Source organism: Oncorhynchus mykiss, chromosome 13 (genome assembly GCF_013265735.2).
Source record: "Oncorhynchus mykiss isolate Arlee chromosome 13, USDA_OmykA_1.1, whole genome shotgun sequence".
In the NCBI taxonomy this organism is placed as follows: Eukaryota; Metazoa; Chordata; class Actinopteri; order Salmoniformes; family Salmonidae; genus Oncorhynchus; species Oncorhynchus mykiss.
In genome coordinates, this window is record NC_048577.1 from 1,792,348 (window position 1) to 1,864,436 (window position 72,089).

At 39.9% G+C, this 72,089-nt stretch overlaps 6 protein-coding genes across 10 annotated transcripts in view; all 6 read left to right on the top strand.

The window, feature by feature from the left end:
* The first annotated feature begins 11,729 nt into the window (after nt 1-11,729).
* LOC110487324 (zinc finger protein 135) lies at nt 11,730-19,047 on the top strand. 3 transcript variants are annotated; one of them, XM_036942241.1, is made up of 3 exons: nt 11,730-12,338; nt 17,175-18,458; nt 18,621-19,046. In XM_036942241.1, the coding sequence occupies exons 1-2, from the start codon at nt 11,939-11,941 to the stop codon at nt 18,425-18,427; spliced, it is 1,653 nt and encodes a 550-aa protein (XP_036798136.1). In that variant the 5' UTR covers nt 11,730-11,938; the 3' UTR covers nt 18,428-18,458; nt 18,621-19,046. The 3 variants fall into 3 exon arrangements, with proteins under 3 accessions (XP_036798136.1, XP_036798135.1, XP_036798134.1); XM_036942240.1 differs by having other exon boundaries at nt 18,603-19,045; XM_036942239.1 differs by having other exon boundaries at nt 17,175-19,047.
* A 3,706-nt stretch (nt 19,048-22,753) lies between these two features.
* Nucleotides 22,754-31,913, top strand: LOC118938414 (zinc finger protein 3-like). The gene is made up of 2 exons (XM_036942286.1): nt 22,754-23,398; nt 30,642-31,913. Exons 1-2 carry the CDS (start codon nt 23,017-23,019, stop codon nt 31,283-31,285), a joined length of 1,026 nt encoding a protein of 341 aa, XP_036798181.1. The 5' UTR covers nt 22,754-23,016; the 3' UTR covers nt 31,286-31,913.
* Nucleotides 31,914-37,428: 5,515 nt separating this feature from the next.
* LOC118938407 (gastrula zinc finger protein XlCGF57.1-like) lies at nt 37,429-47,933 on the top strand. 3 transcript variants are annotated; one of them, XM_036942267.1, is made up of 3 exons: nt 37,429-38,073; nt 43,115-43,216; nt 47,319-47,933. In XM_036942267.1, exons 1-3 carry the CDS (start codon nt 37,764-37,766, stop codon nt 47,822-47,824), a joined length of 918 nt encoding a protein of 305 aa, XP_036798162.1. In that variant the 5' UTR covers nt 37,429-37,763; the 3' UTR covers nt 47,825-47,933. The 3 variants fall into 3 exon arrangements, with proteins under 3 accessions (XP_036798162.1, XP_036798161.1, XP_036798163.1); XM_036942266.1 differs by lacking the exon at nt 47,319-47,933 and having other exon boundaries at nt 37,432-38,073; nt 43,115-44,633; XM_036942268.1 differs by lacking the exon at nt 43,115-43,216 and having other exon boundaries at nt 37,435-38,073.
* Nucleotides 47,934-49,643: 1,710 nt separating this feature from the next.
* LOC110487167 (zinc finger protein 239) lies at nt 49,644-60,627 on the top strand. The gene is made up of 2 exons (XM_036942281.1): nt 49,644-49,921; nt 59,032-60,627. The coding sequence occupies exons 1-2, from the start codon at nt 49,768-49,770 to the stop codon at nt 59,991-59,993; spliced, it is 1,116 nt and encodes a 371-aa protein (XP_036798176.1). The 5' UTR covers nt 49,644-49,767; the 3' UTR covers nt 59,994-60,627.
* A 5,028-nt stretch (nt 60,628-65,655) lies between these two features.
* Nucleotides 65,656-72,089, top strand: part of LOC110487343 (zinc finger protein 501-like) — a 10,431-nt gene continuing 3,997 nt past the window's right edge. Inside the window, exon 1 of the mRNA XM_036942265.1 lies at nt 65,656-66,266. Within this exon, the coding sequence (XP_036798160.1) occupies nt 65,879-66,266 (388 nt within the window). The 5' untranslated portion in view covers nt 65,656-65,878. The remainder of the gene's footprint in view (nt 66,267-72,089) is intronic.
* LOC118938408 (zinc finger protein 664-like) overlaps nt 65,673-72,089 on the top strand; it is a 20,580-nt gene continuing 14,163 nt past the window's right edge. The window contains exon 1 of the mRNA XM_036942269.1: nt 65,673-65,686. The gene's annotated coding sequence lies outside the window, so the exon portion shown is untranslated. The remainder of the gene's footprint in view (nt 65,687-72,089) is intronic.

Sequence of the window (72,089 nt, forward strand, 5' to 3'; positions counted from 1 at the left end):
TTTTTTTTGCCGGTTGAGAACTTTGAATGTGGACTGAACGCGTCCGAAACAAGCGTGCTTCAGGTTTGGGCAGTGGCTGTGGTCAATATGTAAGGAAGCCACTACAGTTGTTATTTGATCTGATGTTAATAGCTGGCATTTAGATGGCCGTAACGAATCGATATGTGGACAGCGGACACCCTTGTTTGACTCTTTGACAATTCAACACTCTCTGAGAAGTTGCCGCGTGTTTACTATTTCACAGCTGGGGTTGTGCTACACATAACTTTTACCTATTGAATAAGAGACTCAACAAAATGTTAAAAGTCCAGGCATGTACAGTGGGGCCAAAAAAAGTATTTAGTCAGCCACCAATTGTGCAAGTTCTCCCACTTAAAAAAGATGAGAGAGGCCTGTAATTTTCATCATAGATACACTTCAACTATGACAGACAAAATGAGAAGAAAAGAAGTTCAGAAAATCACATTGTAGGATTTTTAGACTCAACAAAATGTTAAAAGTCCAGGCATGTATATATAAAATCCAGTCTTGCTTTATCAAAGGCCTTTTCAAAATCTGCTATAAAAACCAGGCCTGGCTTCTTAGATGTTTCATGGTGTTCTGTTATTTCTAGTAGTTTGTCGTATTTTTATCTCCAATGTATCTTCCCATGTTAAAAACCTGTCTGATCAGGATGAACAATACCTGGTAAAAACCCTTTTTTAAATTCTGAGTGCTATGCATTTCGCTAGTATTTTTTGCATCACAACATTGATGTGTAAGATGCCTCCATTTTTTTTTTTAGATAGACTGTGTCTTTATATTTGCCATGTGGGTCTTGTTTTAATAATAGTGAAATCAGACCTTCCTGCTGAGTACCTGACAGATTACCATTTCTATACGGACTAGTTAAAACAAGCTAATAATGGAGCTTTGAGTAAATAAAAAAAAGGCTTCATATACCATCTACCTGTACATCTACCTGTACCTCTACCTGTACATCTACCTGTACCTCTACCTGTACATCTACCTGTACATCTACCTGTACATCTACCTGTACATCTACCTGTACATCTACCTGTACATCTACCTGTACATCTACCTGTACCTCTACCTGTATGCCAACAAGCTCTGGGGTTTTTCCAGACTAAAAGGATTTACTAGCCTCAAAAATTATTCCTCTGTAATTTGGCCCTCGCAATGGTCTTTCTGTGAATTTGTTAATTTTCCATTTTATTTTTTGGGGGGGAAAGAATTCCTTACAGTAGTCATCATACAGAGCATGAGACGGAAAGGAACATATCTGCTTAAAATATTTAGCTTCCTCTTTTAAAAAATATAATTCGGAGAATCATAGATGACTTTGTCTTTAATAAGTTTCTGCCAATTATTTTTTGTTAGGGTTGCTGTGTTGGAGATTCAGGAAGAATTTGGTGCATTTTTCTCCATATTCCATCATTTGCTTTATTTTTGTAATAGATTACATTAGATCGTTCTTGAATAAGTTCCTCGAGTTCTTTTTTGTTTTTCTCTAACCTATTTTGTATCTCTGTAGTATTGTTTTTATTGCTATCTACCTGAACTATAGGTTCATGTATATCCATTGTTAGTCTTGTCTCTTTAGACAGAAACAACTTTTTTTAAATTATTATTGATGAATATTGAATTGAATGACCTCTGAAATCTACATTTAAAGGTATCCCAAACAATAAGGGGATTTGCTGAACCTATATTGTACTGGGAAAAAAACAGTTATAAATTATTTAGTCTTATTTAAGAATAAATTGTCCTGCAGTAGACTTTGATAAAATTTCAATATCCCCATCCACATGAAGGCCAATTAGATGATGGTCTGATCACATTCTGTCTCCTAATCAATACTTGTTTAACCTTTGATGCGAGAGAGAAAGAGACAAGGAAGTAGTCAAGACGACTAGCTTAATTATGTCTCCTCCATGTATATCGTAATAGGTCAGGGGTTGTTAGTCCATAATATTTGTGATCTCCGTAAGGGCACGGTGATGAGTGATTAGCTTTACGGTCCATTGAGGTACTTAACACTGTGTTATAGTCTACTAGCATAATAGGATGATCATTTGTTGCCTGTAAATTCAATAAATTGGTATAAATGTTTTCTAATAAGTATGGATCATCCTGATTTGGACCATATAGATTAATACCATATAGATTAATACCATATAGATGAATACCATATAGATTAATACCATATACATTAATACCATATAGATTAATACCATATAGATTAATACCATATAGATTAAATTAATACCATATAGATTAATACCATATAGATTAATACCATATAGATTAATACCATATAGAGCAATACCATCTAGATTAATATCATATAGATTAGATTAATACCATATAGATTAATACCATATAGATTAATACCATATAGATTAATACCATATAGAGCAATACCATATAGATTAATACCATATAGATTAGATTAATACCATATAGATTAATACCATATAGATTAATACCATATAGGATTAATACCATATAGAGCAATACCATATAGAGTAATACCATATAGATTAATACCATATAGATTAATACCATATAGATTAATACCGTATAGATTAATACCATATAGATTAATACCATATAGAGTAATACCATATAGATTAATACCATATAGAGTAATACCATATAGATTAATACCATATAGATTAATACCATATAGATTAATACCATATAGAGTAATATCATATAGATTAATACCAAATAGATTAATACCATATAGAGCAATACCATATAGATTAATACCATATAGATTAATACCATATAGAGTAATACCATATAGAGTAATACCATATAGATTAATACCATATAGATTAATACCATATAGAGTAATACCATATAGATTAATACCATATGGATTAATACCATATAGATTAATACCATATAGATTAATACCATATAGATTAATACCATATAGATTAATACCATATAGAGCAATACCATATAGATTAATACCATATAGATTAGATTAATACCATATAGATTAATACCATATAGATTAATACCATATAGGATTAATACCATATAGAGCAATACCATATAGAGTAATACCATATAGATTAATACCATATAGATTAATACCATATAGATTAATACCGTATAGATTAATACCATATAGATTAATACCATATAGAGTAATACCATATAGATTAATACCATATAGAGTAATACCATATAGATTAATACCATATAGATTAATACCATATAGATTAATACCATATAGAGTAATATCATATAGATTAATACCAAATAGATTAATACCATATAGAGCAATACCATATAGATTAATACCATATAGAGCAATACCATATAGATTAATACCATATAGATTAGATTAATACCATATAGATTAATACCATATAGATTAATACCATATAGGATTAATACCATATAGAGCAATACCATATAGAGTAATACCATATAGATTAATACCATATAGATTAATACCATATAGATTAATACCGTATAGATTAATACCATATAGATTAATACCATATAGAGTAATACCATATAGATTAATACCATATAGAGTAATACCATATAGATTAATACCATATAGATTAATACCATATAGATTAATACCATATAGAGTAATATCATATAGATTAATACCAAATAGATTGATACCATATAGAGCAATACCATATAGATTAATACCATATAGATTAATACCATATAGAGTAATACCATATAGAGTAATACCACATAGATTAATACCATATAGATTAATACCATATAGAGTAATACCATATAGATTAATACCATATGGATTAATACCATATAGATTAATACCATATAGATTAATACCATATAGATTAATACCATATAGATTAATACCATATAGAGTAATACCATATAGATTAATACCATATAGATTAATACCATATAGATTAATACCATATAGAGTAATACCATATAGATTAATACCATATAGAGCAATACCATATAGATTAATACCATATAGATTAGATTAATACCATATAGATTAATACCATATAGATTAATACCATATAGATTAATACCATATAGAGCAATACCATATAGAGTAATACCATATAGATTAATACCATATAGATTAATACCATATATAGATTAATACATTATAGATTAATACCGTATAGATTAATACCATATAGATTAATACCATATAGAGTAATACCATATAGATTAATACCATATAGAGTAATACCATATAGATTAATACCATATAGATTAATACCATATAGATTAATACCAAATAGATTAATACCATATAGAGCAATACCATATAGATTAATACCATATAGATTAATACCATATAGAGCAATACCATCTAGATTAATATCATATAGATTAGATTAATACCATATAGATTAATACCATATAGATTAATACCATATAGATTAGATTAATACCATATAGATTAATACCATATAGATTAATACCATATAGATTAATACCATATAGAGCAATACCATATAGATTAATACCATATAGATTAGATTAATACCATATAGATTAATACCATATAGATTAATACCATATAGGATTAATACCATATAGAGCAATACCATATAGAGTAATACCATATAGATTAATACCATATAGAGTAATACCATATAGATTAATACCATATAGATTAATACCATATAGATTAATACCGTATAGATTAATACCATATAGATTAATACCATATAGAGTAATACCATATAGATTAATACCATATAGAGTAATACCATATAGATTAATACCATATAGATTAATACCATATAGATTAATACCATATAAAGCAATACCATATAGATTAATACCATATAGATTAGATTAATACCATATAGATTAATACCATATAGATTAATACCATATAGGATTAATACCATATAGAGCAATACCATATAGAGTAATACCATATAGATTAATACCATATAGATTAATACCATATAGATTAATACCGTATAGATTAATACCATATAGATTAATACCATATAGAGTAATACCATATAGATTAATACCATATAGAGTAATACCATATAGAGTAATATCATATAGATTAATACCAAATAGATTAATACCATATAGAGCAATACCATATAGATTAATACCATATAGAGTAATACCATATAGAGTAATACCATATAGATTAATACCATATAGATTAATACCATATAGAGTAATACCATATAGATTAATACCATATGGATTAATACCATATAGATTAATACCATATAGATTAATACCATATAGATTAATACCATATAGAGTAATACCATATAGATTAATACCATATAGATTAATACCATATAGATTAATACCATATAGAGTAATACCATATAGATTAATACCATATAGAGCAATACCATATAGATTAATACCATATAGATTAGATTAATACCATATAGATTAATACCATATAGATTAATACCATATAGATTAATACCATATAGAGCAATACCATATAGAGTAATACCATATAGATTAATACCATATAGATTAATACCATATAGATTAATACATTATAGATTAATACCGTATAGATTAATACCATATAGATTAATACCATATAGAGTAATACCATATAGATTAATACCATATAGAGTAATACCATATAGATTAATACCATATAGATTAATACCATATAGATTAATACCAAATAGATTAATACCATATAGAGCAATAGCATATAGATTAATACCATATAGATTAATACCATATAGAGCAATACCATCTAGATTAATATCATATAGATTAGATTAATACCATATAGATTAATACCATATAGATTAATACCATATAGATTAGATTAATACCATATAGATTAATACCATATAGATTAATACCATATAGATTAATACCATATAGAGCAATACCATATAGATTAATACCATATAGATTAGATTAATACCATATAGATTAATACCATATAGATTAATACCATATAGGATTAATACCATATAGAGCAATACCATATAGAGTAATACCATATAGATTAATACCATATAGATTAATACCATATAGATTAATACCGTATAGATTAATACCATATAGATTAATACCATATAGAGTAATACCATATAGATTAATACCATATAGAGTAATACCATATAGATTAATACCATATAGATTAATACCATATAGATTAATACCATATAGAGTAATATCATATAGATTAATACCAAATAGATTAATACCATATAGAGCAATACCATATAGATTAATACCATATAGATTAATACCATATAGAGTAATACCATATAGAGTAATACCATATAGATTAATACCATATAGATTAATACCATCTAGAGTAATACCATATAGATTAATACCATATGGATTAATACCATATAGATTAATACCATATAGATTAATACCATATAGATTAATACCATATAGAGCAATACCATATAGATTAATACCATATAGATTAGATTAATACCATATAGATTAATACCATATAGATTAATACCATATAGAGTAATACCATATAGAGTAATACCATATAGATTAATACCATATAGATTAATACCATATAGAGTAATACCATATAGATTAATACCATATGGATTAATACCATATAGATTAATACCATATAGATTAATACCATATATATTAATACCATATAGAGCAATACCATATAGATTAATACCATATAGATTAGATTAATACCATATAGATTAATACCATATAGGATGAATACCATATAGAGCAATACCATATAGAGTAATACCATATAGATTAATACCATATAGATTAATACCATATAGAGTAATACCATATAGATTAATACCATATAGATTAATACCATATAGAGTAATACCATATAGATTAATACCATATAGATTAATACCATATAGATTAATACCATATAGATTAATACCATATAGAGTAATACCATATAGATTAATACCATATAGATTAATACCATATAGATTAATACCATATAGAGTAATATCATATAGATTAATACCAAATAGATTAATACCATATAGAGCAATACCATATAGATTAATACCATATAGATTAATACCATATAGAGTAATACCATATAGAGTAATACCATATAGATTAATACCATATAGATTAATACCATATAGAGTAATACCATATAGATTAATACCATATGGATTAATACCATATAGATTAATACCATATAGATTAATACCATATAGAGCAATACCATATAGAGCAATACCATATAGATTAATACCATATAGATTAGATTAATACCATATAGATTAATACCATATAGATTAATACCATATAGATTAATACCATATAGAGCAATACCATATAGAGTAATACCATATAGATTAATACCATATAGATTAATACCATATAGATTAATACATTATAGATTAATACCGTATAGATTAATACCATATAGATTAATACCATATAGAGTAATACCATATAGATTAATACCATATAGAGTAATACCATATAGATTAATACCATATAGATTAATACCATATAGATTAATACCAAATAGATTAATACCATATAGAGCAATACCATATAGATTAATACCATATAGATTAATACCATATAGAGTAATACCATATAGATTAATACCATATAGATTAATACCATATAGATTAATACCATATAGAGTAATACCATATAGATTAATACCATATAGATTAATACCATATAGATTAATATCATATAGATTAATACCATATAGATTAATACCATATAGATTAATACCATATAGATTAATACCACATAGAGTAATACCATATAGATTAATACCATATAGATTAATACCATATAGATTAATACCATATAGAGTGATACCATATAGATTAATACCATATAGATTAATACCATATAGATTAATACCATATAGAGTAATACCATATAGATTAATACCATATATATTAATACCATATAGATTAATACCATATAGAGTAATACCATATAGATTAATACCATATAGATTAATACCGTATAGATTAATAACATATAGATGATCTGTTTTTCCATCCACTTTTATATTGAAAAGGAGCCACCTTCCTTGCGAATAATTGTTGACTGTTTACACATTCGGATCGACATTTTTGATAATTAATATCATCACACCTTTTGAGTTCCTTTGTCCATGACAGAACATTATTTCACCAACCCCATTTCCTTTTTCCACGCAATTTCATCTCAGGATGTAGATCGAGTTTCCTGTAAATAGTAAATGTTATATTCCTTTTCCTTCAGCCGCATAAAGACTGATCTTTTCCTATAATCTCTCAAACCGTTACAATTCTAACCGGCTATACTTATTGTAGCCCTTACTGTAACTAGACAGTATTCTCAGTCTAAATGGACCAGAATTAGTGCTTGTAAAGTTACTGCCATCAGAGGTATTCTGAAGGTCAAAAATAGAGATTTCAAATGTCTGATGTTTAGAATTCAAGAAGCACGTTCGAGCAACCATTTGTTTGGTTCTGTTTGCCTGTGAGCCAATGCCACGGATGTTAGAAAATTTTGTCAAGATGTTACGCGTCTAGTAGATCTGAGTAGGTTGATGTGTATGATACTGGATGTGATTTAGTGAGAGTGTGTACGATGTCTGGATTAGAGTAAGACTATAATGTGTGATGTCTGAAATAAAGAATAACCCAGCCAGTTTGCATGGTTGAGTGTCTGTGTGTGTACGATGCCTGGATTAGAGTAAGACTATAATGTGTGATGTCTGAAATAAAGAATAACCCAGCCAGTTTGCATGGTTGAGTGTCTGTGTGTGTGCGATGTCTGGATTAGAGTAAGACTATAATGTGTGATGTCTGAAATAAAGAATAACCCAGCCAGTTTGCATGGTTGAGTGTCTGTGTGTGTACGATGTCTGGATTAGAGTAAGACTATAATGTGTGATGTCTGAAATAAAGAATAACCCAGCCAGTTTGCATGGTTGAGTGTCTGTGTGTGTAACATGGAGTGTAGCCTTAATATTCAGGATGATGATTGTAATCCGTGTCGTATATAAACATCATAGTTACAATAAACTTCATTTTCATAGAAAAACACATCCCAGCATTTCCATAGTAATTGATGTTTCACATAATGATGAAAGAGACCTTGCATTACTATAGAGATGGTTTCACTACAGTACACATGTATCCCGTACATTATGTTGTTATTCCCCAACGTTTCTGTTCTGATATCTTCCCATTGCTTGTTGTAAACATAAATAAACGTATAGACAAAGACACAAAAGATAGACACACAAAAATCATATTTAATTACAAAAAAGTTCTCGATAATAGAGAGAGACAGAGTGAGAGAAGAAAAGAGAGGGGAGAGGAGAGAGAGATGCTACTGGGGAATGGAATCCTCCACAAGCTACTGGGGAATCCTCCACAAGCTACTGGGGAATCCTCCACAAGCTACTGGGGAATCCTCCACAAGCTAATGGGGAATCCTCCACAAGCTACTGGGGAGTCCACCACAAGCTACTGGGGAATCCTCCACAAGCTACTGGGGAATCATCCACAAGCTACTGGGGAATCCTCCACAAGCTACTGGGGAATCCTCCACAAACTACTGAGTCCACCACAAGCTACTGGGGAATCCTCCACAAGCTAATGGGGAATCCTCCACAAGCTACTGGGGAATCCTCCACAAGCTACTGGGGAATCCTCCACAAGCTACAGGGGAATCATCCACAAGATACTGGGGAATCATCAACAAGCAACTGGGGAATCCTCCAATAGCAACTGGGGAATCCTCCACAAGCTACTGGGGAATCCTCCACAAGCTACTGGGGAATCCTCCACTAGCTACTGGGGAATCCTCCACAAGCTACTGGGGAATCCTCCACAAGCTACTGAGGAATCCTCCACAAGCTACTGGGGAATCCTCCACAAGCTTCTGGGGAATCCTCCACAAGCTACTGGGGAATCCTCCACAAGCTACTGGGGAATCCTCCACAAGCTACTGCAAAGCTGTCATCAAGGCAAAGTGGGTGGCAACTTTGAAGAATCTGAAATATAAAATATATTTTGATTTAACACTTGGTTGAACACTTGTTTTGGTTACTACATGATCCCATATGTGTTATTTCATAATGTTGATGTCTTCACTATTAAGGAAATAAAGAAAAACCCTGGAATGAGTCGGTGTGTCCAAACGTTTGACTGGTACTGTATGTTGGGTTGGTAACGTGTGGAAAGACCCACCTCATTGGTTAATATTCCCTGTAGTAGAAACATCTGTTGGGTCTGTAGGATGTGGAAAGACCCACCTCATTGGTTAATATTCACTGTAGTAGAAACATCTGTTGGGTTGGTATAATGTGGAAAGACCCACCTCATTGGTTAATATTCCCTGTAGTAGAAACATCTGTTGGGTCTGTAGGATGTGGAAAGACCCACCTCATTGGTTAATATTCACTGTAGTAGAAACATCTGTTGGGTTGGTATAATGTGGAAAGACCCACCTCATTGGTTAATATTCCCTGTAGTAGAAACATCTGTTGGGTCTGTAGGATGTGGAAGACGCACCTCATTGGTTAATATTCACTGTAGTAGAAACATCAGGTTGGTAGAATGTGGAAAGACCCACCTCATTGGTTAATATTCACTGTAGTAGAAACATCAGGTTGGTAGAATGTGGAAAGACCCACCTCATTGGTTAGTTTTCTCTTGTGTAATGAATAATGCAGTTTAAAGGCAGTGGTCCATTTTGAACCCACAACTCCCTCCCTGTTTTTCAACTAGTCGCTCAGTACAGCACCGTTAATATTTAATTGACCGTTCTAGTACTTTTCCATACTGAACACAGCTCAGTACTGTTACACCGTGTGGGAGCAGTTTGGACCTACTCAGTACTGTTACACCGTGTAGGAGCAGTTTGGACCTACTCAGTACTGTTACACCGTGTAGGAGCAGTTTGGACCTACTCAGTACTGTTACACCGTGTAGGAGCAGTTTGGACCTACTCAGTACTGTTACACCGTGTAGGAGCAGTTTGGACCTACTCAGTACTGTTACAGCATGTAGGAGCAGTTTGGACCTACTCAGTACTGTTACACCATGTAGGAGCAGTTTGGACCTACTCAGTACTGTGACACCGTGTAGGAGCAGTTTGGACCTACTCAGTACTGTTACACCATGTAGGAGCAGTTTGGACTTACTCAGTACTGTTACACCGTGTAGGAGCAGTTTGGACCTATTCAGTACTGTTACACCGTGTAGGAGCAGTTTGGACCTACTCAGTACTGTTACACCGTGTAGGAGCAGTTTGGACCTACTCAGTACTGTTACACCGTGTAGGAGCAGTTTGGACCTACTCAGTACTGTTACACCGTGTAGGAGCAGTTTGGACCTACTCAGTACTGTTACACCGTGTAGGAGCAGTTTGGACCTACTCAGTACTGTTACACCGTGTAGGAGCAGTTTGGACCTACTCAGTACTGTTACACCGTGTAGGAGCAGTTTGGACCTACTCAGTACTGTTACACCGTGCAGGATCTAGCTAACCTATCTGTTTGTTTGATTTTCTAAATGTGCAGGAGTAAATTGTTAAAGATATTCGCTAATCGAAACACATGCTTTTCTATATACGTCTCAATATAATAATATTATATAAATAAATAAAAAATATAATTAAGTGTCTCAAAATAAAATAAAAATGTCCCTTGACTGTTACCCTCCCAGCCACCAGGTGGCGATGTGCCTGTTTCAGGGCAATGCTGCCGGTGTGACGTATAATCTAATGGACGGGACGCTTCTTCATACAAGAAAAGCGAGTTATTCATCTCGGTAGCTTTCTAGCCAACATAGCAGATGTTTAAATGCTTTCGTTGTATATTAGCGACTGTGTTTTAAACACACTTGTCGTATCTACTAGCTAGTTACACCATTTCATTAAATATTTACGTTGTTGTTAGTCAGCTAGCTAGCTGGGTAAATTAGCAGTAGTGCTAGTCTAGTCACTAATGCTAACTAGCTATCTAGCTAACATCCCAACCATGAGCTCAGTAAACGACTCCCCACCTTCTGAAGAGGGGGTCTGCTGGACGGAGAAAGAAACTCTGGGGCTGAACATTGTCGTGAAAGAGGAGAAGGAAGAAGAGGATGTCACAGTAAAAACAGAAACAGAGGTTGAGGCTGTTACAGTGAAAGAAGAAGAGAAAGAGGTTAAATTGACAGAAGAGGAAGACGCGTTCAGAGTGAAAGAGGAGGAGGATGTTACAGTAAAAGAAGAGGAGGAAGAGAAAGAGGAGATGACTGTCACAATGAAAGAAGAGGAAGACGTTTTTGGAATGAAGGAAGTGGGGGAGATTACTGTCACATTAGAAGAAGAAGAAGAGGAGACGGGAGATCTGATTAACAACAGTGAGTAATATCTTTGTGAAAGCTACAAATAGACGGCGCGGCCAATAAAACGTTAATAAATCAAATGTATTTATATAGCCCTTCGTACATCATCTGATATCTCAAAGTGCTGTACAGAAACCCAGCCTAAAACCCCAAACAGCAAGCAATGCAGGTGTAGAAGCACGGTGGCTAGGAAAAACTACCTAGAAAAGTCAAAACCTAGGAAGAAACCTAGAGAGGAACCAGGCTATGAGGGGTGGCCAGACCTCTTCTGGTTGTGCCAGATAGAGATTATAACAGAACATGGCCTAGATGTTCAAATGTTCATAGATGACCAGCAGGGTCAAATAATAATAATCACAGTGGTTGTCAAGGGTGCAACAGGTCAGCACCTCAGGAGTAAATGTCAGTTTGCTTTTCATAGCCGATCAATCCGATTATCGCTACCGCTACTGCTGTCTCTAGAGAGTTGAAAACAGCAGTTCTGGGACCTGTAGCACGTCCGGTGAACAGGTCAGGCTTCCATAGCCGCAGGCAGAACAGTTGAATCTAGAGCAGCAGCACTGCCAGGTGGACTGAGGACAACAAGGAGTTATCAGGCCATGTAGTCCTGAGGCACAGGTCCTCCGAAAGAGGGAACGAAAGAGAGAAAGAGAATTAGAGTGCATACTTAAATTCACACAGGACACCGGATAAGACAGGAGAAATACTCCAGATATAACAGACTGGCCCTAGCCCCCCGACACATAAACTACTGCAGCATAAATACTGGAGGCTGAGACAGGAGGGGTCGGGTCGGGAGACACTGTGGCCCGTCCGATGATACCCCCGGACAGGGCCAAACATGAAGGATATAACCCCACCCACTTTGCCAAAGCACAGCCCCCACACCACTAGAGGGATGTCTTCAACCACCAACTTACCATCCTGAGACAAGTCCAAGTATAGCCCAAAAAGATCTCCACCACGGCACAACCCACTGAAGTGACGCACCCCTCCTAGGGACGGCATGGAAGAGCACCAGTAAGCCAGTGACTCAGCCCCTGTAATAGGGTTAGAGGCAGAGAATCCCAGTGGAGAGAGCGGAACCGGCCAGGCAGAGACAGCAAGGGCGATTCTTTGCTCCAGTGCCTTTCCGTTCACCTTGGTGAACTTTGTAACACTATAGGACACTATGGAACACTATGGAACACTATGGAACGCTATGGAACACTATGGACTATCATCTCTGGAAGATAAATATGTATTATTAGATTTAATTGTGCTGAGACTCACTTAAAATGTTTGCCTGACAGAAACCAATGATTTCAAAGTTTAACAAACCATACAACTCTATTGACAAGGACCACTTTTAGTCCCCAACCCCAATCGTGCCCATGAGGGGTCGTTCGTGCCCCTGGGGGGTGGGGGGGGGGGTCGTGTCCCACAGTTTGGGAACCACCCTGTAGCCTACTGACATCTTTACAAGCGTGATTCATAAATCAGGGTGAGAGATGTTTAATTAGACAAGAATGGATTCACTTTTTCAATGATAGATAAGGACACTACAGTTAAACGTTTCACATTGGATTTATTAACTACAAAAAGGTGGGATGCGTTTTTTTAATTATGTTGCTGCTCTGCACAAACAAGCTGGTTAGTTGGCTAGCTTGGGCCCAACGTTAAGCCACCAGACATTCAAAGCTGCTCCTCCTAGGTTTAATTCTGTGGGCCTAATTCAGATGGTGGCTGGCAGCTCACTGGTCTGTCCATTGTGACTGGTCTGTCCATAGTGACTATCAGCTCATTGGTCTGTCCGTAGTGACTGGCAGCTCACTGGTCTGTCCATAATGACTGGCAGCTCACTGGTCTGTCCATAGTGACTGGCAGCTCACTGGTCTGTCCATAGTGACTGGCAGCTCACTGGTCTGTCCATAGTGACTGGCAGCTCACTGGTCTGTCCGTAGTGACTATCAGCTCACTGGTCTGTCCATCCATTTACTGTACTGTACTGAGCTATACTCTACTCTACTGAGCTATACTTTACTGTGCTGAGCTATACTCTACTCTACTGAGCTATACTCTACTGAGCTATACTCTACTGAGCTATACTCTACTGTACCGAGCTATACTCTACTGTTCTGAGCTATACTCTACTCTACTGAGCTATACTCTACTGAGCTATACTCTACTCTACTGAGCTATACTTTACTGCATTGTACTGAGCTATACTCTACTCTACTGAGCTATACTCTACTGAACTATACTCTACTGTACTGAGCTATACTCTACTGTTCTGAGCTATACTCTACTCTACTGAGCTATACTCTACTGTACCGAGCTATACTCTACTGTACCGAGCTATACTCTACTGTACTGAGCTATACTCTACTCTACTGAGCTATACTCTACTCTACTGAGCTATACTCTACTCTACCGAGCTATACTCTACTGTATTGTACTGAGCTATACTCTACTGTATTGTACTGAGCTATACTCTACTGTACTGAGCTATACTGTACTGGGCTATACTGTACTGTGCTGGACTATACTCTACTCTACTGTACTGAGCTATACTCTACTATACTGAGCTATACTCTACTGTACTGAGCTATACTCTACTATACTGTACTGAGCTATACTCTACTATACTGTACTGAGCTATACTCTATTGTACTGAGCTATAATGTACTGTATTGCACTATACTCTGCTATACTGTACTGTACTGAGCTATACTCTACTGTACTGAGCTATACTGTACTGTGCTGAGCTATACTATTGTACTGAGCTATAATCTACTGTACTGTACTGCGCTATACTCTGCTGTACTGTACTGAGCTATACTCTACTGTACTGTACTGAGCTATACTCTCCTATACTGTACTGAGCTATACTCTACTGTACTGTAGCTCACTGGTCTGTCCATAGTGACTGGTCTGTCCATGGTGACTGGCAGCTCACTGGTCTGTCCGTTGTGACTGGTCTGTCCATGGTGGCTGGCAGCTCCCTGGTCTGTCCATAGTGACTGGTCTGTCCATAGTGACTGGTCTGTCCATAGTGACTGGCAGCTCACTGGTCTGTCCATGGTGGCTGGCAGCTCACTGGTCTGTCCATAGTGGCTGGCAGCTCACTGGTCTGTCCATAGTGACTGGTCTGTCCGTAGTGACTGGTCTGTCCATGGTGGCTGGCAGCTCACTGGTCTGTCCATAGTGGCTGGCAGCTCACTGGTCTGTCCATGGTGGCTGGCAGCTCACTGGTCTGTCCATGGTGGCTGGCAGCTCACTGGTCTGTCCATAGTGACTGGCAGCTCACTGGTCTGTCCATGGTGGCTGGCAGCTCACTGGTCCTCTACTGTACTGAGCTATGCTCTCCTCTCCTCTACTGTACTGAGCTATACTCTCCTATGCTGAGCTGAGCTATACTCTCCTCTACTGTACTGAGCTATGCTCTCCTCTACTGTACTGAGCTATACTCTCCTATACTGAGCTATACTCTCCTATACTGTGCTGAGCTATACTCTCCTCTACTGTACTGAGCTATGCTCTCCTCTACTGTACTGAGCTATACTCTCCTCTACTGTACTGAGCTATGCTCTCCTCTACTGTACTGAGCTATGCTCTCCTATACTGTACTGAGCTATGCTCTCCTTTACTGTACTGAGCTATACTCTCCTATACTGAGCTATGCTCTCCTCTACTGTACTGAGCTATGCTCTCCTATACTGTAATGAGCTATACTCTCCTATACTGAGCTATACTTTCCTCTACTGTGCTGAGCTATGCTCTCCTATACTCCCCTCTACTGAGCTATACTCTTCTCTACTGTGCTGAGCTATGCTCTCCTCTACTGTACTGAGCTATACTCTCCTCTACTGTGCTGAGCTATACTCTCCTCTACTGTGCTGAGCTATGCTCATCAACTAATCTCCACTGTCCCACAGCTCTCCCAGGAAATTCATAAACTAATCTCCACTATTCCACAGCCCAGCCAGGCAATTTATAAACTAATCTCCACTGTTCCACAGCCCAGCCAGGCAATTTATAAACTAATCTCCACTGTCCCACAGCCCTGCCAGGTAATTCATAAACTAATCTCCACTGTCCCACAGCCCTGCCAGGTAATTCATAAACTAATCTCCACTGTCCCACAGCCCTGCCAGGTAATTCATAAACTAATCTCCACTGTCCCACAGCCCTGCCAGGTAATTCATAAACTAATCTCCACTGTCCCACAGCCCTGCCAGGTAATTCATAAACTAATCTCCACTGGAAAAAAGAAACTCAACATTATTACCCCATGTTTCTAGTCCAGCATTTGGTTTGTAACAGAAGGGACTTGTTCTGAACCTTGCTATCTGACCTCTGACCTCTGACCTCTGCATTCGTACAGACAATATGTATAGAACATATTCTGGTGATTTATTATTCAATAGAAATGTATGAAAATATGTATTTATTCCTATGTAATCTCCCTTTACCTGCTACAATGAAAAGATAGTGGCTAATTGTTGGTTTGTTACTAGAACGGTACATAAGGGGTTAAGATGGGGCTATAATGGTACATACCGGGTTAAGATGGGGCTAGAATGGTACATAAGGGGTTTAGATGGGGCTAGAATGTTTGTTTCCAACATTTACTTGCCATAGTGACCGCTAGTGGTTAATTGTTGGGTTGTTACTAGAATGGTAAATAATGGGTTAACAGCCATTACCCGGGTAGTATTGTGAATAACTAATGGCTATTAACCAATCGGCATTCATGTTCCAAGTGTACTGCTTAATCTAGTCTAGATTAAACCTCATAGGAAGACGGTTTTATCATGTGGAGGTTTCATCCAGGTTTCTCTGTTTAACCAAATACTCTGTCTTTGGCAGGAGAGAGACCAGTCTGTCACTCTGACAGCAGTAAGAGTCCTTCAGAGGAACCAGACCCAGAGACTCCCAAACCAGTGAGACGACTCAACTGCTCCCAGTGTAATAAGAGTTTCAAGTTGTCATTGAACCTAAAAAAGCATGAGAGAAAACACACAGGAGGAAAACCTTTCCACTGCTCCCAGTGTGGAAAGAGATTTTCACGATCACAGAACCTAAAAAAACATAGTAGAATACACACAGGAGAAAAGCCTTACCACTGTTCCCATTGTGGAAAGAATTTTAGGTTGTTGGATAAGCTGAAGGAGCATGAGAGGACGCACACAGGGGAGAAACTGTACCATTGCTCCGTGTGTGGAAAAGGTTTTGCCCAGTTAGCTTACCGAAAAGAGCATGAAAGGAAACACACAGAAGAAAAGCCTTTCCAATGTTCCCATTGTGGAAAGAGATTTTCCCGATCACAGAACCTAAAAATGCATCAGAGGACACACACAGGGGAGAAAACGTATCTCTGTTCCCAGTGTGGAAAGTGTTTTACTCATTTATGGAGCCTGAACAAACACAATAGAATGCACACAGGAGAAAAATCTTACCACTGTTCCCATTGTGGACAGAGTTTTAGGTTGTTAGGGAACCTAAAAGAGCATGAAAGGAAACACACAGGCGAAAAGCCTTTCCAATGTTCCCATTGTGGAAAGAGATTTACACGAGCACAGCAACTAAAATCACATGAGAGGACACACACAGGGGAGAAACCATACCACTGCTCCCAGTGTGAAAAAAGTTTTACGCAGTTAGCGAGCCTGAACACTCATAAGAGAATACACACAGGAGAAACGCCTTACCCCTGTGCCCTATGTGAAAAGAGATTTTCAAGACCACAGGAACTAAAATCACATGAGAGGACACACACTGGGGAGAAACCATACCACTGCTCCCAGTGTAAAAAGAGTTTTTCGCTGTTAGGGAGCCTGAACAAACATAATAGAATCCACACCGGAGAAAAGCCTTACCACTGTGGCCATTGTGGAAAGACATTTTCACGATCACAGGATCTAAAATCACATGAGAGGACACACACAGGAGAAAAGCCTTACCCCTGTCCCCATTGTGGAAAGAGATTTTCACGATCACAGGAACTAAAATCACATGAGAGGACACACACCGGGGAGAAACCTTATCATTGCTCCCTGTGTGGAAAGGATTTTTCCCATTTAGGGAGCCTGAACAAACATAAGAAGACAATGCACTCTTGAGTGAAGCCTTACCCATGTTCCCATTCCCAGGCTGTGTTCTGATGAGTCACTGTGTTCTGATGAGTCACTGTGTTCTGATGAGTCACTGTGTTCTGATGAGTCACTGTGTTCTGAAGAGTCACTGTGTTCTGACGAGTCACTGTGTTCTGATGAGTCACTGTGTTCTGATGAGTCACTGTGTTCTGATGAGTCACTGTGTTCTGATGAGTCACTGTGTTCTGACTGATGTTTGACTGTTGTTTTATGCCACATTAAACCATATTGTTTATATTAAATCTTATTCAACAATACGCCTGTTTTTCCTCTGGAGACATGATTATATCTAAAATCAGATTATAATTATATCTCAAATCAGATTATAATTATATCTCAAATCAGATTATAATTATATCTCAAATCAGATTATAATTATATCTCAAATCAGATTATAATTATATCTCAAATCAGATTATGATTATATCTCAAATCAGATTATAATTATATCTCAAATCAGATTATGATTATATCTCAAATCAGATTATAATTATATCTCAAATCAGATTATAATTATATCTCAAATCAGATTATGATTATATCTCAAATCAGATTATAATTATATCTCAAATCAGATTATGATTATATCTCAAATCAGATTATAATTATATCTCAAATCAGATTATGATTATATCTCAAATCAGATTATAATTATATCTCAAATCAGATTATGATTATATCTCAAATCAGATTATAATTATATCTCAAATCAGATTATGATTATATCTCAAATCAGATTATGATTATATCTCAAATCAGATTATAATTATATCTCAAATCAGATTATGATTATATCTCAAATCAGATTATAATTATATCTCAAATCAGATTATAATTTTAAAATGGTTTTTTTTGTTTCTTTTGATTCTACACTTTGATAGATTGGATCCATGTTAGAACTCTTAGATGTTTATGACAATGATGTAGATATTTTAAAATGTAAATTGGATGAATATTGTGTGTATTTCTTGATTCTGACCTTGAAACCTCGAGAAACGTAGTTGTTTTGGTTTCATTTAGTTAATTTGTGTTCTAGTCTCCAAGCTAAAGATGTGATGATGTTGTTAACACAAAAAACATTCACAACCTCTTGAATGTTCCCATCAGTGTTATTCCACCATGTTAGAGAGAAAATAAAGGTGCTGATTGTAAAACACATTTGATTAATGCAACATTTTTATCTGAATGAAAGTATCAATGAATATGTTTTAATTCTGTTGGCCACTAGTGGACATTGACTATAAAATAATAAAGAATCAACAGTAAATATCACAGAAGTTCCAAAAGAATAAAGCCATTACAAATGTCATGTTATGTCTATATACAGTGTTGTTGTGTTGTGCAAATAGTTAAAGTACAAAAGGGAGAAATAATAAAAATACAGTTGAAGTCGAAAGTTTACAGACACTTAGGTTGAGGTCATTAAAACTAGTTTACAGACACTTAGGTTGAGGTCATTAAAACTAGTTTACAGACACTTAGGTTGAGGTCATTAAAACTAGTTTACAGACACTTAGGTTGAGGTCATTAAAACTAGTTTACAGACACTTAGGTTGAGGTCATTAAAACTAGTTTACAGACACTTAGGTTGAGGTCATTAAAACTTGTTTTTTCAACCACTCCACAAATTTCTTGTTAACAAACTATAGTTTTGGCAAGTCGGTTAGGACATCTACTTTGTGCATGACACAAGTTACAGACAGATTATTTCATTTGTAATTCACTGTATCGCAATTCCAGTGGGTCAGAAGTTTACATGCACTAAGTTGACTGTGCCTTTAAACAGCTTGATACATTCCAGAAAATGATGTCATGGCTTTAGAAGCTTCTGATAGGCTAATTGACATCATTTAAGTCAATTGGAGGTGTACCTGTGGATGTATTTCAAGAACTACCTTCAAACTCAGTGCCTCTTTGCTTGATATCATGGGAAAATCAAAAGAAATCAGCCAAGACCTCAGGAAAAACATTGTAGACCTCCACAAGTCTGGTTCATCCTTGGGGGCAATTTCTAAACGCCTGAAGGTACCACGTTCATCTGTACAAACAATAGTACGCAAGTATAAACACCATGAGACCACACAGCCGTCATACTTCTCAGGAAGGAGACACTTTCTGTCTCCTATTGATGAACGTACTTTGGTGCGAAAAGTGCAAATCAATCCCAAAACAACAGCAAAAGACCTTGTGAAGATGCTGTAGGAAACAGGTACAAAAGTATCTATATACACAGTAAAGCGAGTCCTATAGCGACATAACCTGAAAGGCCGCTCAGCAAGGAAAAAGCCGCTGCTCCAAAACCACCATAAAAGAACCAGACTACGGTTTGCAACTGCACATGGGGACAAAGATCGTACTTTTTGGGGAAATGTCCTCTGGTCTGATGAAACAAAAATAGAACTGTTTGGCCATAATGACCATCGTTATGTTTGGAGGGGAAAAAAGGCAGGGGGGGGGGGGCTTGCAAGTCGAAGAACACCATCCCAACCGTGAAGCACGGGGGTGACAGCATCATGTTGTGGGGGTGCTTTACTGCAGGAGGGTCTGGTGCACTTCACAACATAGATGACATCATGAGGATGGAAAATTATGTGGCTATATTAAAGCAACATCTCAAGACATCAGCCAGGAAGTTAAAGCTTGGTCACAAATGGGTATTCCAAATGGACAATGACCCCAAGTATACTTCCAAAGTTGTGGCAAAATGGCTTAAGGACAACAAAGTCAAGGTATTGGAGTGGCCATCACAAAGCCTAGAACTTTGTGGGCAGAACTGAAAATGCGTGTGCGAGCAAGGAGGCCAACAAACCTGACTCAGTTACACCAGCTCTGTCAGGAGGAATGGGCCAAAATTCACCCAATTTATTGTGGGAAGCTTTTGGAAGGTTACCCTAAACGTTTGACCCAAGTTAAACAATTTAAAGGCAATGCTACCAAATACTAATTGAGTGCATGTAAACTTTCTGACCCACTGGGAATGTGATGAATGATATAAAATCTGAAATAAATTATTCTCTCTACTATTATTTTGACATTTCACATTCTTAAAATAAAGTGGTCATCCTAACTGACCTAAGACAACGAATATTTACTAGGATTAAATGTCAGGAATTGTGAGAAACTGGAGTTTAAATGAATTTGGCTACGGTGTATGTTAACTTCCGACTTCAACTGTCCATCTATGTACTTCCAGAAATGAGCTCTTCTGAGTGGGTGAATGGATGGCTGGAAGGTGGATGACACAACGTGTCAGTCAGAACATCAGGAGGGCTATTCTGAGTGGGTGAATGGAAGGTGGATGACACAACGTGTCAGTCAGAACATCAGGAGGGTTTTGACAGTCTTTGACCTTTTATTTAAATGAGTTTACTTCTTTAGTTTGTTCCCAGTTTAGAACAGAACACACGTTAACAATAAGTTGGCCTCCACCACATTGGTTAGTATTCTTTGTAGTAGACACATCTGTTGGGTTGGTACTGTTACATCGTGTAGGAGCAGTTTGGACCTACTCAGTACTGTTACATCGTGTAGGAGCAGTTTGGACCTACTCAGTACTGTTACATCGTGTAGGAGCAGTTTGGACCTACTCAGTACTGTTACACCGTGTAGGAGCAGTTTGGACCTACTCAGTACTGTTACATCGTGTAGGAGCAGTTTGGACCTACTCAGTACTGTTACACCGTGTAGGAGCAGTTTGGACCTACTCAGTTCTGTTACACCGTGTAGGAGCAGTTTGGACCTACTCAGTATTGTTACACCGTGTAGGAGCAGTTTGGACCTACTCAGTACTGTTACACCGTGTAGGAGCAGTTTGGACCTACTCAGTACTGTTACACCGTGTAGGAGCAGTTTGGACCTACTCAGTACTGTTACACCGTGTAGGAGCAGTTTGGACCTACTCAGTACTGTTACACCGTGTAGGAGCAGTTTGGACCTACTCAGTACTGTTACACCGTGTAGGAGCAGTTTGGACCTACTCAGTACTGTTACACCGTGTAGGAGCAGTTTGGACCTAGCTGCCTTATTGGGATATTATCTGTTTGTTTGATTTTCTAAATGTGCAGAAGTAAATTGTTTTAAATTCTCACTCATTAAAGATATTCCCTAATCGACACATGCTTTTCTTTATACGTCTCAATATAATAATATGATATAAATAAATGAATGAAAAAACTAAGTGTCTCAAAATAAAATAAACATTTCCCTTGACTGTGTTACCCTCCCAGCCACCAGGTGGCGATGTGCCTGTTTCAGGCAATGCTGCCAGTGTGACGTATAATCTAATGGACGGGACGCTTCTTCAAACAACAGCGAGTTATTCACCTCCGTAGCTTTCGAGCACCTCGGTATCTCACTAGCCAACATAAACGATAAAATTGCAGATCTTTAAATGCTTTCGTTGTATATTAGCCAGTGTGTTTTAAACACACTTGTCGTATCTCCTGGTTAGTTACCCAATTTAATATTTACGTTGTTGTTAGCTAGCTAGCTGGGTAAATTAGCAGTGCTAGTCTAGTCACTAATGCTAACTAGCTAACTAACTAACATCCCAGACCATGAGTTCACTAAGCTACTCTCCTCCTGTTAAAGAAGAGGGGGTCTGCTGGACGGAGAAAGAAACTCTGGGGCTGAACATTGTCGTGAAAGAGGAGAAGGAAGAAGAGGATGTCACAGTAAAACAAGAAACAGAGGTTGAGGCTGTTACAGTGAAAGAAGAAGAGAAAGACGTTAAATTGACAGAAGAGGAAGACACGTTCAGAGTGAAAGAGGAGGAGGATGTTACAGTAAAAGAAGAGGAAGAGAAAGAGGGGGAGGAGGGGGAGATGTCTGTCACCGTGAAAGAAGAGGAAGACGTTTTTGGAATGAAGGAAGTGGGGGAGATTACTGTCACATTGGAGGAGGAAGAAGAAGAGGAGACAGGAATTCTGATTAACAACAGTGAGTAATATCTTAAACACAGGGGTCCAAACTCTGCAGTTGTTGAACCGATGTGTGGTTTTAAAGTGGTATTTACTGAAGTTCTACACGTTAATAGTTCTGTACTGTAGGAATCGCTAAAGCTACAAGGAGACGGGGGCGGCCAACAAAACGTTAATGGATCAAATGCTTCCCATTACATTTTTTCACAACATTTGTAAACATCTGAATATCTCTTTCTGTGGTGCTTTGCTTGACATCACATTAAATCAAAAATCAACTCATGTCTGACTTCAAATGATGAAGAGGACAGAATCAAGACAAGGAAGAATAATTTTGATCAGGATGAAATGTATACAATAATAATTTCCACAGGTTATTTAAAATCCGATGGAGTTCGTTTTGTCCCAACAGAAATAAGGGGTTAAATGTGTGTCCCATAGGGCGGCGCACAATTGGCCCAGCGTCTCCCGGGTTAGGGGAGGGTCTGCTTGGGGTAGGCTGTCATTGTAAAAATAAGAATTTGTTCTTAACTGGCTTGCATAGTTAAAAAAAAAAATTGTTGTTGCAAATTGCTAAATGATCAATGGCATCACCATGTTAAAACACTTCCATATGTTAACTCAGTCTAAAAACACCAACATTCCCCATGTTGGAAATTATGGAAATGGATCATTTCTGTCAAACAGTAACACTGTTTATTTTCTTAACCTTTTGTAACACAAGTTAATGTTTTAAATTCCCCCAAATAAACAGATATTACAACATTTTTACACATTTTTTGGTCAAAATTTGTGTTTACAAATATGTTTTCCATGTTTTGAACAGTCATTTAGATACATTTCCTCCATTCCATGTTTTTCATTCAAAGTTGTGAGTTGGCTGAGAAATTAGCATTTGGGCTAATCTGACGACCTAAAATAGCCACTTATAAGGAACGCTATGGTATTAACAGGAGTCCACTATATGGTATTACTAGTAGTCCACTGTATGGTATTACTAGGAGTCCACTGTATGGTATTACTAGTAGTCCACTGTATGGTATTACTAGTAGTCCACTGTATGGTATTACTAGTAGTCCACTGTATGGTATTACTAGGAGTCCACTATATGGTATTACTAGGAGTCCACTATATGGTATTAACAGGAGTCCACTATATGGTATTACTAGTAGTCCACTGTATGGTATTACTAGGAGTCCACTATATGGTATTACTAGGAGTCCACTATATGGTATTACTAGGAGTCCACTATATGGTATTACTAGGAGTCCACTATATGGTATTACTAGGAGTCCACTATATGGTATTAAAAGGAGTCCACTGTATGGTATTACCAGGAGTCCACTGTATGGTATTACCAGGAGTCCATTATATGGTATTAACAGGAGTCCACTGTATGGTATTACCAGGAGTCCACTATATGGTATTACTAGGAGTCTACTGGATGGTATTACCAGGAGTCCACTATATGGTATTACCAGGAGTCCACTGTATGGTATTACCAGGAGTCCACTATATGGTATTACCAGGAGTCCACTATATGGTATTACCAGGAGTCCACTGTATGGTTTTACCAGGAGTCCACTGTATGGTTTTACCAGGAGTCCACTGTATGGTTTTACCAGGAGTCCACTGTATGGTTTTACCAGGAGTCCACTGTATGGTTTTACCAGGAGTCCACTGTATGGTTTTACCAGGAGTCCACTGTATGGTTTTACCAGGAGTCCACTGTATGGTTTTACCAGGAGTCCACTGTATGGTTTTACCAGGAGTCCACTGTATGGTTTTACCAGGAGTCCACTGTATGGTTTTACCAGTAGTCCACTATGGTTTGGTGAGGATATTATAGGACTATGGTTTGGTGTGGATATTACAGGACTATGGTTTGGTGTGGATATTATAGGACTATGGTTTGGTGTGGATATTACAGGACTATGGTTTGGTGTGGATATTATAGGACTATGGTTTGGTGTGGATATTATAGGACTATGGTTTGGTGTGGATATTATAGGACTATGGTTTGGTGTGGATATTATAGGACTATGGTTTGGTGAGGATATTACAGGACTATGGTTTGGTGAGGATATTATAGGGCTATGGTTTGGTGAGGATATTATAGGGCTATGGTTTGGTGAGGATATTATAGTACTACGGTTTGGTGTGGATATTATAGGACTACGGTTTGGTGAGGATATTACAGGACTATGGTTTGGTGAGGATATTATAGGGCTATGGTTTGGTGAGGATATTATAGGACTATGGTTTGGTGAGGATATTATAGGACTATGGTTTGGTGTGGATATTATAGGACTATGGTTTGGTGTGGATATTATAGGACTATGGTTTGGTGAGGATATTATAGGACTATGGTTTGGTGTGGATATTATAGGACTATGGTTTGGTGTGGATATTATAGGACTATGGTTTGGTGAGGATATTATATGACTATGGTTTGGTGTGGATATTATAGGACTATGGTTTGGTGTGGATATTATAGGACTATGGTTTGGTGAGGATATTATAGGACTATGGTTTGGTGAGGATATTACAGGACTATGGTTTGGTGATGATATTATAGGGCTATGGTTTGGTGAGGATATTATAGGACTATGGTTTGGTGAGGATATTACAGGACTATGGTTTGGTGAGGATATTATAGGGCTATGGTTTGGTGAGGATATTATAGGGCTTGATAAATGATGAGGGTAAAAGGGTGAAATAAACTGTAAATCTAAAGGTTTATATCCACAAATGCAAAGATATAAATCCCGAAGGGAAAAGGTATACATCTATGAAGAACTGTTGAAAACTGTCTTTATCCATCTTCCAGTAGGCTCCTATCACCTGTTCTAATCACTGTTCAACTGAAGCCCAAGCTTAATAACCCCTTATGTACCATTCTAGCCCCATCTTCACCCCGTATGTACCATTCTAGCCCCATCTTCCCCCCTTATGTACCAGTCTAGCCCCATCTTCACCCTGTATGTACCATTCTAGCATCATCTTAACCCCTTATCTACCATTCTAGCCCCATCTTAGCCCCCTATGTACCATTCTAGCCCCATCTTAGCCCCCTATGTACCATTCTAGCCCCATCATAACCCTGTATGTACCATTCTAGCCCCATCTTAACCCTGTATGTACCATTATAGCCCTATCTTAACCCCTTATGTACCATTCTAGCCCCATCTTAACCCCTTATGCACCATTCTAGCCCCATCTTAACCACTTATCTACCATTCTAGCCCCATCTTAACTTAATTGGCCACTAGGCATCATTATAGTAATTGAAGGGAGATTTGAAGGGAGATTTACATAAAACATTTCTATTCGATAATAAATGTTCAAAATTAGTTCTATACAGATTTTATTTTACATAGAAAATGGCTGTAGAGACACATAGCTAGGATAGGATTATACAAAATGGCTGTAGAGACACATAGCTAGGATAGGATTATACAAAATGGCTGTAGAGACGCATAGCTAGGATAGGATTATACAAAATGGCTGTAGAGACACATAGCTAGGATAGGATTATACAAAATGGCTGAGTTGTAGAGACACATAGCTAGGATAGGATTATACAAAATGGCTGAGTTGTAGAGACACATAGCTAGGATAGGATTATACAAAATGGCTGAGTTGTAGAGACACATAGCTAGGATAGGATTATACAAAATGGCTGTAGAGACACCAAGCTAGGATAGGATTATACAAGATGGCTGTAGAGACACATAGCTAGGATAGGATTATACAAAATGGCTGTAGAGACACATAGCTAGGATAGGATTATACAAAATGGCTGTAGAGACACATAGCTAGGATAGGATTATACAAAATGGCTGAGTTGTAGAGACACATAGCTAGGACAGGATTATACAAAATGGCTGTAGAGACACATAGCTAGGATAGGATTATATAAGATGCTTTTTTCCAGTGGAGATTAGTTGATACATTTCCTGGCTGGGCTGTGGGACAGTGGAGATTAGTTTATGAATTGCCTGGCTGGGCTGTGGGACAGTGGAGATTAGTTTATAAATGGCCTGGCTGGGCTGTGGGACAGTGGATGTGTAGGAATGATTCAAATGGAACTGGTAACCGCCATTACCCGGGTAGTATTGTGAATAACTAATGGCTATTAACAGGATCCAAATGTAAAGTTGAATAATGAGGCATCTAGTTATCAAATCAGATTTTATTTGTCACATCTGCCGAATACAACAGGAATTACCACAAGGCCTTAATAAACAACAACAAGCTGTTTTCAGAAAAATAAGAGTTAAGTAACAAATGGATGAATAAAAACAACTAGAAATTAAAGAGCAGCAGTAGACTGCTGTGTGCAGAAACCTGTATGGAGTCCACTGTATGGTTTTACCAGGAGTCCACTGTATGGTTTTACCAGGAGTCCACTGTATGGTTTTACCAGGAGTCCACTGTATGGTTTTACCAGGAGTCCACTGTATGGTTTTACCAGGAGTCCACTGTATGGTTTTACCAGGAGTCCACTGTATGGTTTTACCAGGAGTCCACTTTATGGTTTTACCAGGAGTCCACTTTATGGTTTTACCAGGAGTCCACTTTATGGTTTTACCAGGAGTCCACTGTATGGTTTTACCAGGAGTCCACTTTATGGTTTTACCAGGAGTCTACTGTATGGTATTAACAGGAGTCCACTGTATGGTTTTACCAGGAGTCCACTGTATGGTTTTACCAGGAGTCCACTGTATGGTTTTACCAGGAGTCTACTGTATGGTTTTACCAGGAGTCCACTTTATGGTTTTACCAGGAGTCTACTGTATGGTATTAACAGGAGTCCACTGTATGGTTTTACCAGGAGTCCACTTTATGGTTTTACCAGGAGTCCACTGTATGGTATTAACAGGAGTCCACTGTATGGTTTTACCAGGAGTCCACTATATGGTATTACCAGGAGTCCACTGTATGGTTTTACCAGGAGTCCACTGTGGTTTGGTGTGGATATTATAGGACTATGGTTTGGTGTGGATATTATAGGACTATGGTTTGGTGTGGATATTATAGAGCTATGGTTTGGTGTGGATATTCTAGGGTTTATCTATGGTTTGGTGTGGATATTATAGGACTATGGTTTGGTGTGGATATTATAGGACTATGGTTTGGTGTGGATATTATAGAGCTATGGTTTGGTGTGGATATTATAGGACTATGGTTTGGTGTGGATATTATAGAGCTATGGTTTGGTGAGGATATTATAGGGCTATGGTTTGGTGTGGATATTATAGGACTATGGTTTGGTGTGGATATTATAGAGCTATGGTTTGGTGTGGATATTATAGGACTATGGTTTGGTGTGGATATTATAGAGCTATGGTTTGGTGAGGATATTATAGGACTATGGTTTGGTGTGGATATTATAGGACTATGGTTTGGTGTGGATATTATAGAGCTATGGTTTGGTGTGGATATTATAGGACTATGGTTTGGTGTGGATATTATAGAGCTATGGTTTGGTGAGGATATTATAGGACTATGGTTTGGTGTGGATATTCTAGGGCTTATCTTTGGTTTGGTGTGGATATTATAGGACTATGGTTTGGTGTGGATATTATAGGACTGTGGTTTGGTGAGGATATTATAGGACTATGGTTTGGTGAGGATATTACAGGACTATGGTTTGGTGTGGATATTATAGGACTATGGTTTGGTGAGGATATTATAGGACTATGGTTTGGTGAGGATATTATAGGGCTTGATAAGGGTAAAAGGGTGAAATAAACTGTAAATCTAAAGGTTTATATCCACAAATGCAAAGATATAAATCCCGAAGGGAAAAGGTATACATCTATGAAGAACTGTTGAAAACTGTCTTTATTCATCTTCCAGTAGGCTCCTATCACCTGTTCTAATCACTGTTCAACTGAAGCCCAAGCTTAACCCCTTATGTACCATTCTAGCCCCACCTTCACCCCGTATGTACCATTCTAGCCCCATCTTCCCCCCTTATGTACCATGCTAGACCCATCTCCACCCGTATGTACCATTCTAGCCCCATCTCCACCCCTTATCTACCATTCTAGCCCCATCTTAGCCCCTTATGTACCATTCTAGCCCCATCATAACCCTGTATGTACCATTCTAGCCCCATCTTAACCCTGTATGTACCATTATATCCCCATCTTAACCCTGTATGTACCATTATAGCCCCATCTTAACCCTGTATGTACCATTATAGCCCCGTCTTAACGCTGTATGTACCATTATAGCCCCATCTTAACCCTGTATGTACCATTCTAGCCCCATCTTAACCCTGTATGTACCATTCTAGCCCCATCTTAACCCCTTATGTACCATTCTAGCCCCATCTTAACCCCTTATGCACCATTCTAGCCCCATCTTAACCACTTATCTACCATTCTAGCCCCATCTTAACTTAATTGGCCACTAGGTGTCATTATAGTAATTGAAGGGAGATTTGAAGGGAGATTTACATAAAACATTTCTATTCAATAATAAATGTTCAAAATTAGTTCTATACAGATGTTATTTTACATAGAAAATGGCCGTAGAGACACATAGCTAGGATAGGATTATACAAAATGGCTGTAGAGACACATAGCTAGGATAGGATTATACAAAATGGCTGTAGAGACACATAGCTAGGATAGGATTATACAAGATGCTTTGTTGTAGAGACACATAGCTAGGACAGGATTATACAAGATGCTTTTTTCCAGTGGAGATTAGTTGATACATTTCCTGGCTGGGCTGTGGGACAGTGGATGTGTAGGAATGATTCAAATGGAACTGGTAAGCGCCATTACCCGGGTAGTATTGTGAATAACTAATGGCTATTAACCAATCGGCATCCAGGATCCAAATGTAAAGTTGAATAATGAGGCATCTAGTCATCAAATCAGATTTTATTTGTCACATCTGCCGAATACAACAGGAATTACCACAAGGCCTTAATAAACAACAACAAGCTGTTTTCAGAAAAATAAGAGTTAAGTAACAAATGGATGAATAAAAACAACTAGAAATTAAAGAGCAGCAGTAGACTGCTGTGTGCAGAAACATTATGTTACAAATAACGTGACAGAACACAACAACACAACAACACAACAACACAATAACACAATTGGTTAAGAGCCTGTTTACCGGCAGCCATCTCCTCCTGCGCCACTATATTTTACATCAGGGCAATGGATTAAACCTCATAGGAAGAGCAGATTTCATTCAGGTCTCTCTGTTTAATAACTAAATACTCTTGTCTTTGGCAGGAGAGAGACCAGACTCTCACTCTGACAGACGGAAGAAGAGTCCTTCAGGGGAACCAGACCCAGAGACGCCCAAACCAGGGAGACGACACCACTGCTCCCAGTGTAATTTGAGTTATAAGTTTTTATGGAAGCTGAAACAGCATGAGAGGATGCACACAGGGGAGAAGCCACACCACTGCTCCCAGTGTGGAAAGAGTTTTACCCTGTTAGGGAACCTGAAAAAGCATAAAGGAATACACACAGGAGAAAAGCCTTTCCAATGTTCCCAGTGTGGAAAGAGATTTTCACGATCACAGGAACTAAAATCACATGAGATGAAACACACAGGGGATAAACCACACCACTGCTCCCAGTGTGGAAAGAGTTTTACCCAGTTAGGGACCCTGAACAAACATAAGAGAATACACACAGGAGAAAGGCCTTACCACTGCTCCCAGTGTGGAAAGAGTTTTATACAGTTAGGGAACCTGAACAACCATAATATAATACACACAGAAGAAAAGCCTTTCCAATGTTTCTACTGTGGAAAGAGATTTTCACGATCACAGGACCTAAAATCACATGATACACACGGGGGAGAAACCACACCACTGCACCCATTGTGGAAAGAGTTTTACACAGTTGGGAAGTCTGAACAAACATAAGAAGAGAATACACTCTGGAGAGAAATCTTAACATACTTTCCCAGTCAGAGGACCTGTAATCACATGACAGAACAGAGAGGCTGTGTTCTGACTTATGTTTTAGAGGTAGTTTTTAAAATTAAATGTTGATATAAAAAAATATGATTTGGATATTTTAAAATAACAATTATTAAATAGATTAGTAGGATGTGCATTTCTTGATTTTAACCTAGAAATGACATGAATTGAGTTAATGTGTATACTAGTCTTCACCCTAAAAGGTTTATGAACATTTGATGACGTTGTTCTGATGACGTTGACAATTTTTTTGACACGAAGAACACTCACTTCCTCATGAATGTTCCCATCAGTATTATTCCACCATGTCAGAGAAAACACAGGTGCTGATTTGATTAATGGAACATATTGTTGTCTGAATATAAATATAATGTGGAACGGCACTAGTGGACATTCATTATATACATCTGTGTATTGTTACATTATACATTATAGGTGCTTATTTTTATTTTTTTTATTATATATGTTTGTTTGACTGAATGAACCAGAAATTGCCTAATGTGCATATGTGTAGTAGATGTTAAGTTTGTTTTCAATTCTAACTCATTAAAAATGTTCACTAATCAATCAACACATGCTTCTCTTTATACAGCTCACTGCTTCTTGACACACTACTCACTTAACCCGGAAGCCAGCCACACCATTGTGTCTTAGGAAAACACAGTACACAGCAACTAAAATCACACGAGAGGACACACACGTGGGAGAAACCATACCACTGCTTCCAGTGTGAAAATAGTTTTTTTGTAGTTAGGGAGCCTGAACAATCATAATATAATACACACAGGAGAAAAGCCTTTCCCCTCTGTCCCGGTACACCCTTTAAACAGGGTATTACGGTACAGAGTCAATGTGGAGGCTATATACAGGGGATACCGGGACAGAGTCAATGTGGAGGCTATATACAGGGGATACCGGGACAGAGTCAATGTGGAGGCTATATACAGGGGATACCGGGACAGAGTCAATGTGGAGGCTATATACAGGGGGTACCGGGACAGAGTCAATGTGGAGGCTATATACAGGGGGTACCGGGACAGGCTATATACAGGGGGTACCGGTACAGAGTCAATGTGGAGGCTATATACAGGGGGTACCGGGACAGAGTCAATGTGGAGGCTATATACAGGGGATACCGGGACAGAGTCAATGTGGAGGCTATATACAGGGGATACCGGGACAGAGTCAATGTGGAGGCTATATACAGGGGGTACCGGGACAGAGTCAATGTGGAGGCTATATACAGGGGGTACCGGGACAGAGTCAATGTGGAGGCTATATACAGGGGGTACCGGGACAGAGGCTATATACAGGGGGTACCGGTACAGAGTCAATGTGGAGGCTATATACAGGGGATACCGGTACAGAGTCAATGTGGAGACTATATACAGGGGGTACCGGGACAGAGTCAATGTGGAGGCTATATACAGGGGGTACCGGGACAGAGGCTATATACAGGGGGTACCGGTACAGAGTCAATGTGGAGGCTATATACAGGGGGTACCGGGACAGAGTCAATGTGGAGGCTATATACAGGGGGTACCGGGACAGAGTCAATGTGGAGGCTATATACAGGGGGTACCGGGACAGAGTCAATGTGGAGGCTATATACAGGGTATTACGGTACAGAGTCAGTGTGGAGGCTCTATACAGGGGATACCGGGACAGAGTCAATGTGGAGGCTATATACAGGGGATACCGGGACAGAGTCAATGTGGAGGCTATATACAGGGGGTACCAGTACAGAGTCAATGTGGAGGCTATATACAGGGGGTACCGGGACAGAGTCAATGTGGAGGCTATATACAGGGGGGTAACAGTACAGAGTCAATGTGTAGACTATATACAGGGGGTACCGGGACAGAGTCAATGTGGAGGCTATACACAGGGGCAGGCAATGTGCAGGGGCACCGGTTAGTTGAGGTAATTGAGGTAATATGTACATGTAGGTAGAGTTATTAAAGTGACTATGCATCGATAATAACAGAGTTGCAGCAGTGTAAAAGGGGGCCAATGCAAATAGTCTGGGTAGTCATTTGATTAGATGTTCAGGAGTCTTATGGCTTGAGGGTAGAAACGGTTTAAAAGCCTCTTGGACCTAGACTTGCAGCTCCGGTACTGCTTGCTGTGCGGTTGCAGAGAGAGCAGTCTATGACTAGGGTGGCTGGAGTCTTTGAACATTTTTAGGGCCTTCCCCTGACACCGCCTGGTATATAAGTCCTGGATGGCTGGAAGCTTGGTCCCAGTGATGTACTGCGCCGTACGCACTACCCTCTGTAGTGCCTTGCGGTTGGAGGTCGAGCAGTTGCCATACCAGGCAGTGATGCAACCCGTAAGGATGTTCAATGGTACAGTTGTAGAACCTTTTGAGGATCTGAGGACCCATGCCAAATCTTTTCAGTCTCCTGAGGGGGAATAGGTTTGGTTGTGCCCTCTGTTAGTGTGTTGGTGATGTGGACGCCAAGGAACCTGAAGCTCTCAACCTGCTCCACTAAATCCCTGTCGATGAGAACGGGGGCATGCTCGGTCCTCTTTTTCCTGTAGTCCACAATCATCTCCTTTGTCTTGATCACGTTAAGGGAGAGGTTGTTGTCCTTGCACCACACCGTCAGGTCTCTGACCCCCTCCCTGTAGGCTGTCTCGTCGTTGTCGATGATCAGGCTGTTGTGTCATCGGCAAACTTAATGATGGTGTTGATGGTGGGGTTGTGCCTGGCAGTGCAGTCATGAGTGAACAGGTAGTACAGGAGAGCACGCACCTCTGATGGGCACCCATTTGAGGACCAGCGTGGAGGATGTGTTGTTACCTACCCTCACCACCTGGGGGCGGCCCGTCACGAAGTCCAGGATCCAGTTGCAGAGGGAGATGTTTAGTCCTAGGGTCCTTATTGATGAGCTTTGAGGGCACTATGGTTTTGAATGCTGAGCTGCAGTCAATGAATAGCAATCTCACATAGTTGTTCCTTTTGTTCAGGTATGAAAGGGCAGTGTGGAGTGCAATAGAGATTGCATGGGGCGGTATGCAAATCGCCGTGGGTCTAGGGTTTCTTGGATAATGGTGATGATGTGAGCCATGACCAGCCTTTCAAAGTGCTATGGGTCGGTAGTCATTTAGGACGGTTACCTTAGTGTTCTTGGGCACAGGGACTATGGTGGTCTGCTTGGAACATGTTGGTATTACAGACTCAGTCAGGGACTGGTTGAAAATGTCAGTGAAGACACTTGCCAGTTGGTCAGCGTATGCTTAGTGTACACGTCCTGGTAACCCGTCTAGCCCTGCGGCCTTGTGAATGTTGACCTGTTTAAAAGTCTTACTCACATCGGCTGCGGAGAGCATAATCACACAGTCGTCTGGAACAGCTGATGCTCTCATGCATGTTTCAGTGTTGTTTGCCTCGAAGCGAGCATTGAAGTTATTTAGCTCATCGTGCCACTGGGCAGCTCTCGGCTGTGCTTCTCTTTGTAGTCTGTGATAGTTTGCAAGCCCTGCCACATCTGACGAGCATCGCAGCAGGTGTAATACGATTTGATCTTAGTCCTGTATTGATGCTTTGCCTGTTTGATGGTTCATCAGAGAGCATAACAAGATTTTTTATAAGCTTCCGGGTTAGAGTCCTGCACCTTGAAAGCGGCACCTCAGTGCGAATGTTGCCTGTTGGGGTATGTACGGACAGTCACTGTGGGGACGACGTCATCGATGCACTTATTGATGAAGCCAGTGACTGATGTGGTGTACTCCTCAATGCCATCAGAAGAATTTTGGAATATATTCCAGTCTGTGCTAGCAAAACAGTCCTGTAGCTTAGCATCGGCTTCAGAAGCATCTTTCTTATTGGTCGAGTCACTGGTGCTTCCTGCTTTAGTTTTCGCTTGTAAGCAGGAATCAGGAGGATCGAATTATGGTCAGATTTGCCAAATGGAGGGCGAGGGAGAGCTTTGTACGTGTCGCTTTGTTTGGAGTAAAGGTGGACTAGAGTTTTTTTCCCCCCCTCTGGTTCCACATTTAACATGCTGGTAGAAATGAGGTAAAACGGATTTGAGTTTCCCTGCATTAAAGTCCCCGGCCACTAGGAGCGCCGCCTCTGGATGAGCGTTTTTCTGTTTGCTTATGGCCTTATACAGCTCATTGAGTGGGGTCTTAGTGCCATCATCGGTTTGTGGTGGTAAATAGACAGCTATGAAGAATATGTTAAAACTCTCTCGGTAGATAGTGGAGTCTATAGCTTATCATGAGATACTCTACCTCAGGCGAGCAAACCTTGAGACTTCCTTAGATATTGTGCACCCAGCTGTTGTTTACAAATATACACAGATCGCCACCCCTTGTCTTAATAGAGGCTGCTGTTTTATCCTGCCGATACAGTGTATCCCGCCAGCTGTATGTTATTCATATCGTCGTTCAGTCACGACTCTGTGAAACATAAGATATTACAGTTTTTAATATCCTGTTGGTAGGACATTGATTATATACATAAACATCTATGTACTTACAGAAATGAACTCTTCTGAGTGGCTGAAAGGATGGATGGCTGGAAGGTAGACGACACAACGTGTCAGTCAGAACATCAGGAGAGCTCTTCTGAGTGGGTGAAAGGATGGATGGCTGGAAGGTGTATAACACAACGTGTCAGTCAGAACATCAGGAGAGATTTTCCAGGTTAGAACAGAAACTGGAATAATAACAGGCACTTGTAAACAATTGGCTTCCACACACCTCAGTGGTTAATATTCACTGTAACATAAACATCTGTTGGGTTGGTAGAAAGAAGTACTGAGTAGGTCCAAACTGCTCCTACACGGTGTCACAGTACTGAGTAGCTCCAAACTGCTCCTACACGGTGTAACAGTACTGAGTAGGTCCAAACTGCTCCTACACGGTGTAACAGTACTGAGTAGGTCCAAACTGCTCCTACACGGTGTCACAGTACTGAGTAGCTCCAAACTGCTCCTACACGGTGTAACAGTACTGAATAGGTCCAAACTGCTCCTACACGGTGTAACAGTACTGAGTAGGTCCAAACTGCTCCTACATGGTGTAACAGTACTGAGTAGCTCCAAACTGCTCCTACACGGTGTAACAGTACTGAATAGGTCCAAACTGCTCCTACACGGTGTAACAGTACTGAATAGGTCCAAACTGCTCCTACACGGTGTAACAGTACTGAGTAGGTCCAAACTGCTCCTACATGGTGTAACAGTACTGAGTAGGTCCAAACTGCTCCTACATGGTGTAACAGTACTGAGTAGGTCCAAACTGCTCCTACACGGTGTAACAGTACTGAGTAGGTCCAAACTGCTCCTACACGGTGTAACAGTACTGAGTAGGTCCAAACTGCTCCTACACGGTGTAACAGTACTGAGTAGGTCCAAACTGCTCCTACACGGTGTAACAGTACTGAGTAGGTCCAAACTGCTCCTACACGGTGTCACAGTACTGAGCTGTGTTCAGTATGGAAAAGTACTAGAACGGTCAATTAAATATTAACGGTGCTGTACTGAGCGACTAGTTGAAAAACAGGGAGGGAGTTGTGGGTTCAAAATGGACCACTGCCTTTAAACGGCATTACTCATTACCCAGAGAAAACTAACCAATGAGGTGGGTCTTTCCACATTCTACCAACCCAACAGATGTTTCTACTATTGTGAATATTAACCAATGATGTGGGTCTTTCCACATCCTACAGACCCAACAGATGTTTCTACAACAGGGAATATTAACCAATGAGGTGGGTCGTTCCACATTCTACCAACCCGATGTTTCTACTACAGTGAATATTAACCAATGAGGTGGGTCATTCCACATTCTACCAACCCAACAGATGTTTCTACAACAGGGAATATTAACCAATGAGGTGGGTCGTTCCACATTCTACCAACCCAACAGATGTTTCTACTACAGTGAATATTAACCAATGAGGTGGTTCTTTCCACATTATACAAACCTGACGTTTCTACTACAGTGAATATTAACCAATGAGGTGGGTCGTTTCACATTCTACCAACCCAACAGATGTTTCTACAGTGAGTATTAACCAAAATGGAAATGTCCCTTGACTGTGTTACCCTCCCACCCAGCAGGTGGCGATGTGCCTGTTTCAGGGCAATGCTGCCGGTGTGACGTATAATCTAATGGACGGGACGCTTCTTCAAACAACAACAGCGAGTTATTCACCTCCGTAGCTTTCGAGCACCTCGGTATCTTACTAGACAACATAGACGATAAAATTGCAGATCTTTAAATGCTTTCGTTGTAAATTAGCCACTGTGTTTTAAACACACTTGTCGTATCTATTAGCTAGTTACACCATTGAATGTAATATTTACGTTGTTGTTAGCTAGCTAGCTAGCTGGGTAAATTAGAAGTAGTTCTAGTCTTGTCACTAACTAACTAACTAGCTAGCTGTCTAGCTAACATCCCAACCATGAGCTCACCAAACGACTCCCCACCTTCTGAAGAGGGGGTCTGCTGGACGGAGAAAGAAGCTCTGGGGCTGAACATTGTCGTGAAAGAGGAGAAGGAAGAAGAGGATGTCACAGTAAAAACAGAGGTTGAGGCTGTTACAGTGAAAGAAGAAGAGAAAGAGGTTAAATTGACACAAGATGAAGACGCGTTCAGAGTGAAAGAGGAGGAGGATGTCACAGTAAAAGAAGAGGAGGAGGATGCCGTTTTTGGATTGGGGGAGGTGACTGTCACATTGGAAGAAGAGGAGAAAGGAGATCTGATTAACAACAGTGAGTAATATCTTAAATACAGGGAAGACGAGACAAGGAAGGATACTTTTTTTAATCTAATTTTGATCTGGATGAAATGTAATTTAAAAAAATAATTACCACATGTTATTTAAAATCCGATGGAGTTAGTTTTGTGCCAACAGAAATAAGGGGTTAAATGTGTGCCGAAAAAAACAAAAAATATTTCCTGATCTGTTATATCTGCTAGATCTAGGACAGACACTTCAAAACCTGATTCCTAATTAATCAACATTTTGACTGTCTTTTTTGCCATTTATGAGTGTGTTACTAAAATGCGTTTCTATGGGCTATAGAAGTAGCCTAAAGGGATCCTACAATTCTAAATCTAATGGCTAAATGATCAATGGCATCACCATCTTAAAACACTTCCATATGTTAGCTCAGTCTAAAAACACCAACATTCCCCATTTTGGAAATTATGGAAAATTGATCATTTCTGTCAAACACTAACACTGTTTCTTTTCTTAACCTATTGTAACAGAAGTTAATGTTTTAAATTCCCCCAAAATAAGCAGATATTAAAAAAATTGTACACATTTTGTGGTCAAAATGTGTGTTTACAAATATGTTTTTCATGTTTTGAACAGTTAGATACATTTCACTCCATGTTTTTCATTCAAAGTTGTGAGTGTCTGTGAAATTAGCATTTGAACTAATCTGACGACCTAAAATAGCCACTTATAAGGAACGCTGTGGACTCTGGAACTCAACTTCGTTATAGACAATGGAACGCTGTGGACTCTGGAACTCAACTCCGTTATAGACAATGGAACGCTGTGGACTCTGGAACTCAACTCCGTTATAGACAATGGAACGCTGTGGACTCTGGAACTCAACTCCGTTATAGACAATGGAACGCTGTGGACTCTGGAACTCAACTCCGTTATAGACAATGGAACGCTGTGGACTCTGGAACTCAACTCCGTTATAGACAATGGAACGCTGTGGACTCTGGAACTCAACTCCGTTATAGACAATGGAACGCTGTGGACTCTGGAACTCAACTCCGTTATAGACAATGGAACGCTGTGGACTCTGGAACTCAACTCCGTTATAGACAATGGAACGCTGTGGACTCTGGAACTCAACTCCGTTATAGACAATGGAACGCTGTGGACTCTGGAACTCAACTCCGTTATAGACAATGGAACGCTGTGGACTCTGGAACTCAACTCCGTTATAGACAATGGAACGCTGTGGACTCTGGAACTCAACTCCGTTATGGACAATGGAACGCTGTGGACTCTGGAACTCAACTCCGTTATAGACAATGGAACGCTGTGGACTCTGGAACTCAACTCCGTTATAGACAATGGAACGCTGTGGACTCTGGAACTCAACTCCGTTATAGACAATGGAACGCTGTGGACTCTGGAACTCAACTCCGTTATAGACAATGGAACGCTGTGGACTCTGGAACTCAACTCCGTTATAGACAATGGAACGCTGTGGACTCTGGAACTCAACTCCGTTATAGACAATGGAACGCTTTGGACTCTGGAACTCAACTCCGTTATAGACAATGGAACGCTGTGGACTCTGGAACTCAACTCCGCTATAGACAATGGAACGCTGTGGACTCTGGAACTCAACTCCGTTATGGACAATGGAACATTATGGACTATCAACTCTGGAAGCTTAAGATGTATTTACATATTAACCCTCTTTTTATGTTATAATGGTTGTTACTCTCCCCGGGGCCAACTGTGTTGTGTCTCCACATCTATATTTGTACATACAGTACCAATAGAAAGTCTGTACCCTTCTTGAATTTATTTTCTTCTGTTTATTCAAATTCTACAGCTCAACGGCAGAGTCATGTCCTAAGTGTAAAACGAACAGTGACTCCATGATTCAGGCCTTCTGGGATTGCTATGAAGTCCAAACATTATATTGTTAGATTAAAGGAGTAACTATGTTTGGCTTGAAACATTCTTCCCCACCTCAAGTTCAACTGTCAGAGTCAGTTGGAACGCATAGCAAAGTCCTATAAAATCCACACCAAACCATAGTCCTATAATATCCTCACCAAACCATAGTCCTATAATATCCACACCAAACCATAGTCTTATAATATCCACACCAAACCATAGTCCTATAATATCCTCACCAAACCATAGTCCTATAATATCCACACCAAACCATAGTCCTATAATATCCACACCAAACCATAGTCCTATAATATCCATACCAAACCATAGTCCTATAATATCCTCACCAAACCATAGTCCTATAATATCCACACCAAACCATAGTCCTATAATATCCACACCAAACCATAGTCCTATAATATCCACACCAAACCACAGTCCTATAATATCCTCACCAAACCATAGTCCTATAATATCCACACCAAACCATAGTCCTATAATATCCACACCAAACCATAGTCCTATAATATCCTCACCAAACCATAGTCCTATAATATCCACACCAAACCATAGTCCTATAATATCCACACCAAACCATAGTCCTATAATATCCTCACCAAACCATAGTCCTATAATATCCACACCAAACCACAGCTAAGCCCTATAATATCCACACCAAACCATAGTCCTATAATATCCACACCAAACCACAGCTAAGCCCTATAATATCCACACCAAACCATAGATAAGCCCTATAATAACCAAACCATAGCCCTATAATATCCACACCAAACCACAGCTAAGCCCTATAATATCCACACCAAACCATAGTCCTATAATATCCACACCAAACCATAGTCCTATAATATCCACACCAAACCATAGTCCTATAATATCCTCACCAAACCATAGTCCTATAATATCCACACCAAACCATAGTCCTATAATATCCACACCAAACCATAACTAAGCCCTATAATATCCACACCAAACCATAGATAAGCCCTATAATAACCAAACCATAGTCCTATAATATCCACACCAAACCATAGTCCTATAATATCCTCACCAAACCATAGTCCTATAATATCCACACCAAACCATAGTCCTATAATATCCACACCAAACCATAACTAAGCCCTATAATATCCACACCAAACCATAGATAAGCCCTATAATAACCAAACCATAGCCCTATAATATCCACACCAAACCACAGCTAAGCCCTATAATATCCACACCAAACCATAGTCCTATAATATCCTCACCAAACCATAGTCCTATAATATCCACACCAAACCATAGTCCTATAATATCCTCACCAAACCATAGTCCTATAATATCCACACCAAACCATAGTCCTATAATATCCACACCAAACCATAACTAAGCCCTATAATATCCACACCAAACCATAGATAAGCCCTATAATAACCAAACCATAGTCCTATAATATCCACACCAAACCATAGTCCTATAATATCCACACCAAACCATAGTCCTATAATATCCTCACCAAACCATAGTCCTATAATATCCACACCAAACCATAGTCCTATAATATCCTCACCAAACCATAGTCCTATAATATCCACACCAAACCATAGTCCTATAATATCCACACCAAACCATAGTCCTATAATATCCACACCAAACCATAGTCCTATAATATCCACACCAAACCATAGTCCTATAATATCCACACCAAACTATAGTCCTATAATATCCACACCAAACCATAGTCCTATAATATCCACACCAAACCATAGTCCTATAATATCCACACCAAACCATAGTCCTATAATATCCACACCAAACCATAGTCCTATAATATCCACACCAAACCTAAACAAAAGTTTCTAAACTTTATTATGGTAATATCAAATGTAGACCTGAGTCAAGTCATTGTTTATGGGGAAAATATAAACAGGTTATTATATTGCAGCATTAAATTAAGTTTAGCATCTCACACTTTTTCCATTTCATGGTTTGAGTGTGAGTAACCCTATAGGCATACTGGTAATTATATTATGTTGCAGAAAACACAACAGTAACTTAATTTTGCCATAGAAAAGAGAATTAAACAAAACACTTGTTGCATACCATTCTAGCCCCATCTTAACCCCTCATCTACCATTCTAGCCCCATCTTAGCCCCTTATCTACCATTCTAGCCCCATCTTAACCCATTATGTATCATTCTACCCCAATATTAGTCCCTTATGTACCATTCTAGCCCCATCTTAACTTAACCCCTTATGTACCATTCTAGCCCCATCTTAACCCCTTATCTACCATTCTAGCCCCATCTTAACCCCTTATGTACCATTCTAGCCCCATATTAGCCCCTCATGTACCGTTCTAGACCCATCTTAACCCCTTATCTACCATTCTAGCCCCATCTTAACCCTGTATGTACCATTCTAGCCCCATCTTAACCCCTTATGTACCATTCTAGCCCCATATTAGCCCCTTATGTACCGTTCTAGACCCATCTTAACCCCTTATCTACCATTCTAGCCCCATCTTAACCCCTTATGTACCATTCTAACCCAATATTAGCCCCTTATGTACCATTCTAGACCCATCTTAACTTAACCCCTTATGTACCATTCTAGTAGCCAGCCAACAATTGGCCACTAGATTATACAATATGTTTTTTTTCCAGTGGAGATTAGTTGATGCATTTCCTGGCAGGGCTGTGGAACAGTGGATGTGTAGGGATAATTCAAATGGAACTGTTATTAACCAATCGGCATCCAGGATCCAAACGTAAAGTTGAATAATGAGGGATCTAGGTCATCAAATCAGGTTTTATTTGTCACAGGTACCGAATACAACAGGAACACAACCAGCCCTTAACCGACAAGGCAGTTTTAAGAAAAATAAGTGTTAAGTAGCAAATAGATGAATAAAAACAAATAATTAAAGAGCAGCAGTAGACTGTGACAGAAACATTATGTACAAACTAAGTTACAAATAATGTGACAGAACACACACAAATACACAATTGGTTAAGAGCCTGTAAAACGCAGCCATCTCCTCCTGCGCCACTATATTTTACAACAGGGTAATGGATTAAACCTCATAGGAAGAGCAGGAGATTTCATTCAGGTCTCTCTGTTTAACTAAATACTCTGTCTTTGGCAGGAGAGAGACCAGACTCTCGCTCTGAGAGACGAAAGAAGAGTCCTTCAGGTGAACCAGACCCAGAGACGCCCAAACCAGTGAGACGACACCACTGCTCCCAGTGTAATTTGAGTTTTAAGTGGTTATGGAAGCTGAAACAGCATGAGAGGACACACACAGGAGAGAAGCCACACCACTGCTCCCAGTGTGGAAAGAGTTTTACCCTGTTAGGGAACCTGAAAAAGCATAAAGGAATACACACAGGAGAAAAGCCTTTCCAATGTTCCCAGTGTGGAAAGAGATTTTCACGATCACAGCACCTAAAATCACATGAGAGGACACACACAGGGGAGAAGCCACACCACTGCTCCCAGTGTGGAAAGAGTTTTACCCAGTTGGGGAGCCTGAAAAAGCATAAAGGAATACACACAGGAGAAAAACCTTTCCAATGTTCCCAGTGTGGAAAGAAATTTTCAGGATTGCATCACCTAAAATCACACGAGAGGACACACACAGGGGAGAAGCCACACCATTGTGCCCTGTGTGGAAAGGATTTTACCCAGTTAGGGAACCTAAAAAAACATCAGATGAAACACACAGGAGAAAAGCCTTTCCAATGTTCCCAGTGTGGGAAAAGATTTTCACGGTCACAGGAACTAAAATCACATGAGATGACACACACTGGGGAGAAACCACACCACTGCTCCCAGTGTGGGAAAAGTTTTACCCAGTTAGGGACCCTGAACAAACATAAGAGAATACACTCAGGAGAAAAGCCTTACCACTGCTCCCAGTGTGGAAAGAGTTTTACCCAGTTAGGGAACCTGAACAACCATAATGTAATACACACAGAAGAAAAGCCGTTCCAATGTTCCCACTGTGGAAAGAGATTTTCACGATCACAGGACCTAAAATCACACGAAAGGACACACACGGGGGAGAAGCCACACCACTGCACCCATTGTGGAATGCGTTTTACCCAGTTAGGAAGCCTGAACAAACATAAGAAGAGAATACACTCTGGAGAGAAATCTTAACATACTTTCCTGGACAGAGGACCTGAAATCACATGACAGAATAGAGAGGCTGTGTACTGACGTATGTTTTTTTTATTTTTATTAAATGTTAATATGAAAAATATGATTTTGGATATTTTAAAATTACAATTATTAAATAGATTAGTAGAATGTGCATTTCTTGATTTTTAACCTAGAAATGTTATGAATTTAGTAAGAAGCATTTTATCAAAGCAACATATCTTTTAATATAAATCTCAATATCTAGTGAACGTTCATTATATACATCTACATGATGTATTGTTACACCATGTAGGAGCAGTATAGACCTAGTCTGTTCATTATATACATCTGTGTATTGTTACTTGTAGGAGCAGTATAGGCCTAGATGCTTATTTTGAAATATTGTGATATTTTCTGTTTATTTGACTGAATTAATCAGAAATTGCCTAAATACAGATGTGTAGTAGATGTAAAGTTTGTTTTCAATTGTCACTCATAAAAATATTTCACTAATCAATCAACACATGCTTCTCCTTATTCATCTCATATATAATATTGTTAGCTTCCATTGGTTCCATTATCCAAAAGTGTTCCATTGGTTCCATTATCCAAAAGTGTTCCATTGGTTCCATTATCCAAAAGTGCTCCATTGGTTCCATTATCCAAAAGTGTTCCATTGGTTCCATTATCCAAAAGTGTTCCATTGGTTCCATTATCCAAAAGTGTTCCATTGGTTCCATTATCCAAAAGTGTTCCATTGGTTCCATTATCCAAAAGTTGAGAAGAATATATCCAGCTCAAGTATTTCTAAGTATTTGACATGAACAATACACTACCGTTCAAAAGTTTGGGGTCAATTTGAAAGGTCCTTGTTTTGGAAAGAAAAGCACATTTTTTTTGTCTACAACCCTATCCACATCGACGGGACAGCAGTGGAGAAGGTGAAAGGTTTTAAGTTCCTCTGTGTTCATATCACCGACTAACTGAAATGGTCCACCCACACAGACAGTGTGGTGAAGAGGGTGCAACAGTGCCTCTTCAAACTCAGGAGGCTGAAAATAATGTGGCTTGTCACCCAAAACCCTCACAAGCTTTTACAGGTGCACATTTGAGAGCATCCTGTCGGGCCGTTTCACCGCCTGGTACGGCAACTTGCACAGCCCACAACCGCAATGCTCTCCAGAGGGTGGTGCGGTCTGCACAACGCATCACCGGGGGCAAACTACCTGCCCTACAGGACACCTACAGCACCCAATGTCACAGGAAAGGAAAATAGATCATCAAGGACATTAACCACTTGAGCCACTGCCTGTTCACCCCGCTTCCATCCAGAAGACGAGGTCAGTACAGGTGCATCAAAGCTGGGACAGAGAGATTGAAAAACAGCTTCTATCTACAGACTTGATATCATTGGCCACTATAATAAATGGAACACTAGTCACTTTAATAATGCCACTCTAAGAATGTTTACGTATCTACGCATTACTCATCTTAATTGTATATAATGTATACTGTATCCTTCATCGAGAGCAGCACCAGCTGAGGGCACGACAAAACCTTTTCCCCCTCAGGAGACTGAAAAGATTTGCCAATGGGTCCCCAGATCCTCAAAAAGTTCTACAGCTGCCTCATCGAGAGCATGTATGTATTTATTTATTTTAATGTAGGAATTGTAAAAACGACACTATGTAGGCTAATAATGGACTGAGCGAGCCTAACGTTTGAACCAGAACCTGGACTTACAGGAGATGTTGAATATGGAGATTCTCCTTTTTCGAGCTTAATAATGTCAAAATACATTCTGGACTTTTATTAACAAAGAATGGAGCTTCGCTGAAAGACTATGATCATTACTGCTGTCCCGGTATGTACTCTCGCCCCCCCCCAAAAAATGTTTTAATAAAAAGTTGGTATTCTAATCTAGTCAACGTTAGCAGTAGCTGGTAGTCTAGTTAGCAGTAGCTAGTAGTCTAGTCAACGTTAGCGGTAGCTGGTAGTCTAGTTAGCGGTAGCTAGTAGTCTAGTCAACGTTAGCAGTAGCTGGTAGTCTAGTTAGCGGTAGCTAGTAGTCTAGTCAACGTTAGCGGTAGCTGGTAGTCTAGTTAGCAGTAGCTAGTAGTCTAGTCAACGTTAGCGGTAGCTGGTAGTCTAGTTAGCAGTAGCTAGTAGTCTAGTCAACGTTAGCGGTAGCTAGTAGTCTAGTCAACGTTAGCGGTAGCTGGTAGTCTAGTTAGCGGTAGCTGGTAGTCTAGTTAGCGGTAGCTGGTAGTCTAGTCAACGTTAGCGGTAGCTGGTGGTCTAGTCAACTTTAGCAGTAGCTAGTAGTCTAGTCAAGGATGCATCAGTTCAATATTGAAACACAACATTTTGTTACATAGCAACTGAACGAAAGGAAACTTTGAATTTGTAGGTTTAAAATACCCCTCTCGTGTCCAGGGTTGACCTAATTTTAAGAAATTCCATTGGTTAGTGGATCTAAAGTCTAAGATCTTTGATAGACTGAAGAATTTGGAACATGATATAAATCACTGCCTCCTGGTTAGGTTAGCGTAATGCTAACTTGTGCCATGTTATCTGATGGGACCAGATACAATTTAGCGTTCTGTCACATGCAAGTCAATCAACTATTTTAATGTTGAGCAGGAGAACCTGTTTAAATGTAAATGTTTGCTTATTGTTAGTGGTGTTCGACTGTTCGCAAGTATGGCCCCTGTGAATTTGTTCGTCTTCATGGATAACCATGATATTATCTATTATCATAGAGCTCTGCTCAGCCTGTAAACATGACATTATCTATTATTATAGAGCTCTGCTCAGCCTGTAAACATGACATTATCTATTATTATAGAGCTCTGTTCAGCCTGTAAACATGACATTATCTATTATTATAGAGCTCTGTTCAGCCTGTAACCATGACATTATATATTATTATAGAGCTCTGCTCAGCCTGTATACATGACATTATCTATTATTATAGAGCTCTGTTCAGCCTGTAAACAAGACATTCATGAGAGCAGGATTAGATTTGCATCTCTACATCATTAAATCTCACCAAGTTTATTTTGTATTATGAAATGTTGTGAAGACTGATCTCTGGCTATTGTGGGATATAGTCTGGATTCAACCTTTTTGGATTAGACCGTTTTATCATGTGGAGGTTTCCTTCAGTTCTCTGTTTAATTAAATGATATGTTTGTCTCTGGTAGGGGAGAGACCAGACCCTCACTCTGACAGCAGGAAGAGTCCTTCAGGGGAACCAGACCCTCACTCTGACAGCAGGAAGAGTCCTTCAGGGGAACCAGACCGAGAGATGCCCAAACCAACAGGACGACACCACTGTTCCCACTGTGGAAATCATTTTACTCATTTACGGAGTCTGAAAATGCACAAGAGAATACATACAGGAGAAAAGCCTTACCAATGTTCCCATTGTGAAAAGAGTTTTATCTATCGAGGGAGCCTGAAAATGCATGAGAGAATACACACAGGAGAAAAGCCTTACCAATGTTCCCAGTGTGAAAGGAGTTTTACCCGATCATGGAACCTGAAAAAGCATGAGAGGACACACACAGGAGAAAAGTCTTTCCAACATACTAACACACAGGAGGAGAAGACATACCACTGCTCTCATTGTGGAAAGACATTTTCCCAGTCAGAGGACCTGAAATCACACGAGAGAATAGAGAGGCTGTGTTCTGACTTGTGTTTTTGATTTTAAAATGTGTTTTTATGACCATTAAATGAAATGGCATGCATTAAAGTTATTTTTTTTAAATAGACCTACTTGAGAAATTAAATAAAATGTGTTATGTTAAAATGTGTATTTTGTTTTGATCATGAACTTTGATATATTGCATCCTTAGATGTTCAGTATATGATTTGGATATTTTAAAATGAAAATAACTAAGTCGATGAATAGAATGTGCATTTATTCATGTCAACCTTGGAACCTCTTTAATTTAGTCAATGTGTTTCATTCCAATTGGCTCATTCATCCTCCTCCTCTCCCCTGTAACTATTCCCCAGGTCGTTGCTGCAAATGAGAACGTGTTTCTCAGTCAACTTACCCGGTAAAATAACGGATAAAAAAATTGAGTTCATTTGTGTTTCTAGTCTAGTAGCTAAACGATTCCTCATTTTGTCTGTCATAGTTGAAGTGTACCTATGATGAAAATTACAGGCCTCTCTCATCTTTTTAAATGGGAGAACTTGGTGGCTGACTAAATACTTTTTTGCCCCACTGTACCATCAGTCCCAGGAGACGTATTATTTCTAAGGTGTTCAATAGCATAAATTATCTCTTCAACTATAATAGAGTCATCACACTGTTTCCTTGTCAGCCCACCAATTGATTTCACATCCCCCAGAGTCAAAAAAAAAAAAAAAATAGTTGTGGAAATCTCACAGTACTTAGAACTATATAAATTCCTGTAGAAGTTGGAACTAAAGTTAGAGACTAATTTGGGATCGTCTGTGATGAGACCATTAATATTTAATTGTTGAATTGTATAATTTTTTAAGAGTGGTCTTTTTCTAACCTGAAAAAAACAAGATGAATTTTGTTCATCCTCCTCCAGCCACTTCTTCCTAGATCTGACAAAGGCTCCCTCTGCTTTCAGTTTATACATATCATCCAACTTGTGTTGTAGCTCAAACAGAACAGATGTGTCCTCCTCTGACAGACTTTCAACAGACTTTTGAACGAGACAGCTGATCTTTGTAATTATACTTTCTTCTTCAACTCTCCTCGTCTTGGCAAGAATATTCCCATATATTCTTAAATATTTTCCAACCTCATATTTAAAAGGCTGCTAGGACATGAACACAGTAGCACAGAATAGATCCATATGACGTTGAGAAATAGTGCATTGTGGGAAGTTTAGAAGATACCCTGGAAATATGTTAGTAAATAGGTAATAACGCAAAAACATAACTGTTTTTTCTTAATAGGTAACCAGATCGTGACCACAACTAAGTTACTAAGTCTTTAACCACACAGTGTTGTTACATTGGTGAGTAAAAACTCATGCTTCCTACCCTTTAACATTTTGTCTGAAAATAAAATATACATTTTACTCGACTGCGTTACCCACTCCAGTCAGCAGATGGCGGTCTGAGACTTTAAGGCAATGCTGCTGGTGTGACGTATAATCTAGTGGACGGAACGCTTCTTTCAACAGCAACAACAGTTAGTCAGACACCTCGGTAGCTTGCTAGACAAAATAGACGAACCAATAGAGACGCTTTCGTGTATATTAGCCGCTGTATGTCGTCTAGCGTTAGTTAGTTATCCGATTTAATTTCATATTTACGGTGTTGTTGTTCTTGGTCAGCTAGCGGGCTGGTTAAGTTAGCATTAGCCTAAGCTAGCTAACATCCCCGACCATGAGTTCACTAAACTACTCTCCTCCTGCTAAAGAAGAGGAGGTCTCCTGGACGGAGAAAGAAGCTCTCGTCAAAGAGGAGGATGAAGAGGAGAAGGCTGTTACAATACAAAAACAAGTAGAGGGTGAGACTGTTACAGTGAAAGAAGAAGAGAAAGACGTTTCAGTGAAAGAAGAGGAAGACGCGTTCAGAGTGAAAGAGGAGGAGGATGTTACAGTAAAAGAAGAGGAGGAGGATGCAGTTTTTGGAGTGAAAGAGGAAGAGGAGGAGATGACTGTCACATATAAAATGGAGGAGGAAGAAGAAGAGGAGGAAACTGGATATCTGGGCCCGGTTTCCCAAAGGCAACTTAAAGCGTCCAATGGTTCCAACGGTGAACTTAACCGTAAGATGGTTTTGAGAAACCGTTCCCTGATTAACACTAGTAAGTACTGTATTAAAAACAGAGGCACAAACTCTGCAATTGTTGAACTGATGTGTGGTGTTAAAGGGGAAATCTGCAATTTAAATGATTAATTTATAGCCATTGATTCTTGAAGAATATAACACATGCCTCATGAGCTTAGTTCAACTGTTGTACCCCATCAGAACCCAAATAAGCTTTTTTTACTCCAATGTTTAGAAACAATGTAAATCAACACTGTATCGCCTCAACATGGTTAAAACTATAATGTTGATATCATGGATGGTCAGTCCTTGCATCCATAGGTCTGTCTATGAATTTGAGAGTAGTTACATTTCTCCAGCCCCATCCATCATCTTATTACCAAAACAGTGGTGGAATGATAGCTTTGTTATTGTTTAAACTGCAGATTAGTTGATTGATTGTGTAGCTTTTTTAATGGGACAACCTAGTACATGGGTGTCAAACTCTGGCCCGTGGGCCAAATTTGGCCCGCGGGGTAATTATATTTGGCCCGCGAGACAATACCAAATTACTACTAGAGCTGGCCCGCCGGTATTATACAGCGCATTCACCACTAATACTACGAATCCCATAATGCTCTGCTGTTTTCGCGCGCCAATCAGGACAGGACCCAGAAACGCTCTCTCCTCTGTGACAGTAGTCATAGCAACATAGACGCTACAACTGTCAGCGAGCTAACCCTTCCCAAAAATGGCGAAAAGAAAGGCAGAAAACAGGAGCTTTCTGGACAAGTGGGAGGCAGAATATCTGTTTACATATGTAAAAGACAAACCTGTTTGTCTTGTTTGTGGAGTCAACGTGGCTGTAAGTAAGGAGTACAACATTAGACGACACTATGAAACGAAACACCATGACAAATACAAGGACCTGGACATGACTCAAAGGAGCCAGAAAGTAGAGGAGATTAAAAGAAGTTTGGTTTCACAACAGAATATGTTTATAAAAGCCACATCACAAAGCGAGGCTGCTGTAAAGGCTAGTTATATAGTGGCAGCAGAGATCGCAAAATCAGCCCGGCCCTTTAATGAGGGAGAGTTCATGAAAAAGTGCATGATGAAGGTTTGTGACCTCGTATGCCCAGAGAAAAAACAAGCATTTTCAAACGTGAGCCTGAGCAGGAACACAGTAGCTGATCGCACATGTGATCTTGCCACCAATCTGTATGACCAGCTGATGGAAAAGGGAAAAGATTTTGTTGCGTTCTCCCTCGCTGTGGATGAGGGCTGCGACGCATCTGATACTGCTCAGCTGTCAGTCTTCATCCGTGGAGTGGACTCAAATCTGTGTGTTACGGAGGAGCTATTAGGATTCAAATCAATGCATGGCACAACCACAGGAAATGAAATATTTGAGGAGGTTTCCAAATGTGTAACTGAAATAAAGCTGCCGTGGGATAAACTCGTTGGATTAACGACAGATGGTGCGCCAGCGATGTGCGGTAAAAAGAGTGGACTTGTGGGCATGGTTCGGGAGAAGATGCGGGAAGAGAACTGTGCAGGTGAGCTAACTGTTTACCACTGCATCATACATCAGGAAGCACTGTGTGCCAAAGCCCTAAAGATGGAACATGTTATGACCACAGTAACACAGGTAGTTAACTTTATAAGAGCCAAAGGTCTAAATCACCGCCAGTTTAAATCTTTTCTGGAGGAGTGTGGTTCGGAATACGCAGACGTGCCGTATCACACAGAGGTGAGATGGCTAAGCAGAGGAAAAGTACTGAACAGATGTTTCGAGCTGCGTGAGGAAATATGTCAATTCCTGGAAACCAAAGGGAAGGATACAGCAGAGCTCCGGGAGCAAAAGTTCCTGTGTGAGCTGGCCTTTCTCTGTGACATCTCGAGCCATCTCGATGCGCTGAACCTGCAGCTTCAGGGGCGGGGGCGCATCATCACAGACATGTACGCTGCAGTGAGGGCCTTCAAAACTAAACTGTGCCTGTGGGAGAATCAGATGCTGCAAGGAAACCCTTGCCATTTTCCCTGCTGCCAATCCATAAAAGCGCAGATCTCTACCGCCGTGTTCCCATGCGCACAGTTTGCTGAAAAACTCAGTGTTCTCGCCGCTGAGTTTAGCCGGCGATTTGCCGACTTCGATGCCCAGAAATGCAAGTTTGAACTGCTTAGTAATCCCTTCGCAGTTGATGTGGAAAATGCACCAACCAACATCCAAATGGAGCTGATTGAACTCCAGTGCAACGACACGCTGAAGTCAAAGTATGATGCTGTGGGCGCCGCACAGTTTCCACGGTTCATCCCTGACACAATGCCTCAGCTCCGCACCCAAGCTGCTCAGATGCTCTCCATGTTCGGCAGCACTTATCTATGCGAGCAACTTTTCTCCTCGATGAAGATGACCAAAACAACTCACAGGAGACGTCTGACTGATGAACATCTTCGCTCGATACTGAGGATTTCTTCAGCTCAGAGCTTGAGCCCAGACATTGATGAACTAGCATCCAAGAAGAGATGCCAGGTATCTGGCTTGGGCACATCAGATTAGACCAGTGTGCAATAATTAACGTTTTCTTTATGCACTTTTTCTTGCTACAAGGCATGGGCTTGAATGGTTGATTGATTTATTATCATTTTATTTGTAAAATTATTAGCCAGTGGAAAAAGTGTATTTTGGTATTTAAATCAGAAGGCTGCAAATAGAAAAGAGGCATACAATTTTTATTTAAATTTTATTTATTTAATAAATGAATGCCATTGATGTTTTTTCATTTGAAATTCGATTTTGCATGTCTCCACTATTAAATTATATATTGTATGGTAATAAGCGATGCTTGTTCCATATTCAATGTTAAAGCAAAACTTGTTTGGGTCCATATTAAAAGGTTAATTTGTTCAATGTTGGCCCGTGACTTTGTTCAGGTTTTACATTTTGGCCCACTGGGTATTTGAGTTTGACACCCCTGACCTAGGATATAAACAGCAACAAAATGCCAGCCATGAGTCACTGGACCCAGGTTCCTAGGATATATAGTATATTCTAGAATTCATCCATGAGGTCATAATGATAGTTTAACCAGGTTTCTAGGATATATATGTAACGGATGTGAAACGGTTAGCTAAATCAAATCAAATCAAATTTTATTTGTCACATACACATGGTTAGCAGATGTTAATGCGAGTGTAGCGAAATGCTTGTGCTTCTAGTTCCGACAATGCAGTAATAACCAACAAGTAATCTAACTAACAATTCCAAAACTACTGTCTTGTACACAGTGTGAGGGGATAAAGAATATGTACATAAGGATATATGAATGAGTGATGGTACAGAGCAGCATAGGCAGATACAGTAGATTGTATCGAGTACAGTATATACATATGAGATGAGTATGTAAACAAAGTGGCATAGTTAAAGTGGCTAGTGATACATGTATTACATAAGGATACAGTCGATGATATAGAGTACAGTATATACATATGAGATGAGTATGTAAACAAAGTGGCATAGTTAAAGTGGCTAGTGATACATGTATTACATAAGGATACAGTCGATGATATAGAGTACAGTATATACGTATGCCTATGAGATGAATAATGTAGGGTAAGTAACATTATATAAGGTAGCATTGTTTAAAGTGGCTAGTGATATATTTACATCATTTCCCATCAATTCCCATTATTAAAGTGGCTGGAGTTGAGTCAGTGTCAGTGTTAGTGGTGGCTGTTTAACAGTCTGATGGCCTTGAGATAGAAGCTGTTTTTCAGTCTCTCGGTCCCAGCTTTGATGCACCTGTACTGACCTCGCCTTCTGGATGATAGCGGGGTGAACAGGCAGTGGCTCGGGTGGTTGATGTCCTTGATGATCTTTATGGCCTTCCTGTGACATCGGGTGGTGTAGGTGTCCTGGAGGGCAGGTAGTTTGCCCCCGGTGATGCGTTGTGCAGACCTCACTACCCTCTGGAGAGCCTTACGGTTGAGGGCGGAGCAGTTGCCGTACCAGGCGGTGATACAGCCCGCCAGGATGCTCTCGATTGTGCATCTGTAGAAGTTTGTGAGTGCTTTTGGTGACAAGCCAAATTTCTTCAGCCTCCTGAGGTTGAAGAGGCGCTGCTGCGCCTTCTTCACAATGCTGTCTGTGTGAGTGGACCAATTCAGTTTGTCTGTGATGTGTATGCCGAGGAACTTAAAACTTGCTACCCTCTCCACTACTGTTCCATCGATGTGGATAGGGGGGTGTTCCCTCTGCTGTTTCCTGAAGTCCACAATCAAGCTAGTTAGCGATGGTGCGCGCTAAATAGCGGTTAAATCGGTGACGTCACTTGCTCTGAGACCTTGAAGTAGTGGTTCCCCTTGCTCTGCACAGGCCGCTGCTTTTGTGGAGCGATGGGTAACGATGCTTCGTGGGTGACTGTTGTTGATGTGTGCAAAGGGTTCGCGCCCGGGTATGGGCGAGGGGACGGGCTAAAGTTATACTGTTACATATAGTATATTCTAGAATTAATCCGTGAGGTCATAATGATCGTTTAACCAGGTTTCTAGAATATATAGTATATTCTAGAATTCATTCATGAGGTCATAATGAGAGTTTTAACCTACTTTTGAAGCTATACAGTGTTTGTTTACAAACATTGGCGTCATACAGGCGTATATATTGGTTTCTGATGGGGTGAGACAGTTGAAACATGAGTCGTTTATAAGCTCTATTCTTCAGGAATCAATGGTGATATATTATATGGGTCTCTCTATAGCTACCAGTGTAGATTTCCTGTGGAGGTCAAATTGTTAGAACTGTTGATAAGTCATTGTATAATATTCAGCCAATTGTTTTAGGGTTGACCGTAGTCTACTGGTCGATTGTTCTGTCGATGGGCTGTTTTGTTGACCGTGATTTATTTTTGTAGAGGAGTCGCAAATACTCTATATATTCAACATTTTGTGGACACACCTTCAAATTAGTGGGTTCAGCTATTTCAGCCACATCCGTTGCTGACTGGTGTATAAAATTGAGAACACAGCCATGCAATTTCCATAGACAAACACTGGTAGTAGAATGGCCTTACTGAAGAGCTCTTACTTTAAATGTAGCACCATCATGGGATGCAACCTTTCCATAGACAAACACTGGTAGTAGAATGGCCTTACTGAAGAGCTCTTCCTTTAAATGTAGCACCATCATGGGATGCAACCTTTCCAACAAGTCAATTTGTAAAATTTCTGCCCTGTTTGAGCTGCCTCAGGTCAACTGTAAGTGCTATTATTGTGAAGTGGAAACCTCTAGGAGCAACAACGGCTCAGCCGCGAAGTGGTAGGCCACACAAGCTCCCAGAACGGGACCTCCGAGTGCTCAAGCGCATTCCAAACTGCCTGTGGAAGCAACATCAGCACAATAACTTTGTCGGGAGCTTCATGAGATGGGTTTTCATGGTCGAGCAGTCACACACACACAAGCCTAAGATCACCATGCGCAATGCCATACGTCGGCTTGGTGTAAAGCTCGCCGCCATTGGACTCTGGAGCAGTGGAAACGCGAGTCCTCTGGAGTGATGAATCCCACTCTGGAGTGATGAATCCCATCTGGCAGATGCCCGGACAACACTACCTGTCTGAATGCACAGTGCAACTGTAAAGTTTGGTGGAAGAGGAATAATGATCTGGGGCTGTTTTTTCATGGTTCGGGCACCTTAGTTCCAACGAAGGGAAATTTTAACACTACATCATACAATGACATTCTAGAATATTCTGTGCTTCCAACAGTTTGGGGAACAGTTTGGCTCTTTCCTGTTGCAGCACGACAATGCCCCTGTGCCTAAAGCGAAGTCCAAACAGATATGGTTTGACGAGATCGATGTGGAAGAACTTGACTTGCCTGCACAGAGCCCTGACCTTAACCCCATCGAACACCTTAGGGATACATTGGTTTTAGCTTAATTGTCTAAGACAATTGAGGAGAGAGCAAACCGCAACTTAATTAGGACTATAATAAGCCTAACTGTTGAAAATGCCTGGCAGTATAAATCAGGACCAGTCAATAGTTTGGACGCACCTACTCATTCAAGGCTTTTTCTTTATTTGTACTATTTTCTACATTGTAGAATAACAGTGAAGTCATCAAAACTATAAAATAACACATATGGAATCATGTAGTAACCAAAAAAGTGTTAAACAAACCAAAATGTATTTTACATTTCAGATTCTTCAAATAGCCACCCTTTGCCTTGATGACAGCTTTGCACACTCTTGGCATTCTCTCTACCAGCTTCATGAGGTAGTCACCTGGAATGCATTTCAATTAACTTCTCTGGGATATGCACCTCGATAACAGCCAGTGAAATTGCAGGGCGCCAAATTCAAAACAACAGAAATCCCATAATTAAAATTCCTCAAACATACAAGTGTTTTACACCATTTTAGAGATAAACTTCTTGTTAATCCAACCACAGTGTCCGATTTCAAAAAGGCTTTACCGCGAAAGCATACATTGTGATTGTCTGAGGACGCTAACCTTTGATCTTCATCAGATGGCACTCATAGGACTTCATGTTACGCAATACATGTATGTTTTGTTCAATAAAGTATATATTTATATCCAAAAATCTCAGTTTACATTGGCGCGTTATGTTCAGTAATGTTTTGCCTCCAAATCGTCCGGTGATTTTGCAGAGAGCCACATCAATTTACAGAAATTCTCATCATAAACGCTGATGAAAGAGACAAGTGTTATACATAGAATTAAAGATACACTTCTCCTTAATGCCACCACTGTGTCAGATTTTTTAAAAAGCTTTACGGCAAAAGCACACCATGCGATTTTCTATCGCTCAGCCTCCAAAACAAGCCATACAGATACCCGCCATGTTGTGGAGTCAACAAAATTTAGAAATAGCATTATAAATATTGACTTACCTTTGATGATCTTCATCGGAATGCACTCCCAGGAATCCCAGTTCCACAATAAATGTTTGTTTTGTTCAATAAAGTCCATACTTATGTCCAAATACCTCCTTTTTGTTCTCGCGTTTAGTTCACTATTCCAAATGCACTAGCCGCGGGCACTAAGTCCAGACGAAAATTCTAAAAAGTTCCATTACCGTTCATAGAAACATGTCAAACAATGTATATAATCAATCTTTAGGATGTTTTTATCATAAATCTTCAATAATATTCCAACTGGACAATTCCTTTGTCTTTAGAAATGAAAAGGAACTGAGCTTGCGAGACTTAGCTCAAGGCTTTCTGCCAGACACCTGGTTGAAACAGCTCTTATTCGCTCCCCCTTCGCAGCAGAGGCCTGAAACAACATTCTAAAGACTATTGACATCTAGTGGAAGGTGTAGGAAGTGCAATATGACCCCATTTACACTGTATATTGGATAGGCAATCACTTGAAAAACTACAAACCTCAGATTTCCCACTTCCTGGTTTTCTCAGGTTTTCTCCTGCCATATGAGTTCTGTTATACTCACAGACATCATTCAAACAGTTTTAGAAATGCAGAGTGTTTTCTTTCCAAATCTACCATATCCTACCTTCTGGGCCTGAGTAGCAGGCAGTTTACTCTGGGTACACTTTTCATCCAGACGTGATAAATACTGCCCCCTATCCCAAATAAGTTTTAACAGGTGTTCCTTGTTAAGTTCATTTGTGGAATTTCTTTCCTCCTTAATGTGTTTAAGCCAATCACTTGTGTTGTGAAAAGGTAGGGGTGGTATACAGAAGATAGCCCTATTTTGTAAAAGACCAAGTCCATATTATGGCAGGAACAGCTCAAATAAGCAAAGAGAAATGACAGTCCGTCATTAATTTAAGACATGAAGGTCAGTCAATCTGGAAAATGTCAAAACTTTGAAGGTTTCTTCGTGTGCCGCAAAAACCATCAAGCGCTATGATGAAACTGGCTCTCATGAGGACCGCCACAGGAAAGGAAGACCCAGAGTTACCTCTGCTGCAGAGGATAAGTTCATTAGAGTTACCAGCCTCAAATTGCAGACCAAATAAATGCTTCACAGTTCAAGTAACAGACTCATCTCAACATCAACTGTTCAGAGGAGATTGTGTGAAATCAGGCCTTAGTGGTCGAATTGCTGCAAAGAAACCACTACTAAATAACACCAATAACAAGAAGAAGATACTTACTTGGCCCAAGAAACACAAGCAATGGACATTAGACAGATGGAAATCTGTCCTTTGGTCTGATGAGTTCAAATTTCAGATTGTTGGTTCCAACCGCGGTGTCTTTGTGAGATGCAGAGTAGGTGAATGGATGATCTCCGCATGTGTAGTTCCCACTGTGAAGCATGGAGGAGGAGGTGTGATGGAGTGCGGGTGCTTTGCTGTTGACACTGCTGGTGATTTATTTAGAATTCAAGGCACACTTAACAGCATGGCTACCACAGCAATGCACCATCCCATCTGGCTTGCGCTTAGTGGGACTATCATTTGTTTTTCAAAAGGACAATGACCCAAAAAACACCTCCAGGCTGTGTAATGGCTATTTGATCAGGAAGGAGAGTGATGGAGTGCTGCGTTAGATGACCTGGCCTCCCTAACCACCCGACCTCAAAGCAATTGAGATGGTTTGGGATGAGTTGGACCGCGGAGTGAAGGAAAAGCAGCCAACAAGTGTTCAAAATACCTATTTTTGATGCGGCAGTTGTGAGCTTGAATGCTAACACTCATTGACAGGCTGGTAGCAAAGCTAACCAAAGAGCATTTTACTTAAACATGATATTAAGCAGGACATTCAAATGAGCCTGTGAAATGCGCTCATAGGCAACCTGTAAATGGAGGCTATTTTTTGCTGTCGGCCTGTGGGAACTCCCCAGAGTTTTCCCCCCATGGTGGTGAATTAGTGAATAGACACCAGAGCTTAATGTGAGTTTCCTTCAGTAGCAATCCTGATCTTGCTCTGATAACGTGTGGTAATATTCGGAATACGTTATGAAAAACAAAGATCTTCGCTCATCATTTCTGCCCACACAGATATACTACAACGAGATAACAGATATACTGCAACTAGATAACAGGTATACTGCAACTAGAACTAGATAACAGGTATACTGCAACTACATGGGCATCACCTTTTAGCTCAAATAAACAGTGGATTTCTGCTGTTGTGGGCCTTTAACCATCTGTCTAACTTTGTTGTTCACACAGGAGAGATACGGGACTATCGTGGATCCTCTGGAGAGCCTCAACAACATCATGAAGCTGACGAGGCAGAGGAGAGTCCCCCCAGATCAGAACACCTCAAGAAACACAAGCGGAAACCCACAAGGAAGAAATCTCACCACTGCTCTGACTGTGGGAAGAGATTCACCTCTTCAACAGACCTTAAAAGACATCAGAGAATACACACAGGAGAGAAACCTTATAGCTGTGATTGGTGTGGGAAGAGTTTTACTACATCTAGCCAGCTGACTATACACCAGAGAATACACACAGGAGAGAAACCTTACCACTGCTCTGACTGTGGAACAAGTTTTGTTTCTTCCCAATATTTAAAATCACACAAGAGAACACACACAATTGCGAAACCTTACCACTGCTCTGACTGTGGAAAGTGTTTCGTTTCGTCACAATATTTAAAATCACACCAGAAAACACACACAGGTGAGAAGCCTTATAGCTGTGATCAATGTGGGAAGAGTTTTAGTCACTCAAGCAACCTGATGGTACATTTGAGAGCGCACACTGGAGAGAAACCTTATAGCTGTGATCAATGCGGCAAGAGTTTTACTTCATCTAGTCAGCTGACTATACACAAGAGAACACACACAGGAGATAAACCTTACCACTGCTCTGACTGTGGAAAGAGTTTTGTTTCGTCCCAATATTTAAAATCACACCAGAAAACACACAAAGGAGAGAAGCCTTATAGCTGTGATCAATGTGGGAGGAGTTTTACTCACTCAAGCAACATGATATCACACCAGAGAACACACACAGGAGCGAAACCTTGTGGCTGTAATCAATGTGGGAAGAGGTTTACTCAGCCAAACATCCTGATAGCCCACCAGAGAACTCACACAGGAGAGAAACCTTATAGCTGTGATCAATGTGGCAAGAATTACGCTGGTAAAAGATCTCTGATAAAACATCAGAAAGTACATACATGAAGGAGTTGTTCCATGATATCAATGAAATGATGTCACAATGTAGAATGTTTTAACATTGTAGTAGGAGTGTTCTAATGATGTCACAATGTAGAATGCTTTAACATTGTAGTAGGAGTGTTCTAATGATGTCACAATGTAGAATGCTTTAACATTGTAGTAGGAGTATTCTAATGATGTCATAATGTAGAACCCTAAATGTTTGTCCCCTGTTCTGTTGATTTCAGCATGATATGGATATTAGCCTCATTGGGAAAAGTACAGGCTCTGAATTGAAAGAGTACTATTTATGTGATTAACATAAACACAAATAAAGTGTAGCATTTTACTTCCCGCGTTGGCGACCTACTTGAATCAAACTGCAACACTTTAAATGTAGCGAGCTGTTTTCTACAAATTTACCTCTAAATAGTGATGTACACATTATTCCCAGATTCCATGTGGTGTTTGAGCTGTTTTAACAGGACGTAAACCTCATCTCCCCCCTCTTGCGCAATTGATTTCAACGTGATATTGATGAGTTATCACAAATAAGTGTTGTGTTCCTTTGTTTAGTGACCCCTAAATTTAAATGCATCCCTCCAAAATGTAGCTGACTGTCTTCTGCAGGTTGTCCTCTAACCAGTGAGGTAAAATATATCTCTCATTTCCATGTTTTTTTTTAGTTGTTAGTTTCAACATCACGTACAACCTGATTTCCCCCCTAATCGATGTCAGTGATTTATTGCCACTTGTCAAAACAACATTGTTTCTGGTGCTTGTGCAGTTTACAAGGAGCTTGTTTAAGTAATATTTTAATAATTTAATAATATTTTAATAATAATAGTTTTAAAAAAAGTAATAGTGATGTGAATATTGTGGCAGATGTTTGTGTTTATGGGACATTTTATGTTTAGGCTTTCAATATATCACAAACCATTTCTGCATATTGGTTATTGATTTGGACAAGTTAAAATTGTTTTGACATTGGGGCTATCCCACCTATCAAAATGTTGTTGAAAAGACGTTGAAAAGAAGACTATGTCCGACGTCCAATCTACGTTCGGTTTTGGTTGAAAGTTGAACAAACTGTTTCCAGGTTTCAATGACATCAAAACAACTCAATTCCAACGTACTTGCAGCCTATACATATGGATGCAGTATAATTTTAAAAACTTGGACCACCTTATGATTTTTTTTTTAAAACAATCATCCAATATTTACACACAGGATTTCTTTACAACATTCAAGTGCTAGTTGTCTTTATTACACTACTGAAGAAGCATGACTCAAATCACCTCATATTTCAAACATTCAGCCTGACAAAATATACATGTTTTATTATTCCATGCCTCACCATTCAGTTCATTATCTCCAATACATAAGGTCTCCTTCCCGTATCCAAATCAGATGGTTGGCGTTCCGAAGGTCCAACTTCGAGAACACAGTCGCCCCCTGGAGAGGCTCGAAAGCCGAGGAGTGGTAGCGGTTAAGGCCCTGGTAGTCGATATACGGGAGACTTGTGTCCTTCTCCACAAAGAAGAACCCTGCGCCCAGAGAGTCCTCAATCTACCCGTTGTCTTGGTTTCCGGACCAGACAGGGAATGAAGCCGCCCCCGAGGCGGTGTAGTACCAGGCAGGAGGTCAGAGGTCAGGGCAGAGTCATAGGGTCGATGCGGAGGAAGAGATGTGGCGCGGGCCTTGTTGAAAATCTCCCGGGCAAGGCACAGAGCAGAACGGTTTCCAACACAGGATTGAACCAGTAGCCCAGTTGATCAGGGGGCTATGCCTCTGGAGTTAAGACAATCCCAAAACCACAGGTGCATGAGGAGATTCAATGAGCAGGAACTGCATGAACTCACTGTGGTTATCTGACACTCGCTGGTTGATAGGAATCGTATTGTGAGTGACCCTGCCAATAGAGCGTCCATCCAATACTCTGACGTCCATGGGAACGGAGAGGAGTTGTGTGGAGATACGCAGCTCCGGGTAGTGCCCATTAAGCTCTCGTCGGCCCCAAAATCCAGAAGTACCTGGAGAGATTTAGACTGGTCACCCAACAACAGGATGGCATTTAAAAAAAGGTTTTATTTAACCAGGTAGGCTAGTTGAGAACAAGTTCTCATTTACAACTGCGACCTGGCCAAGATAAAACATAGCAGTTTGACACATACAACAACACAGAGTTACACATGGAATAAACAAAACATACAGTCAATAATACAGTAGAACAAAAGAAAACAAAAAGTCTATATACAGTGAGTGCAAATGAGGTAATATAATTACAATATAGCAATTAAACACTGGAATGGTAGATGTTCAGAAGATGAATGTGCAAGTAGAGATGCTGGGGTGCAAAGGAGTAAGATAAATAAATACAGTATGGGGATGAGGTAGTTGGATGGGCTGTTTACAGATGGACTATGTACAGGTGCAGTGATCTGTGAGCTGCTCTGACAGCTGGTGCATAAAGTTTCTGAGGGAGATCTGAGTCTCCAGCTTCAGTGATTTTTGCAGTTTGTTCCAGTCATTGGCAGCAGAGAACTGGAAGGAAAGGCTTTGGGGCTGACCAGTGAGATATACCTTCTGGAGCGTGTGCTACGAGTGGGTGCTGCTATGGTGACCAGGGAGCTGAGATAAGGCGGGGCTTTACCTAGCAGAAACTTGTAGATAACCTGTAGCCAGTGGATTTGATGTTTGTTTGTTTACCGTATGAAGCGAGGGCCAACCAACAAGAGCGTACAGGTCGCAGTGGTGGGTAGTGTATGGGGCTTTGGTGACAAAACGGATGGCACTGTGATAGACTGCATCCAATTTGTTGAGTAGAGTGTTGGAGGCTATTTTGTAAATGACATCGCCGAAGTCGAGGATCGGTAGGTTGGTCAGTTTTACAAGAGTATGTTTGACAGCATGAGTGAAGGAGGCTTTGTTGCGATATAGGAAGCCAATTCTAGATTTAATTTTGTATTGGAGATGCTTAATGTGAGTCTGGAAGGAGAGTTTACAGTCTAACCGGACACCTAGGTATTTGTAGTTGTCCACATATTCTAAGTCAGAGCCGTCAAGAGTAGTGATGCTGGACGGGCGGGAAGTGATCGATTGAATAGCATGCATTTAGTTTTACTTGCATTTAAGAGCAGTTGGAGGCCACGGAAGGAGAGTTGTATGGCATTGAAGCTCATCTGGAGGTTATTTAACACAGTGTCCAAAGAGGGGCCAGAAGTATACAGAATGGTGTCGTCTGCTTAGAGGTGGATCAGAGAATCACCAGCAGCAAGAGTAACATCATTGATGTATACAGAGAAGAGAGTCGGCCCGAGAATTGAACCCTGTGGCACCCTCATAGAGACTGCCAGAGGTCCTGACAACAGGCCCTCCAATTTGACACACTGAACTCTATCAGAGAAGTAGTTGATGAACCAGGCGAGGCAATAATTTGAGAAACCAAGGCTGTCGAGTCTGCCAATAAGAATGTGGTGATTGACAGAGTCTAAAGCATTGGCCAGGTCAATGAATACGGCTGCACAGTAATGTCTCTTATCGATGGCGGTGATGATGTTGTTTAGGACCTTGAGCGTGGCTGAGGTGCACCCTTGACCAGCTCTGAAACCAGATTGCATGGTGGAGAAGGTACGGTGAGATTCAAAATGGTTGGTAATCTGTTTGTTAACTTGGCTTTCGAAGACCTTAGAAAGACAGGGTAGGATAGATATAGGTCTGTAACAGTTTGGGTCTAGAGTGTCACCCCCTTTGAAGAGGGGGATGACCGCGGCCGCTTTCCAATCTTTGGGAATCTCAGACGATATGAAAGAGAGGTTGAACAGGCTAGTAATAAGGATTGCAACAATTTTGGCAGATCATTTTAGAAAGAGAGGGTCCAGATTGTGTAGTCCGGCTGATATGTAGGGGTCCAGATTTTGCAGCTCTTTCAGAACATCAGCTATCTGGATTTGGATGAAGGAGAAATGTTGGGTTGCTGTGGAGGGTGCCGGGCAGTTGACAAGGGTAGGGGTAGCCAGGTGGAAAGCATGGCCAGCCGTAGAGAAATGCAGTGGGCAGCTGGGAGGAGGTGTTCTTATTCTCCAAGGACTTTACAGTGTCCCAGAACTTGTTTGAGTTTGTACGACAGGATGCAAATTTCTGTTTGAAAAAGCTAGCCTTAGCTGCCTGTGTATATTGGTTCCTAACTTCCCTGAAAAGTTGCATATCACGGGGGCTATTCGATGTGTTTATGGATTTGGGGTTGTACCTGGTAGGTTCATTGATAATTTGTGCGAGATTGAGGGCATCAAGCTTAGATTGTAGGATGGCCGGGGTGTTAAGCATGTCCCAGTTTAGGTCACCTAGCAAAATCCAGACTTTCTTCCAACAGATATTATCAATAAATCCATTCCAATAAGGCATGACATAAGGTATAGATAGATACAACATCTTGCTGAAACAAGGTTTGTATCTCTCTGTTGTTGTATGGACCAAAAGAGAAACAAATCTTTCCTACTGATGAGTCAACAGGGTCAATAGAAGGTAGGCTCTGAGGGTCAGGTCTTTCCTACTGATGAGTCAACAGTGTCAACAGAAGGTAGGCTCTGAGGTTCAGGTCTTTCCTACTGATGAGTCAACAGGGTCAACAGAAGGTAGGCTCTGAAGGTCAGGTCTTTCCTACTGATGAGTCAACAGGGTCAACAGAAGGTAGGTTCTGAGGGTCAGGTCTTTCCTACTGATGAGTCAACAGGGTCAAGGGAAGGTGGGCTCTGAGGGTCAGGTCTTTCCTACTGATGAGTCAACAGGGTCAATAGAAGGTAGGTTCTGAGGGTCAGGTCTTTCCTACTGATGAGTCAACAGGGTCAATAGAAGGTAGGCTCTGAGGGTCAGGTCTTTCCTACTGATGAGTCAACAGGGTCAACAGAAGGTAGGCTCTGAGGGTCAGGTCTTTCCTACTGATGAGTCAACAGGGTCAATAGAAGGTAGGCTCTGAGGGTCAGGTATTTCCTACTGATGAGTCAACAGGGTCAACAGAAGGTAGGCTCTGAGGGTCAGGTCTTTCCTACTGATGAGTCAACAGGGTCAACAGAAGGTAGGTTCTGAGGGTCAGGTCTTTCCTACTGATGAGTCAACAGGGTCAACAGAAGGTAGGCTCTGAGGGTCAGGTCTTGACATGTTCCTGAATAACATAGCAACACCTGAGGGAATGGCATCTAAAACAATTGCAAAATCTTTAGGTGTTACAGGGACCTTGTGAAGTGATCAGAATTCTTTATAACTGAGTAAAAGACCCTCTGCATTTACCAGTTGACTCACCAATAGGATATTATTTCGGAACCAATACCACAATACACAAGGACCTTAAGGGGCATACATATACTTACAATATGAACTCAGTAGCACAGACTAGATCCATATGACGTTGAGAAATAGTGAATTGTGGGAAGTCTAGAAGATACCTTGTTTGTTCTTATAGGTAACCAGATCATGACTGCAACTAATGTACTAAGTCTTTAACCACACAGTGTTGTTACATTGGTGAGTAAAAACTCATGCTTCCTACGCTTTAACATTTTGGCTGAAAATAAAATATACATTTTCCCTCAACTGCGTTACCGCCTCCAGTCAGCAGATGGCGGTCTGAGACTTTAAGGCGATGCTGTTGGTGTGACGTATAATCTAGTGGACGGAACTTTCTTTCTTTCAACAGCAACAACAGTTAGTCAGACACCTCGGTAGCTTGATAGACAAAATAGCCGAACCAATACATTACTTTAGACGCTTTAGTGTATATTAGACACTGTGTTTTAAACCCACTTCTGTCGTCTAGTTAGTTATCCGATTTAATTTCATATTTACGGTGTTGTTATTAGTCAGCTACGGGCTGGTTAAGTTAGCATTAGCCTAGCTATCTAACATCCCCGACCATGAGTTCACTAAGCTACTCTCCTCCTGATAAAGAAGAGGAGGTCTCCTGTTCGGAGAAAGAAGCTCTCGTGAAAGAGGAGGAGGAAGAGGAGGCTGTTACAGTACAAAAACAAGTAGAGGTTGAGGCTTTTACCGTGAAACAAGAAGAGAAAGACGTTACTGTGAAAGAAGAGGAAGACACGTTCAGAGTGAAAGAGGAGGAGGATGTTACAGTAAAAGAAGAGGAGGATGTAGGGGAGGAGGGGGAGATGACTGTCACATCGAAAAAGGAGGAGGAAACTGGATATCTGAGCCCGGTTTCCCAAAAGCAACTCAAGGCGTCCAATGGTTCTAACGGTGAACTTAGCAGTAATATGGTTTTGAGAAAACGGGCCCTGATTAACACTAGTAAGTACCGTCTTAAAAACAGAGGCGCAAACTCTGCAGTTGTTGAACTGATGTTTGGTGTCAAAGGGGAAATCTGTAGTTGCTATATCCATATTTGGACTTTTAAATTATTAATTTCTAGCCATTGATTCTTGAAGAATATAACACATGCCTCATGAGCTTAGTTCAACTGTTGTACCCCATCAGAACCCAGAATAAGCTTTTTTTACTCTAATGTTTAGAAACAATGTAAACCAACATCCTCAACATGGTTAAAACTATAATGTTGATATCATGGATGGTCAGTCCTTGCATCTATAGGTCTGTCTATGAATTTGAGACTAGTTACATTTCTCCAACCCCATCCTTCATCTTATTACCAAAACAGTGGTGGAATTACAGCTTTGTTATTGTTTCAACTGCAGATTGGTTGATTGATGGATGTGGCTTTTTTAAAGGGAGCTAGCTAGGTTTTAAACAGCAACTAAATTGATGCCCAAAGACTTGATATAGTAAACAGCTGGGGGATGGGGTCTGGAGAAATGTTACCACTCTCAAATTCATAGAGAAAGCTGTTGTAGCAACCTTAACCCAAAACCTAGCGACCTCGTGAAGAAGTTCAGACATCTTGGCATAACAGTTATAAGGCGTTGGCTTGACAGTCGCTGGACCCAGGTTTGAGTCCCGCTCAGGGCTCCCCTTGAATTCACTACACTATGAATACAAGGACTGGCTGTCCATAAGGTCAAAATGATAGTTTTAACCAGGTTTCTAGGCTTTATAGTGCCCTTATTACAAACAGTGGTGTTATACAAGCTTATGTTTTGGTTTCTGGTGGGGTAATACGGTTGAATCATTTGAGTAATTTACAAGTTATACAGTATATGGGTCTTTCCATAACTACCCGTGTAGATTTCCTGTGTGGGTCAAATTGTCTAGGATATATAGTATATTCTAGAATTCATCCATGATGTCATAATGATAGTTTAACCAGGTTTCTAGGCTATATAGCATATTCTAGAATTCATCCATGAGGTCATAATGATAGTTTAACCAGGTTTCTAGGATATATAGTATATTCTAGAATTACCAGTGTAGATTTCCTGTGGGGGTCAAGTTGTTAGAGCTGTTGATAAGTCATTGTATAATATTCAGACATTTTTTTTAAGGGTTGACCGTAGTCTACTGGTCGATTGTTCTGTTGATGGGCTGTTTTGTTGACCGTGATTTATTTTTGTAGAGCAGTCGCAAATACGTTATATATACAACATTTTGTGGAAACAGCTATTCTAATTTGTGGATTCAGCTATTTCAGCCACATCCGTTGCTGACTGGTGAATAACATCGAGAACACAGCCGTGCAATTTCCATAGACAAACACTGGTAGTAGAATGGCCTTACTGAAGAGCTCTTCCTTTAAATGTAGCACCATCATGGGATGCAACCTTTCCATAGACAAACACTGGTAGTAGAATGGCCTTACTGAAGAGCTCTTCCTTTAAATGTAGCACCATCATGGGATGCAACCTTTCCAACAAGTCAGTTTGTCAAATTTCTGCCCTGTTAGAGCTGTCTCGGGTCAACTGTAAGTGCTGTTATTGTGAAGTGGAAACCTCTAGGAGCAACAACGGCTCAGCCGCTAAGTGGTAGGCCACACAAGGTCACAGAACGGGACCGCCGAGCGTTCCAAACTGCCTGTGGAAGCAACGTCAGCACAAGAACTGTTCGTCGGGAGCTTCATGAAATGGGTTTGCATGGCACAGCAGTCTCACACAAGCCTAAGATCACCATGCGCAATGCCAAACGTCGGCTTGGTGTAAAGCTCGCCGCCATTGAACTCTGGAGCAGAGTGATGAATCCCCATTTCACCATCTGGCAGTCCGACGGATGAATCTGGGTTTAGCGGATGCCAGGAGAACCTGTCTGAATGCATAGTTCATTAAACTGTAAAGTTTGGTGGAAGAGGAATAATGATCTGGGGATGTTTTTTCATTCTAGATGATTCTGTGCTTCCAACAGTTTTGGGAACAGTTTGTGGAAGGCTCTTTCCTGTTGCAGCATGACAATGCCCCCTGTGCTTAAAGCGAAATCCAAACAGAATTGGTTTGTCGAGGTTTGGTGTGGATGAACTTGACTTGCCTGCACAGAGCCCTGATCTCAACACCATCAAACACCTTAGGGATGAATTGGTCTTAGCGTAATTGTCTAAGAAAATTGAGGAGAGAACAAACCCCAACTTCATTAGGTCCATAATCAATTGCCTAACTGTTGAATATACCAGTCAAAATTTGGACACACCTACTCATTCAATGCTTTTTCTCTATTTTTACTATTTTCTACATTGTAGAATATTAGTGAAGACATCAAAACTATGAAATAACACATATGGAATCAAGTAGTAACCAAAAAAGTGTTAAACACATCAAATTATATTTATATTTTCAACTCTTCAAAGCAGCCACCCTTTGCCTTGATGACAGCGTTGCACACTATTGGCATTCTCTCAACCAGCTTCATGAGGTACCTGGAATGCATTTCAATTAACAGGTGTGCCTTGTTAAGTTCATTTGTGGAATTTCTTCCCTTCTTAATGTGTTTGAACAAATCAGTTGTGTTGTGACAAGGTAGGGGTGGTATAGCCCTATTTTGTAAACGACCAAGTCCATATTATGGCAAGAACAGCTCAAATAAGCAAAGAGAAATGACAGTCCATCATTACTTTAAGACATGACTGTCAGTCAATCCGGAAAACTTCAAAACTTTGAAAGTTTCTTCAAGTGCAGTCGCAAAAACCATCAAGCACAATGATGAAACTGGCTCTTATGAGGACCGCCACAGGAAAGGAAGACCCAGAGTTACCTCTGCTGCAGAGGATAAGTTCATTAGAGTTACCAGCCTCATAAATTGCAGACCAAATAAATGCTTCACAGTTCAAGTAACAGACTCATCTCAACATCAACTGTTCAGAGGAGATTGTGTGAAATCAGGCCTTAATGGTCGAATTGCTGCAAAGAAACCACTACTAAATAACACCAATAACAAGAAGAAGATACTTACTTGGGCCAAGAAATACGAGCAATGAACAGTAGACCGGTGGAAATCTGTCCTGATGATGAGTCCAAATTTGAGATTGTTGGTTCCAACCGCTGTGTCTTTGTGAGATGCAGAGTAGGTGAATGGATGATCTCCGCATGTGTGGTTCCCACCGTGAAGCATGGAGGAGGTGTGATGGAGTGGGGGTGCTTTGCTGGTGAAACTATTGGTGATTTCTTCAGAAGTCATGGCACACTTAACAGCATGGCTAAAATAGCAATGCGCCATCCCATCTGGCTTTCGCTTAGTGGGACTATCATTTGTTTTTCAACAGCACACCTCCAGGCTGTGTAAGGGCTATTTGACCAAGAAGGAGACCTGGCCTCCATAACCACCCGACCTCAACGCAATTGAGATGGTTTGGGATAAGCTGGACTGCAGAGTGAAGAAAAAGCAGCCAACAAGTGCTCAGCATATGTGGGAACTCCTTCAAGACTGTTGGAAAAACATTCCAGGTGACAACCTCATGAAGCTGAGTGAGAGAATGCAAAGCTCTCATGAAGGCAAAGGGTGGCTACTTTAAAGAATCTAAAATATGTTTTGATTTGTTGAACACTTTTTTTGGTAATTACCTGATTCCATATGTGTTATTTCATAGTTTTGATGCCTTCACTATTATTCTACAATGTAGAAAATAGTAAAAAATAAATAAATAAAAACCCTTGAATGAGTAGGCGCGTTCAAACTTTTGACTGGTACTGTACTTTTGAGGAAAATAGGCAGTGTTCTCGACTCAAATCCTGACTTTTATAAAGGATTTTCTGACGATTAGCTTAGCAACCACATGACACAGCGTGACAACCTGAACATGATTGGTCGACAGTCTATTGGACTAGCCCGTTTACTTTGGATCACGTGATGCAGTTAGCCTCAGTTAGTCCCTTGCTTGTGGCTATTTAAATTCCTGCTGTTTGTTTTGGCAACAAATTGTAAATCACCGTGAGATGACATCATCACTGTCTGTGAAATATTATTATTACAGATGACTGGGGAAGCAGACTATCTAGAGCACGTCCCCGTGAGATGACATCATCACTGTCTGTGAATTATTATTATTACAGATGACTGGGGAAGCAGACTATCTAGAGCACGTCCCCGGTGGGATGACATCATCACTGTCTGTGAATTATTATTATTACAGATGACTGGGGAAGCAGACTATCTAGATCACGTCCCCGTGAGATGACATCATCACTGTCTGTGAATTATTATTTCAGATGACTGAGGAAACAGACTATCTAGAGCACGTCCCCGTGAGATGACATCATCACTGTATGTGAATTAAATGTCTGGCTTCTAAATAAACTGCTGTTCACCATCAATCGTCTAGATTTACCAGGTTATTACTAAATAAACTGTTCACCATCTGGGACCATTCAACAGTCTAGATTTACCAGGTTATTACTAAATATACTGTTCACCATCTGGGACCATTCAACAGTCTAGATTTACCAGGTTATTACTTCTAAATAAACTGTTCACCATCTGGGACCATTCAGCAGTCTAGATTTACCAGGTTATTACTTCTAAATAAACTGTTCACCATCTGGGACCATTCAACAGTCTAGATTTACCAGGTTATTACTTCTAAATAAACTGTTCACCATCTGGGACCATTCAACAGTCTAGATTTACCAGGTTATTACTAAATAAACTGTTCACCATCTGGGACCATTCAACAGTCTAGATTTACCAGGTTATTACTAAATAAACTGTTCACCATCTGGGACCATTCAACAGTCTAGATTTACCAGGTTATTACTAAATAAACTGTTCACCATCTGGGACCATTCAACAGTCTAGATTTACCAGGTTATTACTTCTAAATAAACTGTTCACCATCTGGGACCATTCAACAGTTTAGATTTACCAGGTTATTACTAAATAAACTGTTCACCATCTGGGACCATTCAACAGTCTAGATTTACCAGGTTATTACTTCTAAATAAACTGTTCACCATCTGGGACCATTCAACAGTCTAGATTTACCAGGTTATTACTAAATAAACTGTTCACCATCTGGGACCATTCAAAAGTCAAGGCTTACCAGGTTATTACTAAATAAACTGTTCACCATCTGGGACCATTCTACAGTCTAGATTTACCAGGTTATTACTAAATAAACTGTTCACCATCTGGGACCATTCAACAGTCTAGATTTACCAGGTTATTACTAAATAAACTGTTCACCATCTGGGACCATTCAACAGTCTAGATTTACCAGGTTATTACTAAATAAACTGTTCACCATCTGGGACCATTCAACAGTCTAGGTTTACCAGGTTATTACTAAATAAACTGTTCACCATCTGGGACCATTCAACAGTTTAGATTTACCAGGTTAATACTTGTTGGGGTTCTCATAGGCTTACAATTGTTGTTTTGATTGTTGCTTGGACAGTCGCTAAGATAATATTTGGTTGTGATATTTGCAAAATACCTATTTTTGATGCAGCAGTTGTTAGCTTGAATGCTAACGCTCATTGACAGGCTGGTAGCAAAGCTAACCAAAGAGCATTTTCCTCAGACATGATATTAAGCAGGACATTCAAACGAGCCTGTGAAATGCGCTCATAGGCAACCTGTAAATGGAGGCTGTTTTTGCTGTCAGCCTATGAGAACTCTAGACTAGTTTTCCCCCACAGTGCGGAATTAGTGACACAGAGCTTAATGTGAGTTTCCTTGAGTAGCACTCCTGATCTTGCTCTGATAATGTGTGGTAATATTCGGAATACATTGTGAAAAACAAAT

What these genes read in the sequence shown, in the direction of transcription:
- LOC110487324 (XM_036942239.1), top strand. Translation starts at nt 11,939, where the DNA reads ATGCTAACTAGCTATCTAGCTAACATCCCAACCATGAGCTCAGTAAAC. An exon ending in GGGAGATCTGATTAACAACA is followed by an intron (nt 12,339 to 17,174) that starts GTGAGTAATATC and finishes TGTCTTTGGCAG; the next exon opens with GAGAGAGACCAGTCTGTCAC.
- LOC118938414 (XM_036942286.1), top strand. Translation starts at nt 23,017, where the DNA reads ATGAGTTCACTAAGCTACTCTCCTCCTGTTAAAGAAGAGGGGGTCTGC. An exon ending in AGGAATTCTGATTAACAACA is followed by an intron (nt 23,399 to 30,641) that starts GTGAGTAATATC and finishes TGTCTTTGGCAG; the next exon opens with GAGAGAGACCAGACTCTCAC.
- LOC118938407 (XM_036942266.1), top strand. Translation starts at nt 37,764, where the DNA reads ATGAGCTCACCAAACGACTCCCCACCTTCTGAAGAGGGGGTCTGCTGG. An exon ending in AGGAGATCTGATTAACAACA is followed by an intron (nt 38,074 to 43,114) that starts GTGAGTAATATC and finishes TGTCTTTGGCAG; the next exon opens with GAGAGAGACCAGACTCTCGC.
- LOC110487167 (XM_036942281.1), top strand. Translation starts at nt 49,768, where the DNA reads ATGACTGTCACATATAAAATGGAGGAGGAAGAAGAAGAGGAGGAAACT. An exon ending in CCGTTCCCTGATTAACACTA is followed by an intron (nt 49,922 to 59,031) that starts GTAAGTACTGTA and finishes TTGTTCACACAG; the next exon opens with GAGAGATACGGGACTATCGT.